This window comes from Prunus persica, chromosome G2 (genome assembly GCF_000346465.2).
Source record: "Prunus persica cultivar Lovell chromosome G2, Prunus_persica_NCBIv2, whole genome shotgun sequence".
NCBI lineage: Eukaryota > Viridiplantae > Streptophyta > Magnoliopsida > Rosales > Rosaceae > Prunus > Prunus persica.
Genome location: NC_034010.1, coordinates 21,174,087 through 21,235,034, shown reverse-complemented (window position 1 = coordinate 21,235,034; position 60,948 = coordinate 21,174,087). Strand labels below are relative to the sequence as shown.

General features: G+C 36.4%; 8 protein-coding genes across 14 annotated transcripts; 3 read left to right on the top strand and 5 right to left on the bottom strand.

The window, feature by feature from the left end:
• LOC18785421 lies at positions 3,514 to 7,975 on the bottom strand. Its single transcript, XM_020557398.1, has 9 exons — positions 7,771 to 7,975; positions 7,426 to 7,672; positions 6,828 to 6,902; positions 6,086 to 6,634; positions 5,867 to 5,979; positions 5,427 to 5,531; positions 5,082 to 5,328; positions 4,410 to 4,484; positions 3,514 to 4,222 (listed from the first exon to the last, which is right to left on the bottom strand). The coding sequence occupies exons 1-9, from the start codon at positions 7,788 to 7,790 to the stop codon at positions 3,668 to 3,670; spliced, it is 1,986 nt and encodes a 661-aa protein (XP_020412987.1). The 5' UTR covers positions 7,791 to 7,975; the 3' UTR covers positions 3,514 to 3,667.
• On the bottom strand, positions 12,123 to 19,124 carry LOC18787040 (NAD-dependent malic enzyme 2, mitochondrial). 2 transcript variants are annotated; one of them, XM_020558333.1, is made up of 20 exons: positions 19,036 to 19,124; positions 18,533 to 18,674; positions 18,161 to 18,257; positions 17,774 to 17,892; positions 17,511 to 17,678; positions 17,164 to 17,292; positions 16,379 to 16,439; positions 15,801 to 15,904; positions 15,634 to 15,717; positions 15,408 to 15,514; positions 15,188 to 15,290; positions 14,797 to 14,904; positions 14,573 to 14,638; positions 13,983 to 14,055; positions 13,785 to 13,871; positions 13,549 to 13,603; positions 13,390 to 13,461; positions 13,048 to 13,110; positions 12,787 to 12,901; positions 12,123 to 12,460 (listed from the first exon to the last, which is right to left on the bottom strand). In XM_020558333.1, the coding sequence occupies exons 2-20, from the start codon at positions 18,662 to 18,664 to the stop codon at positions 12,389 to 12,391; spliced, it is 1,815 nt and encodes a 604-aa protein (XP_020413922.1). In that variant the 5' UTR covers positions 18,665 to 18,674; positions 19,036 to 19,124; the 3' UTR covers positions 12,123 to 12,388. The 2 variants fall into 2 exon arrangements, with proteins under 2 accessions (XP_020413922.1, XP_007218865.1); XM_007218803.2 differs by lacking the exon at positions 19,036 to 19,124 and adding an exon at positions 18,769 to 18,904.
• Positions 21,170 to 24,119, bottom strand: LOC18785254. Of its 2 annotated transcripts, none has more exons than XM_007220437.2 (3): positions 24,014 to 24,119; positions 23,662 to 23,874; positions 21,170 to 21,511 (listed from the first exon to the last, which is right to left on the bottom strand). In XM_007220437.2, the coding sequence occupies exons 2-3, from the start codon at positions 23,839 to 23,841 to the stop codon at positions 21,437 to 21,439; spliced, it is 255 nt and encodes an 84-aa protein (XP_007220499.1). In that variant the 5' UTR covers positions 23,842 to 23,874; positions 24,014 to 24,119; the 3' UTR covers positions 21,170 to 21,436. The 2 variants fall into 2 exon arrangements, with proteins under 2 accessions (XP_007220499.1, XP_020414177.1); XM_020558588.1 differs by having other exon boundaries at positions 23,662 to 23,871; positions 24,014 to 24,114.
• On the bottom strand, positions 24,715 to 28,327 carry LOC18786455 (probable dTDP-4-dehydrorhamnose reductase). Its single transcript, XM_007218628.2, has 6 exons — positions 27,825 to 28,327; positions 27,098 to 27,257; positions 25,988 to 26,175; positions 25,688 to 25,811; positions 25,369 to 25,499; positions 24,715 to 25,098 (listed from the first exon to the last, which is right to left on the bottom strand). Exons 1-6 carry the CDS (start codon positions 28,053 to 28,055, stop codon positions 24,967 to 24,969), a joined length of 966 nt encoding a protein of 321 aa, XP_007218690.1. The 5' UTR covers positions 28,056 to 28,327; the 3' UTR covers positions 24,715 to 24,966.
• Positions 37,850 to 41,442, bottom strand: LOC18784563. 2 transcript variants are annotated; one of them, XM_020556711.1, is made up of 7 exons: positions 41,115 to 41,442; positions 40,185 to 40,521; positions 39,966 to 40,059; positions 39,143 to 39,264; positions 38,817 to 38,966; positions 38,537 to 38,635; positions 37,850 to 38,379 (listed from the first exon to the last, which is right to left on the bottom strand). In XM_020556711.1, the coding sequence occupies exons 2-7, from the start codon at positions 40,503 to 40,505 to the stop codon at positions 38,335 to 38,337; spliced, it is 831 nt and encodes a 276-aa protein (XP_020412300.1). In that variant the 5' UTR covers positions 40,506 to 40,521; positions 41,115 to 41,442; the 3' UTR covers positions 37,850 to 38,334. The 2 variants fall into 2 exon arrangements, with proteins under 2 accessions (XP_020412300.1, XP_007220686.2); XM_007220624.2 differs by lacking the exon at positions 41,115 to 41,442 and adding an exon at positions 40,880 to 41,080.
• On the top strand, positions 43,295 to 48,636 carry LOC18786635 (digalactosyldiacylglycerol synthase 2, chloroplastic). 2 transcript variants are annotated; one of them, XM_020556710.1, is made up of 6 exons: positions 43,295 to 43,649; positions 44,302 to 44,688; positions 45,155 to 45,421; positions 45,878 to 46,227; positions 46,668 to 47,155; positions 47,963 to 48,636. In XM_020556710.1, exons 2-6 carry the CDS (start codon positions 44,407 to 44,409, stop codon positions 47,980 to 47,982), a joined length of 1,407 nt encoding a protein of 468 aa, XP_020412299.1. In that variant the 5' UTR covers positions 43,295 to 43,649; positions 44,302 to 44,406; the 3' UTR covers positions 47,983 to 48,636. The 2 variants fall into 2 exon arrangements, with proteins under 2 accessions (XP_020412299.1, XP_007217943.1); XM_007217881.2 differs by lacking the exon at positions 47,963 to 48,636 and adding an exon at positions 47,305 to 47,599 and having other exon boundaries at positions 43,296 to 43,649.
• LOC109947528 lies at positions 49,326 to 52,465 on the top strand. Its single transcript, XM_020557939.1, has 4 exons — positions 49,326 to 49,910; positions 51,677 to 51,772; positions 52,002 to 52,085; positions 52,179 to 52,465. The coding sequence occupies exons 1-4, from the start codon at positions 49,830 to 49,832 to the stop codon at positions 52,341 to 52,343; spliced, it is 426 nt and encodes a 141-aa protein (XP_020413528.1). The 5' UTR covers positions 49,326 to 49,829; the 3' UTR covers positions 52,344 to 52,465.
• Positions 54,110 to 57,462, top strand: LOC109947040. 3 transcript variants are annotated; one of them, XM_020556395.1, is made up of 7 exons: positions 54,110 to 54,206; positions 55,426 to 55,537; positions 55,686 to 55,955; positions 56,282 to 56,377; positions 56,576 to 56,671; positions 56,903 to 56,992; positions 57,081 to 57,462. In XM_020556395.1, exons 3-7 carry the CDS (start codon positions 55,872 to 55,874, stop codon positions 57,141 to 57,143), a joined length of 429 nt encoding a protein of 142 aa, XP_020411984.1. In that variant the 5' UTR covers positions 54,110 to 54,206; positions 55,426 to 55,537; positions 55,686 to 55,871; the 3' UTR covers positions 57,144 to 57,462. The 3 variants fall into 3 exon arrangements, with proteins under 3 accessions (XP_020411984.1, XP_020411982.1, XP_020411983.1); XM_020556393.1 differs by having other exon boundaries at positions 55,675 to 55,955; XM_020556394.1 differs by having other exon boundaries at positions 55,426 to 55,603.

Sequence of the window (60,948 nt, the reverse complement as noted above, 5' to 3'; positions counted from 1 at the left end):
AAAAGAGCTTTTGTATTTTGTGGAGGGAAGATTGAATATCAGTTCTTACTTTTGACATGTACATGAGCTCTCTGGGAACCACATCACAATGTCCTTCGGCCAGTTCTTCTGCAACAGCTGCCCGCAGGACAGCAGCTCCAACCTCCACTGTTATATGTCGGATACTGCACCATATACAATAGAAACAGTCGGGTAATACAATCAACCAGTTGCCCCACCCTCCTCTCAGTTGTTACAGCAGTTGAGAATTGCGATGCCATTTTTGATAAAAATCAGACGAGCTCTTAATGCTGCAAGGAGCTGAGAATATTATCTGTGAATAGATGGATACAAGATGCCCTTTTGGATATCTTCATCTGTTATATATGAAGCAAGGCTGGACAGAATGATTGTGTCAGAAATTAATTTCAAACTTCAAGCCATGTTCACCTCTAGCATTTCTTATTGTAATGACACTTATCAAACGAGAGTTTCTTATATGGAAATTTTACTTATATGTGAAACAAGAAACTCCAAGTTGCAATAATGCAAATTAGTACTTAGTCCTGAGGCACCATGCTTGTCTTATGGGAAGGTTGTGGATCTTTAATAATGCTATAAATACATGTCTTAATCACGGACGTGGTACAAGCATTGTTGGGGTTCTTGATTAACTCATGTAGACATGTGTGTGTACAACATGGAATCGGTATCCTTCAGTAAAGAATGAGAATGCTCGGAAGATATGATTAAGCAAATCTCATATCAGAGTATTCGGTATGACCTAGAAAGATGTTCTAGTCATACTAATACAAATCATATAAGACTTGACAATCTCATTAGGGTTTGACACGCACCATGCCCTAGCAATGAGATTAAGAGTATTGTAATAGGGAAAGACCGTATTGCATTGTAATTCCAACTGAATAGGTTCTCTACTTATTCTACTTAGCTTGGATATTCATGACATACTGCTAGGTGTCACTCATGCATGGTTGAAGCCCTAAGGACTAATGATCCTAGCTAATATGGAGAATTAAAAGGGGGTTTTAATTCACAAATCAATTACGAAGAGTTCAAATTGCCCACGACCTTGCTAATTAGAACCTATTGGATCGCACACTGTTAAACTAGAGTTATTTGAGAAACCGTTATGGAGATGATGAATTGAAGAGATCAATTAAGCTTAGTTAATTTGTTAAGGGAAAATTAATTATGGAATTAATTTAAATGACACATAATGTTGGAATAGGCTTTAAACGGGGAATTTTGAATTCTAGGCTCATTGGGCTTTATGGGTTGTATGACAACTTAAACAAAATTGAGCCCAAAGGCCCAATTTCAAGGGATACGCGTTCATATGGGCTTTTGGTTACTAGAGTCAACTTGTTGACTCAAGTAAAAGATGACTATCATTTTTTTGAAGCCTTAGCATTAGTGAAAATCAAGAGAGAGAGAGAAAGCTCTAGTATTCCAAAAGTCTCTCTACACTTTCATACTATCTTAGTGATGGATTACTAGGATCATCCACTCACTAAGCTCACCATCTTCTTCTCAAGCTCTAGTTGGTGAAGAGACTTAGAGGTTACCTATTTTGGTGACTTTTGGAGAACCTCTCAAGTTAGAGTTTTTGAAGGAGTCATTCAAGCTTCAACAACTTTGGTGGAATTCGATCATAGGGTTGAAAGCACGCACCAAAAATAACTCCTCCTTCCAATCTTCTTAGAAGTAGGTTCTAGGAAAATAGTACAACCATCACTTGGCTTAAAAGATATATGGGAAAATTTTTGTTGTTGAACTCATAGATGCATGCTTAAGCTTCCGTTGCCATGATTTTATTTATCTATGTTGATGTTCAAATGAAACTCATGATTTTCTATAGGTTTTCTTCACTTTTACCCATCTTTACAGGTTTGGCTAGTTACTCTGCAATTGGGACTGCGAATTTGGGTGATGTTGGTGTCCGTCCTAACAAACCTATGGGGATTGGTCAAGTGGAATCTCCTAGGAGCCTTCCTTAATGTGTTCTTGAAGCATTCCTTAATGTGTTCTTGGAGCATTCGTGGGCTTGGCATCTGGCGAATGCTCTTGTGCTTGATCCCTGTATTCAGGTTAAATGGCTAGACCAATTTTGTTATTGTTGCATTGCGTGGTGTTTTCTTCGTTCTCCTCTTAGTTAATCTTTGATTCTCCGCCTGTCTTAAGGACTACGTTTTCATAGAAGGTTTCTTTGTTAGTGTTCAGATGATACAGCATGCTTGAGGGCTTTTTTATTTTATTTTCTTTCCTGGCCTGTTTGCGTGATTAGTCTCTTCTTTGTGTTGTTCCTCGCATATTTCTCTTCTTTCATCACCAATTGCTATTGGAGTTGGCTAGAGATGGTGTGCTTAGTGGATGTTTTCTTTCTTCTTGGTGTATTGTGTTCTCTGTCGGGTACTCTCAATGTCTTGTGGCTGTGCAAAGGTGATGTAGGACGAAGTGTGAAAAATTAATTAAAATAAAGTGGAGTGGCTCAAAGTTGTAAGAAAATCATGCAAGAGAGGAAAATTCCAATTAAATGTCAATTATGGCGCTAGGAAAAGAAGGAAGGCATATCGTTGGGATTTTCTAATTGATTAAGGAAGTTTGAAACAATTATGATTCTGTTAAGATTTGTATTTAATTTAATGTTTTATTTTATATTTGGAAGAATAAGTTATCTATTAGGATATTATTTTGTTATTATGATTTTGAGCTATTATTTTTATTATTTTCTTGTTAGGTAAGTTTAGGAATATGCTAGAACATAGGGTTTCCTACTGTTTTAGGGTTTCTTTGTTTTCTATTTAAGCCAACACATGGCATTGTATTTGTCAGTTTATTCATCTTATTTTCAATCAATATATTTGAGGTTTTACTCAATTTCTCTGATGGATTTCAGTTTGTTGGTGGATTCCGACATTGTTAATTGTAGGGTTATCGTTCGATCTCCCTATCCCTATATCTCGCTGCGTCAAAAGGACTATAATTTCATAGTATGACTCTTTTGGCAATTGGACTGTGTTATAGTGTTCTCGTCGGAGGTCTATGTGTCAGTTTGCTGTTTTATTTTATCTTGCTCTAGCATTGGTCATGCGTGATTGTTTTAGACTCTCTTGTTAGTCAATGATATATGTGGTACTCTTTCCTACCCTGGAATTTGTCCCTAAACAATGTTTTAACTAGGTCACTGTTTCGTGTCGTTCTATATACGCTACTTTGATTCTATGAATGAATTCCATTTCTAAAAGAAGAAAAAACTCCTTGTGTATGTGATTTCAGATGCGACTGCCTTACTCAATACTCTTTTAGCCTTTATTTGGCAGCGTTGTCTCTCTTCTCAAAACGCAAGAAACTTGCATGCATCACAAGATGCTACAGGAAAGAACAAGGAGTAGTCACCCTAGGACAGCTAAGTCTTTCCCCTAAAACCAAAGGGGAAGGCTTCCGGTTAGGCCAGAAACACCTGACCTTTTCTTTTGTTATTTAAACAGTGTGCTATGGTGAAATTTTACATAGATAAAACATCATATATGCCATCCTCTTATTGAATGTAGAAAGAACGTCAAAAGGATCTGTTGGTGTCCAAAATACTTAAAATTACATTACAGTACAAGATGTTGCCCAATAAGCGAATCGTATTAAATTTGCATAAATGGATCTTCTTCAATCAAAGATCCGACACTTCATTGTGAACAAAGAAGGAGCCAGTAGGGCCATCATTGGGCAGCAATGCTAACTTCATAACCCTTGCAGCCCCTTCTTCGACAGGTAGGACACCGACATTGTAGTTTATATCTGTTTTGACAAAGCCCGGGCAGACTGAATTGATACGAAAATTGAGGTACTTCTTTGCTAAAATCCTTGTATATGCGTTCAGTGCTGCTTTTGAGACTGTATAGGCAGGCATAGAAGAAGGCCAGCCCTTCCTTTCAAGTGAACCCTCCTTGAAGTCTTTTAGAAGCTCGGTCAGTACCTCATCTACTCTCTCTTCTGTTAGGTTTTCAGCATCAGTAAAAACTCCTCTAGCCCGATCGCTTGGTATCTTCTCTAACTTCCCCATGGAAGATGAAACATTAACAATTCTCGGTGAGTCAGAAAACTGGAGGAGTGGGATAAGTGCTTCAGCTGTTCTTTTAGCACCATAATAGTTTATTTGCAAGCATTCTTCTGTTAACTCATAAGTTTCAGTCATTAGTTTACTCAAATCAACTTCTCCTCTTTCCTGTATCAGTAAAAGCAAACTTATTATTAAGGTGCCTATTGCCCACCACTTACACACCCACCCAAAACAAGAAAAATGTTGATTAAAGTTTGCCAAACCACAGATCAGTTTATATTCTAACTTTGTCACATTCATTGAAGCTTTTAGTTTTTGATAGCTATTGATAAAAATTATGCAAAAAACTTACCATGGCACCAGAGGCTACAGCAGCTTTTAAAGCATCACCATCTACTATACTTCCACCAATCCCTGCATTGTTCACCTGTGCAGAGTCCAACTGTTTCACTATCTGTTTTCTTTTAGCAAAGAAAAGAACAGACATGTTTTTATAGAAAATGAAATGAAAAGAAAGTTGATACAACCATACTGTTTCACTGTCTGTTTCACTATCTGATTACTCTGACAATCTCTTTGTTGTTACAACCATACTATTACCAACCATAAAGGCCAATCCCTTTAAAGAAGCACAATAATTATGCTACTTTGCCAAACCCCTCAACTCCAGCCACTGATCTTACTAGGGTACTTGTAAATTGTACAGAAAGGGATTATATCATATATGAAAAGATTCCAAGAAACAAAAACAGAGTGGCAGACATAGAGTTAGATTTGAAAGTAAAACCTTCCACAACTGGTAGTTATGTGAAACTTGTTTTGTTCTTCAAAAAGCCTAGGACTTCTAATTATTTCAAAGATTAACTTCTTGATGATATTATTAAGCTAGTATTACTTGGTTTGCCGTTTTTATTCTCCAATGCCATATTTCTTCTCCTTCCACTAAATCGCATTTGGATTACGAGTTGGATTCAAAAGACAGAAACTTTTTTGAAGAAACCTGCAGCTATGATCATATATATACCAAGATATCGAGTTTCCCAAACTGGATTTTGATGAAGTTTGCCAAGGAAGCAACAGTAGCAGGGTTAGCTACATCAAGTTGATGAAAAACCACTTGACCAGAGAGGCCAGACTCTTTGAGTTTCTCAACAGCTTCAAGACCCCTCTTCTCATCTCGGGCAGTTAAGACTACGGTGAACCCCTTTGAGGCCAACTGCCTGACAGTTTCCAATCCTATGCCTTTGTTTGCTCCAGTAACAACTGCATACCTAAGAAAACACAAACACCAATTTCATAGAAACAAAAACAATTAAAGGGATTGGAAATCGGACAAGGAAACAAAGCATAAAGAAGTCTAAAGTGCTACCTCTTTGTTACTTCTGCCATTGATAGATTCGAAACGGGACGGTCTGTGAAAATTGAGACGTGTATTAAACAGCAAGAGCCTTCTTTTCTTTTATAATGAAATGTTCTTCAAAAGCCCTTGAATTCTGGGAATCATATTCAGATAAATAATGGGGGCGTGGTGACGCAAGTGCTCACGTTGTTGAAGAATTTTGGTGGTGGCAGTGGCAAGCAGTTTCGCATGCAAGACTTTCAGCCCAGAAAATTTCTAATTGACTAATAATATCCTTGTACAAACATGGATATTAATTTACTTGTGACAACTTTCACCTTTTGATAGGAAAAAATCTTAAATAAAACCGCCGCACCGGTAGCAGTGTAGCACACTTAAATAAGGGTGAGAGTCCTCTGAATGTGGGTCTTGACTCTTTGTGAGTGTGATTTCGCAAGCGGCTGCCTTACCCAAGACTCTCTCCCCTTGATTGGAACAAGGAGAATGCTACTTCGTCAAACCCCTTAATTCCAGCCACTGATCTTTCTAGGGTACTTGGTACGTGTACACAATAAGCATGATCCTTCAATCAATATACATACCAAAATACTTAAAATTACATTACAGTACAAGATATTGCCCAATAAGCGAATCGTATTAAATTTGCATAAATGGATCATCTTCAATCAAAAATCTGACACTTCATTGTGAACAAAGAAGGAGCCAGTAGGGCCATCATTGGGCAGCAATGCAAACTTCGCAACCCTGGCACCACCTTCTTCGACAGGCAAGACGCCAACATTGCAGTTCATATCTGTTTTGACAAAGCCAGGGCAGACCGAATTGATGCGAAAATTGAGGTACTTCTTTGCTAGAATCCTTGTATATGCGTTCAGTGCTGCTTTTGAGACTATGTAGGCAGGCATAGAGGGCCAGCCCTTACTTTCAAGTGAACCCTCCTTGAAATCTTTTAGAAGCTCAGTCAGTACCTCATCTACTCTCTCTTCTGTTAGGTTTTCGGCATCAGTAAAAACTCCTTTAGCCCAATCGTTTGGTATGTTTTTTAACTTCCCCGCGCCAGACGAAACATTAACAATTCTCGGTGAGTCAGATAACTGGAGGAGTGGGATAAGTGCTTCAGCTGTTCTTTTAGCACCATAATAGTTTATTTGCAAGCATTCTTCTGCGAACTCATAAGTTTCAGTCACTAGTTTACTCAAATCAACTCCTCCTCTTTCCTGTATCAGCAAAAACAAACTTATTATTATGGTGCCTATTGCCCACCACTTACACAACACTCCAAACAAGAAAAATGTTGATTAAAGTTTGCCAAACCACAGATCAGTTTAAATTCTCACTTTGGCACATACATTGAAGCTTTTTTTAGTTTTTGATAGCTAGCTATTGATAAAAATTATGCAAAAGACTTACCGCAGCACCAGAGGCTATTACATCTTTAAAAGCATCACCATCTAATATGCTTCCAAAAATCCCTGCATTGTTCACCTGTGCAGAGTCCCAACTGTTTCACTTTCTGTTTTCTTTTAGTAAAGAAAAGAACAGATTTTTTTTTATAGAAAACGAAATGAAAAGAAAGTTGATAGATCCTCTGAGTACTCTGACAATCTCTCTATTTTTACAACCATACCAACCATAAAGGCCAATGCCTTGAAAGAAGCACAGTAATTATGTTACTTTGCCAAACCCCTTAATTCCAGCCACTGATCTTTCTAGGATACTTGTAAATTGTACAGAAAGGGATTTAAAAGTAAAATCTTCCACAACTGGTAGTTATGTGAAACTTGTTTTGTTATTCAAAAACCCTAAGACTTCTAATTATTTCAAAGATTAACTTGTTGATGATATTATTACGCTAGTTATTACTTGGTTTGCTATTTTTATTCTCCAATTTCATTTTCTATATGATTCCATATTTCATCTCCTTCAATTAAATCGCGTTCGGATTAAGAGTTCAATTCAAAAGACGTAAACTTTTTCAAGAAACCTGCAGCTATGATCATATACATACCAAGATATCGAGTTTCCCAAACTGGGTTTTGATGAAGTCTGCCAAGGAAGCAACAGTAGCAGGGTTAGCTACATCAAGTTGATGAAAAACCACTTGACCAGAGAGGCCAGACTCTTTGAGTTTCTCAACAGCTTCAAGACCCCTCTTCTCATCTCGGGCAGTTAAGACTACGGTGAACCCCTTTGAGGCCAACTGCCTGACAGTTTCCAATCCTATGCCTTTGTTTGCTCCAGTAACAACTGCATACCTAAGAAAACACAAACACCAATTTCATAGAAACAAAAACAATTAAAGGGATTGGAAATCGGACAAGGAAACAAAGCATAAAGAAGTCTAAAGGGCTACCTCTTTGTTGCTTCTGCCATTGATAGATTCGAAACGGGACGGCCTGTGAGAATTGAGATGTGTATTAAACAGAAGGAGAGCCTTCTTTTCTTTTATAGTGAAATGTTCTTGGAAGGCCTTTGAATTTTGAGGTTCATATTCAAATAAATAATAAGAAGTAGAAAATTGTTGATTATGTTGTAAAGGATGTAGATGGAGCCCACACAAAGAAAATAAGAAAATGATAGTCAAAAGGAAAATGATGATGTTGGGAGAAGAAGACTTTGGAGATGCATATGAAGCCACCCAATTTGCCTATAAATAGGCTTGCTCATTCAGTTGTAGAATACGGTATCCAAAGAAAAAATAGTGAGAGAGAAATTTGAGAGTGTGAGAGCTTTATCTTAAAAGAGTTTTATCAGAGCGAGAAAGTTCTGTCAGTGTAAAAACCACAAGAGCAAATACAATCCTACTCAATGCGAAAACAAAGTGAGAAGGATCATTCACCTCTAAAGTATTGCAAATCAAATGCCAGATGAATTCAATGATGCAACAAATGTGACAAAATCACATATCCTATCCCAGCTGCAAATGCACCTGCAAGGATTGATGTCCAACTGGACAAAACAATGTGCCAACAAATTATTCATCTATTGCATGTCTGAAGCGTGGTAGACCACTAAGCTCAAAGGATTCAGTCTCTCGAAAAAGGAAGTGGATGGCAAAAATGAATCCAAATGAAATAAATGGAGAGCACATAATTCATAATACAAATGCCCCCAAAGAGGTACAGGTACAGGTGTCAAACGGTCGGGCCGGACCGGCCCATTTAATTTATTGGGTTGTGTCGTGCCGGCCCATTTAGTAAAATCATTTATCCCAGCCCGACCCAAAGCCCATGTCCATATTGAAACAGGCCGGGCCGAGCTTGTGCCGTGCCCGTGCTCGTGCTCGTGCTCGTGCCATACTCGGGCCTAAGAACCAATCCATTTAATTTGAATTTTTTTCACTGGATTTTTTTTTTCCACTAGATAATTCAAATTATAAACATTAAAAATATAATTGGAGGCAAGAAATGATAAACTATTTGAAAACATTAATCAATCAAACATCCAAACAATATGAAATGGCGAGGGCAAAAAGTGTCCAACTTCACAAAGTCCACTTCAACTTTTCATTTTTAAACAACTTATTATTTTATATGTGAAAAAATGTCTTGCTTTGATTATAACAAAAACGTATATGTCATATGTACTGATTAGATATCAAGTCCAATGTTATTTAATTAATTTGTAGTTGATATGTTTAATTAATTAAGGACCCAAGTAATTTCTCTAAAATGAAAGAAATCAAATATATATTTATGATTAAAATATATATATATATATATATATAAACAATGACATTATATGTCAAATTATTGCATTTTGACTTTTGAGAAAGAAAAAAATGTTAAGTGGGCCGTGGTTGGGCTCGTGCCGTGCTTGAAGCGTGCTCGGGCCAAGCCCGGCCTATGTCGGGCCATGGGCCGGTCCAGTCCATTGGATCTCATTTTTTGATCCCGACCCGCCTAAGTTTTCATGCCGTGCCGAACATGGCCCAATAATATTCGTGCTCGTGCAGTGTCGTGCCTCATTTAAACGGGCTGGGCTCGTGCCATGCTGGGCCGGCCCGTCCCGTTTGACACCTCTAAGTACATGTACTTCCTAAAAGGGAATGTGTCCTTGGTGAGACAAGCGCCCCTAAAGTAGCAGAGGTACCTGAAAGTCAAGAATTCTCCATAAATTATACATCCACTAATGAATTGTGGAATAGAAATGAGATGATCATCGATGATATATTTGCATTCTAAGTGGCTACTGAGATCATAAAAGATGATGATGTTGAGCCTTACTCCATTGATGAATGCACACAGAGACAAGATTGGCCTAAGTGGAAAGATGCAATCCATGCATAATTAAATTATTTGGGAAAAATGAGTGTTTTTGGACCTATTGTTCCAACTCCAACCAATGTGAACCCTGTAGGTTACAAGTGGGTATTTACAAGAAAGTGCAATGAGAAAAATGAGATTGCAAGGTATAAAGTACGACTCGTTGCGCAAGGTTTTTCACAAAGGCCTGGAATTGATTATGTGGAAACATATTCTCCCGTAATAGACACAATTACGTTTCGTTACTTAATAAGTTTTGTAATTTCAGAAAAACTTGAGAAGAGACTTATGGATGTCATTACCGCATATCTGTATGGAGAATTGGATACAAATATATACATGAAAGTCCCAGAAGGGCTTAAGCTGCCTGAAGCAGCCAGGAATAAACTATGAGGCATGTTCTCAATTAAATTGAGAAGATCATTGTATAGGCTAAAACAATTTGGGCGAATGTGGTACAATTGTCTCAGTGAGTATTTACTAAAGGAATGATACACAAATGATCCTATTTGTCCATGTATGTTTATTAAGAAATCAGAGTCTGGATTTGCGATAGTAGCAATATATGTCGATGACATGAATCTAATTGGAACTCCTGAAGAGCTCCAAAAGACTGTTGATTATCTCAAACGCAAGTTTGAGATGAAAGATCTTGGAAAGATAAAATATTGTCTTGGTTTACAGATTGAGCACAATGCTAATGGAATTTTGGTGCATCAATCAACTTATACTGAAAAAGTATTGAAGAAGTTTGGCATGGATAAAGCCATTCCACATAGCACCCCAATGGTTGTTCGGTCGCTTGACACTAAGAAAGATCCATATCGTCCAAAAGAAGATGATGAAATGGTTCTTAACCTAGAAGTACCATACCTTAGTGTGATAGGTGCTTTATTGTACTTAGCACAATGTACCATACCAGACTTAGCATTTTCAGTGAATTTGTTAGCAAGATACATCTCTTCTCCGACATTGGACTGGTATCAAACATATCCTACAATATCTTCGTGGGACAACAGACATGGGCTTATTCTATTCCAGTGAATCGACCAATGCCCCAAGTATTGTTGGATATGCTATCACATGAGGATACATCAAGGGTGACAGGACATAGAGCTTCAGAAAAGTCAAGAAATTAAAGTCAGACAAATCTGTTCAAGCGATAACTTGGCAGATCTCTTCACCAAATCTTTGCCAAAATGTACATTCCAAAAGCGAGCACATGGCATCGGATTACGGCAACTCTACAAGCAATCAAATTGGAGCATGCTAAATCAGGGGGAGCATTCAAGAGTCCTCTAACACAAGACATATGCGCGATGTACTCTTTTTCCTTTGACTAGGGTTTTTCCTAGCAACGTTTTAACGAGGCAACATGAGCGCATTAAACATTACCCTCATGTCCCTAAATGAAGTTGTACTATTTTTCCTTCGCTTAGGTTTTTTTTCACTGGGTTTTTTCAAGCAAGGTTTAATTAGGCAACCGATCTAGGGACATGTGCTCTCCAATGGGGAGTGTTGTAAAGGATGTAGATGGAGCCCACATAAAGAAAATAAGAAAATGATAGTCAAAAAGAAAATGGTGATGTTGGGAAAACAAGACTTTGGAGATGCACGGGAAGCCACCCAATTTGCCTGTAAATAAGCTTGATCATTCAATTGTAGACTACTACCGATCCAAAGAGAAAATAGAGAGAGAGAAATTTAAGAGTGTGAGAGCTTTATCTTAAAAGAGTTTTATCAAAGCGAGAAAGTTTTGTCAATGTAAAAACTACAAGATCAAATACAATCCTACTCCCAATATTCAGTGGTATTTTCCGTATTCTGATTATTATTTTTATAACATATTCTTTCGTTCCTATATACATACTGGAGGGAGGATGCTTCTAGTGTTTTCTTAGAAGTAATTGGAAATTGTGGTGAAAGAGGGTCCAATATTTGTTTGTATTTTTGTTTTTAAGATTTTCAAGGAAAAGAATGGGGGCGTGGTGACACAAGTGCCCACGTTGTTGGAGAATTTTGGTAGAGGCAGTTGCAGGGCAGAGTAAGCAGTTTCGCATGCAAAGACTGGTGTCAACTTATTCCATAAGAAACAAATCTTACATGTACACGACCTTTTCTGTCTTTTTCTCCCTTACTTTTTCATCCCCACTAGATTTAAAATACATACATTGATAGGAAAAAGTCTTAGATAGGACCGCCTCACTGGTAGCACACTCAAATAAGGGCGAGACCCTCTGAATGCATGTCTTTACTCTCTGTGGGTGTAATTTGACATGTGGCTGCCTTACCCAAGACTCTCTCGGCGTTTATAGAAACGAGTAGTAGTCACCCTAGGACGGCTAAGTCCCTTGGCCCAAAACCAAAGGGGAACGTCAAGTCAACGGAACTTTTTTTTTGGGTGCAGTTTGCTTTGTTATTAAGTTAATGTAAAAGAAAGTTAACACAAAGACATTGCACTAATATTAGTCCCATAATTATGCATTGTTCAAACAAATGGGTTTCTACTTTCTTTTCAGTTTAATAAGAGGGACTTATTTCTGTTCCCTTCTTTGCCTTCTACTTCTCTGAGCTTGTAAACCATGAATCCAGGAAAGACAGACCAAGAATAAGTTGCTTAGCTGCAGACCTATTGATATATGAGCTGCAAAAAAAATATAGCCTCCGACGACAGCCTACAGTGTATGATAATACAAAACCAAAGCCTCATTTTTCATGAACAAGAGGGCTATAAACTGGGAACCACATGTTGCGAGTCACATATTCCAGAGTCTCCTCCTGCAACAGGAAGATAAAAACCAAAATAGATTTCAGGAAAATTACAATTTTTCTTCTAAAAACTCTGGCAATATAAGCAAAAGCTAGCAAAGCAATTTTCAAGGTTCTTGGTTATGGTTGTTCGACTAGATGTTTATTAGAATAGCATTTTCTGTATGTATACGCCTTCACCTACATATGTCCTCTTTGGCATGTTCAGACCTTTTGCAAAAGTAGTCTAACATTTAGAGCTTGCTTTCTAAATCAAAATTCGCTTAGACATTTTGTGAGTGTTTTAAAAAGAGCTTTTGTATTTTGTGGAAGGAAGATTGAATATCAGTTCTTACTTTTGACATGTTCATGAGCTCTCTGGGCCCCACTTCACAATGTCCTTCCGCCAGTTCTTCTGCAACAGCTGCCCGCAGGACAGCAGCTCCAACCTCCACTGTTAGATGTCGGATACTGCACCATATACAATAGAAACAGTCAGGGGTAATACAATCAACCAGTTGCCCCACCCTCCTCTCAGTTGTTACAGCAGTTGAGAATTGCGATGCCATTTTTTATAAAGACGAGCTCTTAATGCTGCGAGGAGCTGAGAATATTACCTGTGAATAGATGGATACAAGATGCCCTTTCGGATATCTTCATCTGTTATATATGAAGCCAGGCTGGACAGAATTATTGTGTCAGAAATTAATTTCAAACTTCAAGCCATGTTCACCTTTAGCATTTCTTATTGTAGTGATACTTACCAGAACTGTCAGCTAATCACTACAATAATTTCTAGGCTGATACCAGAGTCCGGAAAAACAGCCCAACTCTTTTTTAGGTGTCAACTCTGTTTCCTTTTTTCTCTTTTAATAACAGTGTAAATTTTGTCTCATCAGCATAGTTATATTACCATGTTTAGGTTAGAGCAAGGAAGTAGCCAAGTCTTATGTTATTACCATTCAGAAGCTGCTTGTAACATGCCATCCGATATAAGACGAGCACCTGCGAGAAGTGCACCTAAACCAATCCTGCATTTAGAGGCAACCAAAATATGGTATTAATATTTCGAGCTTTGAACATAGTTACTTGAAATCAAGAAGATACAGGAAACTAACCCTGGAAAGAGGTACATGTTATTTGCTTGATTTACATGGCCTACTTTTCCATTGCCTGCCAACATAATTAGAATAGTCAAAGGTTAAATTATTCAGACAATAGTAAAAAAAGTCAGATTTGTAGCACCATATTGCAGCCAGCAATGGCTCCAATATTAAGTCAAGGAACCCATTGCTCTAATTGCATGGTGCCAAAACAATCCATAACAGAAAGACATTGCTAAAAAGGAAAATACCAAGAACAACATTATCAAAGGGGCTTCCACTTCCGAAGACTATGTTTTCACCAGCATGCTTAAAAGCATCTTCAGCAGTGCATTCAGCTGTTCCATTTTTTGGTTTTTTAAAAACATAGGGAAAACAGAGTCAGATACAAAATCTAGGTGCAATAAGGAAATTGTTTGTGACGTTTGATGAGGTTCAGAGAAACAAACCATTCATGGTTGGATTTGACATAGCGAAAATCGCAGGTTTAGCTGAATCCGACTCTCGCATTGCTTGAAGTACCTAAAATGAAATGACAACCCATACCTATAAGAAACTAATTTAAAGAAAAGGAACCATAAATATTTTCCACAATTGAGACAACAAATAGGGTAGAGCAATGAATTTTCAATATGCGACAATATGAAGTAAACCCATCAGTGCATCTGTATGATGGTCAGAATAACAAAATAACTGAGTTATCATACCTCAAATGATGTGATGTGAATCAGAAACACTGAAATTCAAAGTGGGAATTGATGTGAAGAAACTTATAAATCTGGGGCAGTACATATAACAGGCTTATCTCTCTTAGATACTCTTACATTCAAATAAATGGTTTAAGCATTACGCATGAAGGTCAGTTGCTGACACAAGAAAACATATAGTTCATTAATTAAAAAAATCATTCAGTGCAAGGCCACATGGTGTCAAAACAACACAAATCCAAACAGAATCAAATCATCTTCGGTAAATTAATCTACTTTAAGTGATAAGGAAGTCGTAAAATATAACCAAATGCTATTGAGAAAGTATCAACCTCTTGACTGAAGACACCACCAACTCCAGACAAACCAAGAAGCACATGGGGCTTGACCTTCTTAACCTGCACAAAATTGGGCTCTAAACAATTAAAGTTTTATTAATTATGATGTATAATCTTGAAGGTAATTTGTATTAAGCAAGGTGACTTGACTCTTATGTATCAAAATCTTTCTATTTTCTGCAGTAGAGGGTACTTAAATGAAGTCCCTTGAGATTTACCACTTCAACTAGACTAGCTCCCTCCATAAGCCCATCAATTGCTCCTGGTTCTTTTGCAAAGGGTGCAGCCATAGGATCAAGATTCTTCCTCTCTTTTGTGACTAGACCCTGTATCCAAACAATATTTCTCAGTGAATCCTCTGATACATTTACATAAATACACAACTCAAAGGCCAAAATATTTTCAAGAACACATTTGATTATATGTCCCTTTTGTTCACATCAGAAGGTTAGCAATATCAACAAAAATGAGAGTGTAATTATAGTAAACAGTTAACAAAACCATAAGCTCGTTAGTGAATAAATTTGCTGAATGTGGTGAATATTGTTACAACTATCAGTCATCACACAAAGTACTGCAAGAACTTAAAGAGTTGACATAGAGCTATACATCTTTATCAATCAGAAAGAAATGATATTTTGCAGCAGCTTCACCGTTCCCTGCCATTCTTGCAACAGCCTGTACAGCCATGTTAAGAACACCAAGTCCGGCACTGAAAGGCAAAAAAAGTGAATTAAAGGGATGAACAGAGTGCCTAGTAACATGCGCACGCAACCAATGTAAAAGCCTATATAGGGATCTTTCTGAGTCAATGACCAATGTCAAGTACCTCCCAGCTCCCACAACAACTATCTTTTGTTTCACAAAGTCAGCCAATGGTCGACCTTGGGCTCTCACAGCTCCTAATAATCCTGCAAGTGCAACACCGGCAGTTCCCTACGATACATGAAGCGCAACTATCAGAGGTACTGATTTTCGAATAGCAGCAATCTGTATTACGCTACATATGCGTTTCAAATCCATAAAAGATAGAAAGACATACACCCTGTAATCACCTGTATATCATCATTGAATGTGCAAAACCTTTTACGATAACGTTGCAGCGTTTCAAAAGCCCACTTCATTTGAAAATCCTCAAACTGATAAAAGTAAAAACAATCAAGTTACTAGACAAATAAAAAACCAAACTAATATAAAAGGTTAATACTTCTCAAAAATAGACCTGCACAATGGCCTTGGGCCAACGTGTATGAACAGCTTCCATGAATTCATCAACAATTGATATGTACTCTTCTCCTTCCAACCTACGTTGTCGAAGTCCTAAATCTATCCAACTAAAATCATGAGAAAAGGCATCCTCATGATGTAAACTATAAAATTTTAAAGCATTAAGTCCAGTCATTCAGTGTAAAGATGGAAAGAAAAAAAAAAAAAAACCAAGAATATAACATGATATTATTGACAAGAATTCATTAGAAATTAAAAAAAATAATAATAAACTCTAACATGCACTAGTCAATCTACATGTTTGTCCTGAGTAATATTTTGGGAGTCAATTTATCACTCAAAACAGGGTAATTCATGCTTGAGAAAATAGACAGAGTGAACATTCAGTATCACCATGTTGCCTTACAAGAACTTAAACACATTGTAAATCGCTGAAGCTACAGTTGTGTTCAGTTGAATGTATTAATCAGGAAATACAGTATCAACAAGGATTTAACACAAGAAAAGAAAAGAAAAAAGATTAGAAAGAACCATGCAATTAAAGGAAAGATATTTACTTCATATTTTACTTACAAAGACGGTCTTCAAGTAGCTTTTGATTGTTAGTACCAACATCAAGCATAACCGGTAGTATCTGTCACAGGGGTACAGAGGTTAGTGATCAAAAAGCTAGCCAAACTGCTTATTTACCAAGAAAAGTGTAATATGAATAATAGCAGAAACGTAAAATGTAGACTCCAAGACTGTTATATAGTCCAAACCAAATAGACTTAGTTATGTTGAATCAGTGTGTTATGCGGACACACATAGAAATAAGCATGTGCACACACACGTGCATGCATAAAATACACACACACACACACAGAGTCCCCTTCTATTGAGGGATCCCTCAAATAATTTTATTTGAGGGACACCCTTTAGGAACCCCTACAAAAAAAAACTTTCAACAATCCAAAAAATCTATTTTTTAAGTCTATATTCATAGATGATCCTTGCAAAAAATTAGACAAATCAGAAACCATTTCGACATCCAAGTGTGTCCTACAAAATCAATGAACACGGTGCTTTCAGAAAGTACTAAAATTTCAATAATTCAATTGAGTGGTCAAATGATATTGGATTCAAGTGATTTTTTGTAGAGATGATCTTTGAATGAATATCTACAAAATAGACTGTTTGGATTAGTGAAATGAAATACCGAGTGGGCCTTACAAGAGTGTCCCTCAAATTTATTTGAGGGATAGGGGACTATATATGTGTGTGTATAATGTGTGTGTGTGTGTGTGTGTGTGCGTGTGTGTGTGTATATATATATATAGAGAGAGAGAGAGAGAGAGAGAGAGAGAGCAGGAGCATACTCTCTGTGGATTAATGCCAGCTGCAGCAACATACATATCAAGTTTTCCTATTGGTATTCCAATTCCCTGAACTCCAAGATCACCTAGGCCAAGGATACGACTCCCATCTGTCAGGACTATCATGTCTACCTGCAGTAGAGTGGAAAATGAAGACCAAATACAAACCAACATAACTTAGAGACTGAGGGTATAATATATATAAAATTAGTATTTTGATGTCTTGAAAAATCAAGGACATCCCAATAGAGAAACATCAAGATCATTGGAGCTTATGACTGGGCCTCGAAAATTATTGACCACGTACAACTTTGTTGTAAGGTAGAAAAACAAAAGAGTGTAGCATCTACCTGGTGAGCTGGCCAATTGTAGATCATAGACATCATCTCCCCTTTATCCTTTGCACTGAAATACATTCCACGTGGGCGTCTGAACAACCCTGAATAATTTTGACATACCAATCCTACTGTAGGAGTGTATATTACGGGAGCGAAATCTTGGATGTTATCAATAAGGACCTGGAAAAGAAAGTAATGGAAAACCACATCAAATGATGATAGATTATATAAAGTTCTACAATATCTACATGCTGGAAATATAAACCAAAACTTACTCGGTAGTATAAGGTCTCGTTCCTGTCATGCAGCCTGTTTAAGATCCTCCATTTAGCCAAGGCAACAACACCTTCTGGTTGGCCCTTAGTATTTTTCTCTAGCGATCGATATGACTCCACTAACAAGTTAAATCAGATGGTAATGTCATTACATAAACAAGGCCTCAATGCCAATGCTACAAAACTTATAAACAAAATCTCCTCAAGGGCTAATACATCATTTTCATTTTCGTAAACTAACTTTTTGATTGAAGTCTCCTAGCTTAGTGTATGTCAAGTGCTATAACGATGAACCCCAACTAGATTTCTTTGAAGAATAATAACCAAAATTCTAGCCAAACAATATAAAAATGTGTACTACTTGGAGAGATTGTGTAAGACACTCACTGAAACGAGCATATTGCTGCTCGAACGATATGACACGAGGTGGGAGGAGACCCCGAAGCCCAAGTCGATCTCTTTCTGTCAAAGGAAATCCAGTGTCCTGCTCTTGAGGAAAACAAACATTCGGAACAGAGAATTAAAACCCAATAAGGCAAAAAAAATCATCAAACTTCGAGGCATCATCCACTTCACAAATTGGACTAGGTTTGTTTTTTTATAATTCACCAAAGCTCAATCAGTTTTACAACTAAAATTTCTCCAAAATTTAAAATAAAACTTCACATTTACTTTCAGAATCAAGAAACTGTGTCTGATGAACATACACTAAACTCAACTCAAATCAAAGAACAAAAGAGAAGGCTGTTGTTTTCGAACCTTGTTGAACCAGGGATCATGGAGAATATCAGCGCCACGCTTGTGGACAATACAGGGACCAGGAATCGCCGTGGAGAAGCGCCTGGTCGATCGGGTCAAACTGGACGCGGCGAATCGCGCTGCGTTCCACATTCTGCGAGCCCTACAGGAATTTGCAAAACGAAAACTCAAAGTCAGCACGAGCTCCTAATCCATCCTCTCAAAAAGCTCAGCTCAGAGATAACAGAAAAAATCACCAAAAAAGGAGTAACAACAATAAAACCAATGCTTTCAACTGAGTGTGACTTGGGATGTATTTATAGTAAAGGCATTTTATTTTCGAACCCCTTTTTATTTTGACTATTATATTTTTGCTTTTTATATTAATATATATATTTTTTAGGGGTTTTCTTTGGTCCAAAGGTCGTGACTCGTGTGCGTGTGTGTCTGTGAAAATAGAAGCAGTTTTGTTGATGAGTTGAAGAAGCTGTTGAATTGGAAGAGAGAGAGAGAGTAGAGCTGACCGGGATTTTTGGGCAGGTAGAGAATACGCGGAAGTATGACTGTGGGTGGTCAGAGAAGAAGAGGGAAAGCTACCCGAAGGAACATCGGGCAGTGAGATAGCGGCGTATATATGCGAATGTGGTCCTTTAAATAGGGGAGAGAGAGAGAGGGTTCATTTGCGAACTGTGGATTGGCAAGCGGACGAGTTTGACTGGAGAGACGCCCTAAGAACTGGGTTGGGTTGGGTTGGGTTAAATTGGGTTGAATTGGGTTGGGTTGGGTTAAAAGAGTCGGCTGCTTCTTGTGGGACCACTGAGAAATACTGACTCATCTACATATGTGGAAATTAGTTACTCTTGGGGTTTCCAAACAAATATCCTTTCGAGTAACATAGATTCTATAGGGGTTTTAAAGTTTGTAACAAAGCTTTCGAATCACAAAACAGTTTAAGGATTGATAAGCTGTAGTGAAAGAAATTGAAACTAATCATAAGGTGTGATGCGGTTGGCAAACTATCATTTTCTAATTAGCAATCTATTCAATACTTCAATGACAAGAATTCGAAACTCGTTGGAAGCACTTTGTGGTTAAAGGCAAATTGAATTTCAAATAGGGATTAATCACACCCTTCGAATGTGGAGACACTTCAAAAAATACGAAAGACCTTTACAAGGGTGAAACTAGATATTGGGGTGGAATGATTTTTTTTTTTTTTTTTTTCTTATGGCATGGAATGGAAGTAAAGTTAGGCTTATAAGGGTAGGGTAATTGTTTACTTTGGGCAATATTAGGCTATATAACATGCTGATTATTAACACCATTTTTTTTTCTTTTCTCAAAATAGGGGGTAGAGCCCATGGGAGCCTTCTCCAAAATCAACACAAAAGGCAGGACCCAAGCACACTCAACCCAAGAAAATGACTATTGGGAGGCACATTTATCTTAAGGAGATCGCTACTTGAACCAAATCATGAGAGACCTAAAAAAAACAAACCTACAGTGATGCAATAAACCCTAAACACATGCATGACGGTTCTAATTAAAATCCCAAATCAAACAATTCCCAAACTTTCAACAATAAACCCTAAAACAAATTTGAAGCATAACCACTCTTAACACTATGAAAGAATGTTCAGCAAAAATCCCAAACTCATTTTAGGTGAAAAACGAACAAATCATAATGATATGCGACAAGAAATCCATGGATGGAAATCTCAAGTTAATTATTTACAGAATGAATTCAAAGGTGAAAATTCGGATAATTTACAGAATGAATTCAAAGTGAAAATTCGGATAATTTAAGCCCGACTCAGAGCTTTTTGTTACGAATGGATGGAGGATAAAAGTGATTTTTATGACGTAATTGATATGACAATTAAGGGGGAGAAATGTCAAATCAAAGCTTTATTGCACTGTGCAGAAGTCACGAGTCATGACAACTAATAATCTATAAATAATAATAATTGTAGAGAATGATCGAATCGAATTGGCTGAACACCAAACCCAGTCTTGTCTTCAGAAAGAAAGAGCACTTCCCCCTAATAAATATCTCCAACTACATATAAGTTTACTTTGTCAAGTTAATTATTCCTTTGTCCCTTCTAATCAATAAAATTAATTATTTAATCTTATATCTTCGACTCGGTTTTCTGGTTTGGATGCACACCCCTAGTAGTAGTAACCTGCCCCGATAGATTGTAAAAGAGGAATTTTTCTTGTGCATGTTGTGTGTGGAGCGAATTTAGAATAAATGTGCAAGAACCTCACCTAGCGGCTAGGGTTGGATGTTAAAAAAAATCATACAAAAATTAAAAAAAAAGTAATTGGTGGAAGCAATCTAGGAGCTTCAGATGGCCAAAATTGACCTGCACATTGCTGCCAAATCAAAAGTTTTATATACTTTGTATGAGCAAAACCAATGAAGAATTCAAAGTCAAGCAGATCGGAATTTGATTCCATTTGAGTGATGCAACAGAACAAAATCTTTTGAGCATATTTTGACTGCTAGCCTGTGGCAACCTGAAATTGGGTAAATCTACTCCAACACCTTTTCTTGTTTCCCCATTTATCCCTCAAATATGTGGTTTGGCTTTAAATGTCTAGACCTCTTTCTTGTCTTGTAAATATTTAAAGATTCTATGGCAACCAAACAATATCAACCAAGGCCAATTCAAATACTTTATTAACAAAAGCTAGACACAGAGGTAGACAATTTATTTTGGAGATTGACAGTATAGCAAAGTGAATAATAACTCACATAATCAGTAACAAATTCAAGATTACGAAAACATGAACACAACATGTGTTAAAAGGCTGCTCATATTCTCTGCAAACATCAATACAAGGAATAATTTGCGTTCTGCAAGATTTAGATACCCAACCTCCGCTGGTACTGCTTTCACCCGACGGTCCTAAATAAACTCAGTAGTCTTTGTTTCCAAAGTTCTTGCACCAGAGTTGTGATGGGATCGGGCGTACAGGATTATGTGGCCGTTGCTGCAAAAAGATATAAGTCCTCTTAGAACTAATAATTACCACAGTTTATGAACATTTTCAGTCATTCAGCCATAGAAAGGGTGTGGCTCAAATCCATTCAAGAGGAACAGCATCTGATCCTACCAGAAATGTTTGCCTTTTTGGATAAGTAATTAAAAAACTTAAGCCCACATACATGCATTATTAAGGAATATATTTTAGAATAAGAGGATTACTAAGGACTATTAAGCATAAGAAGCACCCCAAAGATATAATATAACAAAGACAACCTTTTGCTGATGCAAAGAAACTAAACAACATATCCTTCTGTCATTATTCCAAGGAAATAAAATATTAATATGAACCACTTAACGTTTTTTAGTTACATAAAGTTTTCATGATATATTAAAAGTATGACATGGCTAACCAACAACTAAACAACATCTTCAACCCCGTTATTTCCAAGGCATTAAAAATCTATAAGCAAAGATGGATACATTTTGTCATACTTCAACAAGGGCATGGACATAATTGTTCTGGCCAGCTAGTAATCTAATACTGGGTCTGTATGCATCCTTAGCCTAGGGGCTTCAGCTAGAATGTATCTATTATTGAGTGGCTGTTTAGAGTATCACATAAGTTTTATGTCCATGACAAGGAAACATGCACTTTAGCCCTAATCTTCAAATAACTTAAAGTATAAGAAACAAGCCTAGAAATTAGTATCAACAATGTTTTGTGTTTTAACAGTTGAGCTTCTAGGCTACTCAGGTCAAGAATCTAGGGAATCTTCCAAAAAAATAATTCCCAAAATGCTCATTCTTGTTCAAACTAAGATGAAACCAAAAAGAAAAAGCCTACCCTACTTGGAAAAAATAATTCTAAAGACCCTTGGATATTCTGGACAGTACGTTTAGCAAAAAATTAATGTTAACACCATGAAATGTAACAATCTTATCAAGTTCAGCAAGTATGCACAAGCAGATTTTTACTGCCAAAAAAGAATCATAAACCCTACCACCAAGTACATCAATTAAAGGCATATAAGAGCCAATAATTTCAGCCCATGTGCATTGTTATCAGAAAAAATAAGATATATGTCACCATTTATAAGTTACAACATCTTTGTGCAGAATTTTTTTAATAATTGAACTGTTTGTAACAGAACAACTTTACAGGTGCCAAAAGGTATGTGATGTTCTATAACAATGAAAAGTCCATAACTAAATGAAACTCAACGCTTCTCATATTTTTATAAATAAATAAAAAATGAATCTCAAGGAACATCTTACAGTTCATTAAAATGAAAAACCACTTTTAGTATGAAGGTCTCTAATACTAGTAGCTTGTTAAGTATTTAATAGGTCATACTTATCTAGAAAATTGATTACAGGAAGCCCAAGAACAAAAGGACAGGAAGCACTCAAGCTGGCAAACCTTTTATCCAAATCAAAATGAAGTTCAAAAAGCATGTCACAGCAAAGCCTACTCAGGTCAAGAGTCCACGGAATGTTTTTAAGCATATCTTAATTCAATCCTCTAGTTATCTTAGATACTAGATTTCATGAGTTTTCCCTTCAGGTTAAAGTATCATTAAGTTTTGAAGAACTCTAACTCACAGCTATCACCATCACATTTTAATTGTTCATTTAAGTTATGGTTATACTCATACATTAACCTAAATTCATCTGTTTACTCAATTTTTCCAAGTCTACCACTCACATTGCAAAGCAAGACCCTTTCAATCACAAGTTGACAAACCTACAATCACGATGACAATCTTCCACCCTGATCAGAACTAGTAATACCCGTAATCCTGGATCATCTTGTATATAATCCACTGTACTCCTCATTACTCCCACAAACCATGGAGAAAAAAGCAACTGACTATTTCACAAAATAAATCTGAAAGGCGTACATAGGTAGTCATTTGCTTAATTTCACCAAGAAAAAAATCTAAACCTCAAATAAATCCAAAGAAGTTATGATAGCTAGGTTCAGTTCAGAAGCTTAGTGAGCATTCAGGTCCTAACAATTTTATAATCCAAGATCCAAAACTTGTATTCCTTCAGATTTCTACATTTTCTCAAGAACCAAACGGAAATCTAAAAACATTTTAACGAAACGAAAGGAAAAATATGGGGATGAGATTAGGTAATAAAAAAAAAGACCTCGAGCTCGGCAGATTTCATGGCGATAGGAATGCAGACAAGGAAGATGCCGGCCATGGCGATGGCGGTGTTGCGCTTCCAGTGCTTGGGCCTACAGTACGGACCCCCACTCATGCTCCACACCTTGGCCCTGAAGTCTCCGTGGGCCCCATCTCCGTGTGCATGTTCACCTCCTCCCATGCTCGATCGTCAATACTCTCCTCTCTTTCTCTGCTGCGCAATTACAGGAAATGGATCAGAAAATCAAATAACAAACAAATTGAAACCCTAACTTTCTCAATCTTCTGAAGCACATATATCAGATTGCGTATGAGAATTGAAGGATAGGGGTTTGGATTGAATGTGGACGAACCTAACTGAGGGGCGTTGTAGAGCTGATTCAGCTGAAGGGGACAGAGCTGCGTTTGGGTGCTCACTGAAACTGTGTAATTGTATTGGCCGTATTTTCGAACTGTATGTACATTGGAAGATACAAGGTTTCGGATTGGCCCAAATTTCTTGAAGCTTTAGAAGCCCAAATGTTTTGATGCTCTGAAGGCCCAAAAGCTACGGTGGCAATCGAGTTGAGTCAGTCATGCATGTTAGGAACTGCTTCTGAAATACTTAAAAGTGTTTCTAGAAACATTTAGTAGAAAAATTTAAAATTATTTACGAGTCATAAAAGCAGTATATAGAGAAGCAACTAGTAGTAAGTGCTTTTTATTAGTACCTTTTATGAGCAGAAGTACTTCTTACGGACGCAGTTCTAAAAGGGTCATTATGTTTAATTAATCGTGTCAAATGACTTGACAAGCTTTGTTGCATTTGGGTTGGTTGAAGAAATATACAATATCGAGAATTTTATATTTGACACTAGTTTGATATGTTTAACATTTGTGCTAACCGTTCTTGATAAGTAGTAATAAACCATAATTTATTGATTTCATGTTCGGTTCAATTGTATTGATGTGTTAAGTAGTATGAATTAGGGTTTAGAATTCTCTTATGTGTCTGGTGGTGACCAATAGAGATTGGAACTATCTATTAGTTAAGCATGGTGCAAGACAAATTTAGCCCTCCATATTTACGTTTGTGCATACAATTTAGATGAGCTCATGCCCATCAAATAATTCAATCAATGAATGTATGTACCTTCATACAATTTTGAACAGCAAATTTTAAGTATACATTTGAAGTTTCTTGGGTACAAAGTTTGTTGCTTTCAGAACAATTTTAACGATATCTTTTCCCAATCCAGTAGAACAGAAAGTGATTTTTATTCCTTAGTACTACAACTAGGATGCAATTTACGGTATCTTCAGGGCATCAAGACTTAACCTCCGTTGAAAGCGTCAATCTGACACCATCTCTAAATGAAGTAGGAGTAACAGCAAGTGTCTGAACCAGCTTAGTGATGTCCATGGATATGTCAGCCGGAGACTTTACTCCACGATCAACCTGAAAATACAACACATTTACAGAAAATTTTGGGTAAACAAATTGGCTAGTGAGGCAAAGTCAAAAGGGTTTTCCTCATCACCGAAAAAGAAAAGAAGAAGGGTTTTTGTTGGCAAGCAAACGCAAGGCAACGTGGAAATCAAGTCATCTGAATGCAACTTGAAACTGATGAGTGACATGTTTGTGATTCAGAATGTAATGCAACAAAGGTGTTGATCACTATGCATCTTGAGCATGACAAAAACTACAATTGGTACAAAGTATACGTACCGTTGATGCAGACACTGATTTGATCAATGAGGGATTGTATCCCCTAATATCTGCAACAGTCTCAGCCATATGAAGACGGGATACCCTATCTGGTCCACCGACATTTAGTAGCAACCTTGTTTGCTTACCGTCTGCAGCAATTCCATGAATATCACAAGTTCACAACCATCAATACATAAGTGAAAGCATATAAAGTAGAAAATACCCATAGTATCATAGAGACAAAGAAAAAACTATTTAACAAAAAAGGAAACATATTGCAGGTCCAGAATTTGTTGATCCAACAAGTATGAAAGTATGAATGTTATGAACTTCATACCTGATATCCATCTCTTGGACAAAGCTAGTATGGCAGCTACAACATCTTTTACATACACAGGGCAACGGAACTCATCATGAAAGAACTCGCTTGCATTTCCTTTGGAGAGGACACCATCAATCCACTACATTAATCACATGAAAATCAGTGATTTGACTCGAAGTAAAGTACCAGGGTCGGATTTACTAAGTTGTATCTTTATATTCATTATTCTCTTGTATCGAATTAGCAGGTGGTCCTAAACTAATCGACAACAAATTAGCAAAAATACAACTTAAGGTCCGTTTTCAGTATACACACCTGAATTGGAAGAGATTTTGGAACTGGCGAGACTGTCTGTGGCCCAAAGATGATACTGCTTCTCAAAATTGCAAAGTTTGAACACTTTTCAGAAATGAATTGCTCTGCTGCCACTTTTGATTTCCCATAAACATTTACAGGTACAGTTTCATCATCTTCCTTGTAAAAGGACTTCGCCCCTTCATAAACTGATGGAAAATGGCATCAGTCACGATCTAGGTATAATCAGCATAAAGGTATAAAACAAAAGATCAGTGGTTCAAATAGAAAAAAGCAATGTCTGCAATGTGGATGCAGTCTTTCAGAATTACCAAAGAGAAACTGCAGATCATATGAAGTCGTGCATAGGCGAGTGCTTAAAAAGTTCCTACAATTTAAATGTTCTCGTACTGAGATAATTCTTTGAGGTCATTAAGCCTAACTCCGTAGGAATATAAAGCATTTGACAACCCAGGTAAATAATTTAACAGCCTTTCTTGCACACCCTGATTCTAGTCAACTCTATTTCAATGGAATCAACAGTAACATGTGATTGGCAAAAATTTCAGCAGGTAAAATGTAAAAATTGGGTTCAAGATCAAGAGGATCATCTGCAAATATTAGAACTGTAAATAGTTTGAAAGAGGTGATAACATGATGAAAATCTCCAGATCAATAGAAGGTTCTTCCATTCTGGTAATGCATTAATCTGTGAAGAATCGTCTTGTGAAGCTTAAGGAGGCTGAGAAAGTCGAGCTTTATAAGCGTCGCCGCCCCCCCACCCCCCCTCTTTTCTCCCTCTTCCCTTTTTTTTTTCTTTTTTTTTCACATTTCCATAGAAGTTCTAAAGGACATATACTGTAGGATCAACTCACAGCAATATCTATCCTACTTTTCTTGACCTTCTCTACCTCAACTGGCAAACCACAAGGGTCTTAGAATAAAAGTTTTTCACTACTGGAGACAGTTAAACATCCTCTCTACCACACATTATTAAGAAAATTGTGGCTGCAGTGGAGACTTCTTGTTCTTCCTATTGCCATTTTCTTTTTTCTTTTTTCTTTTTTCCCTTTTCTCTTGCCTGGTTTTATTAAGCCAAATCTAAAACAAAATGATTAAGAGTGGCTTCACCTTGATCGGTTGACAATTGGATCAGAAGAGAATTGCTCTCCTCTAAGCTCAATAACCAATTTACAAGAGAAGATGGCACATTCACAGACATAGCAGCAGCAGGATCCATTTCACAGGCACGAGGTACGGAGAGTGCAGCACAGTTTATGACCACATCAGGCTGGCAATTCAAATTTAATACACTTCTCAGCACTTGAAAGTTTGATTATTTGAGTTAAGTACTTGAGAACATATTCATCTTTTTATTCAAAAAACGCATACCAGCAGAAGCTTTTCACATATTGTAAGAACAACTAATGGCTTATACATGGCTCTATAAGAGTCCTGAAAGTATTTTTTTTGAAAGAAAAAACACTAATGAATGAGCCTCAACTCAAAAATGGAACAGAGTAAGTAAATATTCCCTATAATTAACAAGTAAATTTAGCAGGAAATGAAAACAAAACAAAACAAAAGAACCCACAACAAGAAACAAAAAGCAAGCAAAACCCATTAAGCTATCACATTCCATTTCAGCTAATACAGCATGAGCAGTGTGAGTGGTATGCAGAAAATTCAGACCCAGTAAACCAAAATTCATATCCCACAACGCCCAACACTCCAAATTATAGATTCCACAGGTTGAAACTTGAACGCAAAAATCAAAATCATTGTAATATTAAAAATAAAAATAAAATAAAATAAAATAAAACTGTTAGTGTTGTAGTGTAGTGGATTGAGAACTAACCGGCCCAAACGTTTGAGAAATGGCTTGAAATCCTTGGCCGGTCTTCAAATCGACATGGAAAGACAGCAAATGAGGAAATGCAGTGAGCAATGCTGGGGGAGGAGGATTGGAGTGATGGGTCAAGGCCAGATCGCAAAGGGTGGTGGCTTGAATCTCTGAAAAGCCTTGCAATACATGTTGCCCCAAATAACCTGTGCCTCCGACTACCAACACTCTCTTCTTTCTCATCATACCACTTTTTCTCTCTGCGTTGGCGATTTGGCAGTGAATCTGATTTGGGTTTTGCAGGGGCTGGTGGGAAGAGCTGAAGAGCTTCACGGCAATTGGAAGTTAGCAATGTACGGTTTATGAAGAAATTTCTGCTGTCACTTCTTTGATTTTGAAAGAAAGACCCATCGGTCACTGTTCCTCTGTTTTTATCGTGTATTTGATTTTAGAGCCAAAAAACGAAGTTGAGGATGACCAGATGACCAGATGACCATAAACTGTAGAACTTCATACGCATAAGTAAATGCTACCAATTACTACAGTCCTTTGCTCAACTTATAGTTGGTATGAACGATTAGAAGGATGATGAGCTAATTTTAGGTTGATAAATTATAACAAATTATCATTTCATCTAATGGCACTCAATTTTTACTTTATTAGAAGAAATCTCGACTTTGAAAAGGGGATTAGATTTTAGATGGTTCAGATACATTGTGTTGTGAGCATGGCAAAAAATCAATTAAAATTATAAACCTCTTTACTAAGTAAGTAGGAGTTCCTACATTCCTACCAATAGTATTATGACATATGTGCATAAGTTTTTCTTCTTATGTTTTTTATGAATTAATTTTGCATATGTATCAAACTGTGATTCGCATGAAGGAGGAGTATCTCCTTATTGATAAGGAGGCAAGTAGTATTTAAAGTAAAAAGTATGTGCCAATTGGTTTTCTTTTTTCTTTTATCTTTTACTTTTAGAATTAAGAAAAGATAACATGAGTAGTTATGTTCCATAAAAGTATGACATATTATCTGATTTTGTTTTTAATTTTAATTTTTTAATATGAAAAAAATGTGAATTTACTATATTATTCTCATTTAATTAATAATTTCAATTTTTAATGTTAGAATTAACCAAGTGTATTTTCTGGTATTTTGAATGTTTTACCATTCTCTACATGTTGCTTTATATATATATATATAGATAAATAATAATAAAAATATGGTCTCTTAGTTTAAAAATTGTTCACCCGTTTTCGCGTTTACTCCTGAGGTGGAAGGGCAAAGTTCCCCACTGGCTTGGAGACCACTTGTTGGTCAACAAGTCAGCTTTCTTTGGTGTGTGAGCGTGCCACTGCTAGCAATGTAAATTCTAGCAGACTTATTTTTAGAGTGGATAACTTGCGCCTCAAGTTACTGACTTCTAAAACAAATGATTGTGAATTTGGGTGAGGAATATCTCCCAAGTAAGTTCTTTTCTTGCCTCAGACTGGTGAGGACTTTCATAATTTATCTCATTATCAAATGGTAGTTCTGGCCAGAATAGATAATAATAAAGTAGACTGTTTCAGGCAGAACTGCCTTTTACAAAATTAAGAAGGGAGAAATCAACTCTAGAAAGACAAAAAGATGGCTGGAATCCCATTTCTGTCTGGGTAGAAACTTCTGATCCGGGCTGGACTGGGTATGTCTGTGCTGGACTGTGCTGTCAACAACTTTAGCTGCTTGGCTTCAGCTGTAAATCGATACCAAAGTTCAATTTTGGCAGAGCTTCAATCTACTTCAAGCCTTGGGAGACTTTTGAGCGGGCATAACTGCAGCTTCTTCAGTTTGAAGGGACGGAAGTGGCTATTCTCGAGGATTTAGCAAGCTGGAACTATGCTGTAAAATTTGTTGAGGTTTTCATATTTGTGAAAACTCAGACTATGTTTGTCTTGGCTTTTTGCTGAACCAAATTTGTAACGAGAGGGATCTCGTTTTCAGAAGACTTATTTTTCTAAGTCTGAACTTTGGAATTCTGATCTAAAGCTGTTTTTCTCTTGGGATCCAAGTGAGCTTTTCTTGTTTGTTTTTTTTTTATTGATTGATGAATTGAGTGTCCTTTGTTCCTTTGCCTACTTTCGTTTTTATAAGAGACCCTCCTAAGGAGGTAATTCTTAATTCTAAAATAATGGGCGGCAAAAAAGATCTCTTATAATGTAAAGTAAGAAGGGTTTCTTATCAATCAAGGCAGATAGGTTCTGAGCAGTCACCTCCTAAAAAACAGTCCCTTCCCTGGTTTCCTGGGTGGCAGCTTTCTAATTCAACCAACGCCACCGTCTGTGTGGGCTTTTTATGGCCATTTGGCTCTTTTTCTTTTGTATTTTCTGAGTGGTTCCCTATTTCCCGTTCTAACTTAGAAGGCGTGATCCGTGAATTCCTTGGGAGATGATGTATTGATTTGTAGCAAAATCTCGAACACAGATGGATTTTTGATCTTCAATTGGCAGTGTTTCAGAGACGTCCCTCTCACATTTTTAAACTTTAGTTGGAATTGCTGACTTTTCCAAAGTTGAGGTAATCACGTGGGTGTGTCTTTGATCCTTTGGGTTTGAACCTAACAAAAATTACGGGCTGATCTTTGAAACCTATTTCGAAAGTTTTCATATTTGGGCTTTCTTTGGGCTGAGGCTTTATTTCCAACATTCTTGGTGTGAAGCCCAATCTGTCTGGATTTTATTTTTTGTTTTTCTCAAGTCTCTGGGCTGGGCAGACAATTTATCATGGGCCTGTCCTTTGGTCTTGGGCGTGTCGAATTTGGGCCCAAACAAAAATATTATTTAAAAAACATTTTAAAAAAAGGGCCTAAAAAGTATAAAGTGAGAAAACAAAAAAATAAAAAAAACCAATATCAAACCCAATTTTATGGCCTGGGGTCAAACCAAGCCCAAAACAATATTTCTAAGTTCGAATAAATCTGGGCTAGAACAAGGACAAATCTAGGCTATATCAGATCGGTAGATGTAACTTAAACAAAAGTTAATGTAAAAGATATTCTAAAAGCGAGCAGGAGACTTTTTTTTTTTTTTTTACATGACCTTTTTTATTATTTATTTATTTGTAAGTAATATTTTAAATTACTCTAAATTAATCTAATTTACAAAAAAGAAAAACTCGAACTTAGGTGCAAAACGGTGATCTCACTGACTAGCCAACTAGTAATATTTTGTATATTACTTGAGAGTCAATTAAGCTTTTCTTTCTAGATGTTATATATTTACTCATACTTTCCTAAGATATGTGTACATATGATTTTCTTTGATTACATATAGATTTATTTTATTATAATACTCCACCGTTGGATTGGAATAAAAACTTAGTTCATTCATTTAGGATTAAGCATTTGTATAAAAATACGAACCCTTCGAAGTTGTGTGCCACTTAATTTGTTAACTGCTTATCGTTTTCTTGATTGCTTCAAAGCACAAGCAATAATATCAATTATTAAGATTGGAGAAGGAGGAGTAGGAGGAGATTTGATGAGTAAGGAAGATTTTGGTGATGGCTTGTCCCCTCTTGAGACATTGTCAAAGACTATTTGTAGTGTATTCAAGTTGCATCAAGAAAATTCTTCGGTACCTCCCACGAAACAAAGACCTTGTACTTCAACTTCTTGAATGACATGCCGAGCCCTAGCAATTCCAATACCACTCCTGTAAGTATTTTTGTCTCAGATTAAATTTTTCACATAATCAATACTTTTATTTTCTAACATTTAGTTTTTTTTTTTTTTTTAAAAAAAAAAAATTAACTTGTCACAGAAAGAAGGAAACGAGCTAGTGATGATCAAAAGAGAAAAAGAAGAGATATTGCAGAGTGCTACTTGTAGCCATGTTGGGTCTGGAAGTCATGATGATGATGAAGAAGAAAAGTGAGGGAGCCATCAACAAGAAGTTCCCTAGATTATTAAGAAACGCTCCCACTACCACATTCAACAAAGGGGCTTTCAGATTCAAGTCCAAATACTTTTTCTTTATTATGGATTTAGACCCATTAACTTTTATTATATATTTGCTTATGTCTATTGTGTCTTTGTAGATAAATAGTGAAAACATTAATAGAAGGATCATGATTGATCGATACAAAATACAAGTCGCGTAACGTATGGCTAACTGCTCTTAACCTTTTGAACTACAAACTCCTTGCAAGTCGCATAATCTTTCCGCTCTAATTCAAGTACATAAAACAAACTGGGCATACATACAGTATGTTACCTAGCTATAACTCAAGTAAAAAGAACATATAAGTCGTATATACCATACCTATAATTCAAGATTTAAAAGAGGGGATCCTATTCTTAAGCAAGAAGGTAGCAAAGGAAGTAGTAGTGTGAGCAACAATGGGTGTGTGGACTTTTAGTTCTCTTCCTTATTCATTACTGACTTGAACAATTTCGAGTAAGTAATTAAACATGTCATTAATGTAACATTGAAAATAAATTGCAGTTTAGTTGGTTAGATGCTAACTCTTTTCAAGTAACTTTTAATTGGATGAATTAAATATTTTCAAGTCGACCAACTATAGTTTTTGGTCACTTGTATTAGATTTTATGTTCCACGTCTCAAATGTGGGCAGATCAAGATGACCAAAAATCGTTGCCATTTAAAAATTGGTCTTGGATTATGACTGTTCATTTCTAGGTTAACACTCAAGGATCATCACTACCAAAAAAACAAAAACAAAAAAAAAAACTTTTAATTGTGAAATTGTTTAGCAATTTGATTATATATCAACGTATTCAATTTCAGAAATATAAAAATATATATATATCGTGTTCGTTTATTTATTTTAGCTTAGTTTTAAAAAAAGGCGAAATTGGAAGGGAAAAAAAATTCATCACACCTAGTATACTATTTGGGAAGAAAAAAAAAAATTGTGGCATCAGAATAAACCCGACATGTTTTGGAGTTGGGTCATCAATTTTAATTCTAGAAATGTTAATTTTAATTCTAATCTTCTCAAACCCTAAAGCCCTTGGAGTTTCTATTTCCTCTAGCCTTTGGTGTGACTACGTGGCACGTAAGGTTTAATGTTATACATGATTACTTGGAGGCCAATTAAACTTTCCAATTTCCGTGTTACATATTTTTACTTATACTTTCCTAAAACATTATGGAGTTTTATTCGATTCCAATTGGGATTCAAAATTCCCAAAACTTTCTTATTTCCAATTCACATTGGGAAAACTATACTCGTAAGAGAGAAACTATATAACACAAGAACCCTTCTCACTTCTCTCACTCAAATTTTATTTTATACGCTCTATTATTCACTTGAAAGCACGCATTGATGAAATCGACAAGCATTATGATTCGAGAGAAGGAAAAAGAACAGAAGATGGGTTTGCTCAGGAAGAAAGATTCTGATGAGCATGGCTATGGCTCGTCCCCGCTTGATACGTTGGCAGAGGCAGCTTGTTTTATTGCTGGCCAGAAAACGAAGGAAGAAATTTTGGTACCTCCAAAGAAACGCTTCTCCAACTTCAACTTCTTGAATGATATGTCCGCTGGCCCTAGCAATATGTCTACTACTCCAGTAAGTATACAATATTAATTTCTCTAATTGAATTTCCGACATAATTAATCAGTCATAAATTTCATTTTTAAATATTTATAGTGCAATTATTTATTGCAACAATTTACTTGATTAATTTGTCACAGAAAGAAGAAAACGGGCTCATCATCAGAGGAGAAGAAGAAGTCTCTCACTGCCCCATCGAACAAGTCACAAAGTAAGCTTCTTCTTCTTTTTTTAGGAGAAACCAAAATCATGTTCTTCAATTGATCTAAATCATCAGCACGCAAGATTCACATAGATTGATTCAGTATTGGGTCTAATGCCAAGAGGACGGCTCTGTTACTATTAGAAGCTAATTAATTTAACTAATTATGTTACTTAGTATATAATTAATCATAATCTGTGCATGCATCCACCAATGACTTTTGTTTCATATAATTTCTCCTTAGGTACTAATTAATTATGTACTGTGTAATTTTGTGCGGCAGTTTACTTGAGGAATATCTAATACATAAGTACCCTAAGAAACTAAGGTCGCCATGTAAAAGTATCACTATATTCGGCCAAAAGCTAAGCTGTGCTAAGAAGAAGAGAGGTAGCTTTTCCAACATGTTACTGGGCTTGAACGTGAAGAAAGACATTAAGATGAAAAAGAGGAGGGTGGTGGTGGCGGGGAAGAACAAGGGTAAGAAGGTCAAATTCGACAACGACATGCCTCCCTCTAACTTGCCTGAAGAATTCAAGAGTCTGATTGAAAATATGAACGGGACAAATGTGCAAAGGTTGGTGCACAAGAGTTTGTTTGAGAGTGACATAAAGAGCCAGCAATGCAGGCTGCTGCTGCCTCGGCAGCAAACCAAATCCACGACTTTCCTTGAACCCCATGAGAAGAATATGCTAAGAAATTATGGGTTCCTTACAGTTCCATTGATAGACCCAAAGCTTAAGCAACAAGAAATAAACTTGGGGTTGTGGAATCCAAACAAAGCAAAGGAATTCTATGTGTTAAAATCTCCCTGGAAAAGCATTGTGAGTGAGAATGGACTAGACATTGATGATGTGGTGGAGCTTTGGTCATTCCGGGTTAATCATAACAACAATGAGATTAATGGTGGCTACGACAATGGCGGTCAGCTTCATTTTGCTCTTGTTTTGGTTGGGGATGCTATTAAAAAGGAAAGTGACAAAGAGGGTACTACTAGTTCTGCTAATGATGAAGGTAGTAGTGTGAGCAACAATTTAATGGATGTACAATATTTATTGTGAACATATTATTTGTAATATAACTGAGAAAATTGGGTTGAGATAATTACGCTTAGTAAAATGCTTGTCTTCTTTTTTTAGAATTACGAATTTTTACTTTTCTGTCAATCGCAGTTTAAGATATATGCATAAATCTTTCGTTTGAGTTTTTGATGAATTTAATGAATATATATTACACAGTTTTTTTTTATGTCACTTTTGTTGTTTATCTTTAGGCTTCCTTGTTGCAAATGGACTGCAAATGGTTCTTCTTTGGGCTTGCTTTTGAAAATGCAGCCTTTTCATTTTATCTCCTTTTATTTTTTCCTTAATAAAATTTTACTTATCCCAAAAATAAAATTTAAAAAAAACAAAACAAAATTCAGCAGTGAACACTGAACAGACATGAACTCGGCACCCCTTCTTCTTCAGCAATCTCTCCCGCCAATATCCCCCACTGAAAATCTTATTATTAAACTGAAAACTCCACTCCCGGTGCACGAACGCCCACATCATCATCATCATCACTTTGTTATATAAGAGCTTGCGCTGGTAAAACAAGAAGAAGAGTAGGAAGAGGAAGAAGAAGCAACCCAGATGACTCCCATGCCACTCTCACTGCTCTCAACTCCAAAGGCCGATTCCCTAGGAAATCCCTCGGCCAGGTTTTTCACTTCCTCCTCGCTCTCTCTCTCTCTCTCGTTTCGACTTTCTTCTCCCACTTAATAAATTTTCCTTTTTTTCTCTTTGTTTTTTATTTTTCAAATTCCGTGTTCTTGTTTAGTTGCTTAGACAATGTGGGTTTGGTTCCAATTATTTTTTATAAAGATTTTTCCAAAATTTAGTATGTATTGTATGCTAGAAATGGTAAGCAGCCTCGGATTTATTTTCTGAAAGATTTGGTTTTGAATTTTCTTAGTTTGTTTAATTTGTGTGTATTTCCAGCATTATATGTTGGACTCTGAGATCAACGAGCAGCTCACTGCTGCGGCCAATGTTGGAGAAGGTGACGTGGTGTTAGAAATTGGGCCAGGAACAGGTTCTTTGACTGATGTTCTAATTAATGCCGGTGCATTTGTGCTCGCAATCGAAAAGGTTGTTTGTGTGTGTGTGTTTCTTCTTGGTTATCCAATTAGAACCCTGGGTCTTTGAATTTGAAGCCCTGCAACAAGAGTGGTAGTTGTTGCAAATGTGGCAAATTGCTTTTAGTATTGTGCACTGATTTTGTAGGGTGTTTTATGTGCTTTAGGATCCACACATGGCCACTCTTGTGAGTGAAAGATTTGCAGAGACTGAACGGTTCAAGGTAAACCACATTTGGTCATAATTTAGCTCCACCTTATGCTACTAGGAAATGAGCTCTTAAACTTAGTAGTGTGCTCCTAAAAGTGTGTATTTGGAGCAACATCTTCGAATCCAGGACACAATGGAATTGAGGGTTTTATGCTCTTTCTGTTTTTATTGATGATGCCATGGTGACAAATGTTGCAAGAACTGAAACCTGTAGGTTTTGAAAGAGGGACTTTGTCAAATGTCACATTCACTCACATATGTCATCACTTTTGGGAAATATAGAGCAATCTGTTGCAAATTTAAGATACGCAAAAGTAAGAATCCTACTTGGTTGCTTAAAATGACTTTTGACTTCCAAATGAGATGCTTGCTAATTTCAACAATCCATGCTCAAATGAAAACAGTTGGTCTTTTCCCCATGCCCACGATATCCTAAAAAGGCCTATTTGAGTTTCTTGATTGCAGGTAGTCGCTAATATACCCTTTAATATAAGTACCGATGTAGTCAAACAACTTCTTCCAATGGGTGACATCTTTTCTGACGTAGTTCTCTTACTCCAGGTTGGCATTATTCTATTGATCTATCACTGTAAAATTATCTTATTCTAATGGTAAGATCATTTCAGGAGGAGACAGCTTTGCGCTTGGTAGAATCATCTTTGCGGACATCTGAGTACCGCCCCATCAATATCTTAGTCAATTTCTATTCAGGTATCTTTATGTTTGTATTTAATTTGGACATAGTAGGCTATTGATTATTTAATCTAATTATTGAAGCTGTTTAATGTATAGCAAACTAGAACCTACGAGAAATAACAGTATCCGCGCGGCTATACTCTAGAAATAGATATTCTAAACATTCGTACATATTTAAAGGGTATAGCCGCGCGGCTAAACCCTTAAATAGATATTTCTAAACATACGTAAATATTTAAAGAGTATAGCCGCGCGGCTATACTATTTAAATAGATATTTTTAAACATTCGTATATATTTAAAGAGTATAGCCGCGCGGCTATACTCTTTAAATAGATATTTTTGAACATTCGAATATATTTAAATTGTGTTAACTTGTGTATTTATAATCCCGTAAAGTTATATATATATATATATATATATATATATATATATATAGCAGAACAATGTTATTGAAACTTCAACCAAGTAGGTAAGATGTTGCTTGTGTTGCAGGTTGATGCTGCTGTTGTTAAATTTAAGCTGAAGCAACCTGCACACTACCCCCCAGTGTCCTCGACTAAAAGCTTCTTCACAATGGTTTGTTTCAATTTCCATAATCTGTCATTCTTTTTAGAACATTATTACGGAGTTTCACTGCCAAATATATGTTGTTCCTGTAATGGACGGAAGCAACAGATGCTGAAATTTTAACCTTCTTAATCTCTAAGACACAGTTGTAGGGATAGGGTTTTTAATACTCATTCTAGTTAAAACATCAGTATCCCGTCTAAGGCATGTTGTCTTTATTTAAGATGGAAAAAAAAGGGTCAATAGTCTTGTTATTCTCAATAAATAATCCTATCTAATAATAGAAATGACACCACACATGACCTAAATCTTACAACTACACATGAAATCTCATAATGACGATCATAGCTATTCATATTGAGTGCTTGCTGAGTAAGGTACTTTGTTGCTTTCTGGGTATTCTGTATTTGTCTGATGGAATCTACAGCTTGTTGATTGGACATTACCATCCATAGTGGATGACTTGCCAATACAAGAAACTCTATTTCATCATCTATCATTTCTACCATCACATAAGGTTCACAACTAATATATTTCTTCATGTGTTTCGCACCAAATACCCTTGTTACCGACAGGGCTGTCTCTAAGATTTTAAGGGCCCTGTGCTAACTTAAATTGAGGCCTTACATAATCTAATACAAAAATACTTATAACTAAAAGTCATCAATAAACATGTAATGACAAAAACATACCTTACTATCCAAAAATCATTCACATTGCAAAACTATTACAAGAGTTTTTTCCCCAAAAGAAAAAAAAAATATTGAAGTCTAAAATACTGGACTAAGGAAGAAAGATTTTTGGTCACAAGGGCAATCCAAAATATTGAAGTCTTTTCCCTTTCCAAACACAAACAAGTTAAAAAGTCAAAATTCATACAATTATGCCTCACCAATGTCAGTCGATACAAAAATACAGAGAAAATCACAAGAAAATGCACATCTCTACCATAAGGAGACAAGAAGGAAATCATGTGCCGTTTTTCAACTTTGCAACATCCTATACAGCTACAAACGAGGAAACTGGGGAAGCTATTAGCATCCTATTCCAGTAGTTACAGACAAGTGCCGAAATACTTGTACTTCTTTGTTCTTTCACCACTTGATTTCTGTTTGCCAAAGGTAATTCACAGGCCTAGGTTCTATCTGACTTTACTTCAGCTGCTCTTACTCAGGCTGAGTATGAGACTTCTCTATTAAGAACTCGATTTTCTGTTATGAAGATGAGCAAGTGCAGCATAAAATAAGTTATTGAACACCAAAGACTAAGGAAGTTGAAGTTTGATAATGCCACTCATTAATCAAGCAGCTAGAGAGACACTCCACTGAGGAAAAAAATAAATAACGGGAAGAAGAAGAAGGCATATACCTTCACAGATTTATTGACTTCTTCAATCTTATTAAGCAGCAATTCCCCAGGTACTACACCTCTGCGTTCTATTGAGGCATAGCGTGGTGAAGCTGCCATCTGCATAATATGGGCAAAAACATGTTTAATCAGTCCACCAAATATCTGCCTTACAGAATTGGCCAGGGATAGCAAATTGAAAAAGTTGTCAAAATAAAAAATAAAAAATAATTCAAACAAGTTTGACAAAGATGGAAAAAAAAATCCATTATTGCAACAGTTCCATCGACGAATCGAATACCTTTAAGCTTTTAGATGGTGATCTCAAAACAGCAGGTCCCTCACTCAATGATCCAGTGCGAGCCATGCTTTCCCCTTCAGCAGTGGGAGCAGTAGGCTTCCAACTTATACCACTATCTTGTATGGCTTTTGCAGCTTCTGTTATGATGACCTACTAGTCATGCAACAACGAAAAAACTCAGTTTGTATGTTAACACGATAAGTTTCTTTAATGGTGTAAAACAAAACAATAGTAACGGAAGAGAATGCATGTTCACAAATAATCTGATTAGTTTGGCTGATTCAGACAAGAAGAACATAACAACTAAAAGACAAAGTTTTATTCACCTTCCTCAAACCACTAGGGTTAGAAACCCCTTGAACCTGTAGTTCATCTACAGCCGCAGCCTTTCCATGTGCTATACTTTCAATTCTAAAGGTATGAATTCCATACCTTGACTGCAAGCAACCTGTACATAATGAAACAGTAAATACTGTTAGTACCTATGCCATGTAACTTTGCTAACCCAAAAGGACATTGAAATCAAATTTATAGTCAACAAGCTAATGCGGAGATGAATGATGCAATTTTCCAAACCAACATGCAACTGGCCATCCATTATAGTGCAATGCAATCTAGCAAACTTCTATATGGTGTAGTGCACTTAGCGACCTTGTTGTATAATGCCCTGTGGACTTTTGTCTCTAGCTGTTTAACTTTTATTTTCTGCACTACATTTCCATTCCTCATTTGAAAAATGAAACTCTTAAGATGGTAACCTGGTTTCTCATGCAAAAACCTTATAGCCACCTTATTACAAGACTATTTACTTAGCCCTGTAGAGGAGCTAGCTTTTATTCTTGGGGGAGTTGGGGACAATAACACAGGTTTTTCAAAATTGTGTAAACAATTGCAGATAGTTTTGTAAACTTGTTATGGATCTTGCAAGGGCTATTGGAGGCTCTGGGGGGCGGGCACGGCCACTTCAGGTCGAAGTGTGGCTCCACCATGGAATTCATAATAGTTTCATGTTCTTTAGGAGTGATGACTTGGAGACAAAATTATGTGCACGAATTCAAAATGTAAGCTATGAAGGAGGACTAGAATTAGTGATGAGTGAATGTAGGCATATTTGTAGGTTGCACGGCATAGTAAGGCTGAAATGAGTACCTTGTTCTATAATGATATCAATCACCAGGGAAAGGGGTACATGCTTCTCAATTGTAGTGATGCCCCAGAAGGGTATGAAAGATGGCCTTGAAACCTTTTTGGAGAGGGAAAAAAAATGAAGAATTGCTTTAACGTATTTTTTTATTATATAAGTAATAAAAAATAGAGACTGCTTCAATGCAGTCCTTGGAAAAGATCAAATTTAAATTATGTCCGTACCTTGTAAACAACCTCAGTAGGTGTAACATTTAGTTTGCGCGAGGAAATATCCTTCTGAAGAACATATCTCTTAAAGGGCAGATATAACAGCATGATGATGCCAACTCCCCAAGCTAAAACCAGCAATATTGATATAGAAAGCCATATAACAGTGTCATACTTAACGATATTCATTGCAAGCTCTTCAAATGAGGCCGAGTATAGTATTTTCTCAGAACAGCCTGCACTGTCATCCTCATCTATATCGGATTCGGCATAAGGAAGTAGCTTGGTCCTCGAGGAACGAGGCGTAGATAGACCATCCGTGTGACCCATCAACATCTCTTCCAGCTCAAAACTAGTAATAGGAAAACATACAGCATCATTGTCAAATTCAACATTCAAACAATACCATAAGCCATAAGATGTTAACTTTTTAATTTGGATTTAGAGTTTCTTAACACCCTAATTGCTTAAGCCCAAAGTTTTTCATCAAAACCTGAATTGCGATGCAAATGAGACTAAAGGGCTGTACAGAGCCCTCACAAACAAATAACTCCTGGAAGCAAAAAATCATTTTCAAATGCTAAAAATAAGTTTCACAGATTCAAACTCTCAGATCAAGCACGCACTTTTCCCTAGGCTAAAAGCAACATTCTAGCTTCCACTGCTTAAAGTCGTTAGCTTGATTACAACTCGAATGTATACTAATCTACCTGACTTCAGCTAATTATCAAATTTTCCCGTGAACCAAACAACGGAAAGAATGAAAGCATATCATTTTCCCTGGGTTTTCTCGGCAAGCAAACAAGAAGGTGGATATAAAAGCAAGCTCCTAGATACCCATAAAACCGAATCAAAAAACTAAAGACCCAGACGTAAAGCAGCATACAGTGGATACATAAAGAAGTAAAATTGGTGGGAGAAAAAAAGGGGAAAAGGAATTATTACCTGGAAAACTTTCGATTTTCAGAGGTCCCGGTACGAAAATCTGGGGCTAAGTTTTTTTTTTTTTTTTTGGTTCGAAAAATTCTGGGGATTTAAAAGCGACTTTAATGTGGCGATTTTTGTGGGGGGTTTCTGTAATTTTAAGACGGGGTTTGGGTGTAAATAAAAGCATCAGCCTAACAACCAGTCCTCCTTCCGCTGTGTTTGTTGCGTTTTCCGCTGGAAATGGGTTTTGGATTTGTTTCACACGCTTGGTTGCGTTGATCCATCTTCTTTGTGATCTCACACGTTTGCGATCAGTTGGAAATTGGGTGTGTAACATGGAAATTGCCTTATCATCCTTTAGCTTACTTATCTCTTACTTTTTGAAGTAATTATTAGAAGATAAAATGGTGTTACTTTAAAATCAAGATATTGCCCTATATATATATTTCCATATTTCCCACAATTGACAAGAAAATGTTTTCTCATGTTTCTAACTTAATTGATGTCTTTTCTAATAGTAGAATAGATATAAATAAATATACATATGTTCTATACATAGATAAAACAGAGGATGGCTTCATTAAGGCCTTGTTTTGTGGTCCGATTTGGATTGAAGTTAAGTCCAAATCAATTCTTATGAGTCTTACTTATAGAGGTGGTGTGACTTATAAGACACAATATATGGAATTTGTTTGTTATCCATTTTAATAAGTCGAGTTTCATCGCACCAAATAACGGTTAGAATTCTTGTTGATTTTAATTGAAATAGTCCAATTCAGTCCTACCCACTAGATATGAAGAATTTTATATTAACAGTATGTGCTGAAAATTTATTTAACTCAACACCATATCTAATTGAAGAGTGAGATTATATAACTTAATAATTATATTGAATTATTTTCTTTTTATTCAACACCAGAACAAACTCTTGTCTATAAAATCACAATAGAACAAACTTTCTTCTATAAAATTATACTAGAACAAACTATCGTCTATAAAATTTGAAGTTTTTCAGACCTCGAGTCTCCTCTAATAAATCGAAATCAAATTATCACTAGATCAATTGGTCATTGTCTACTTCCTAACTTCAAATCTTTATATTATTATCTGGAAACATAATTAGAAAAATTAAATTAAATTGCACTTATTACTAGATATAAAACAAAGCTACTTGTACACTCGTAAGTAGATATGCCAATGGATGAGATTTTGATCCAAATCTTGTGTAATTATTAGGAAATGGATTGGACTTCTTAATCCGATAATCCGATTACAATATGAATTCGATAATCTGATTATAAATGGATCAAGATATGGATTATAGTTGATCCGATCCGATAATAATGCTATTCAATTTAGTATGAAGTATAATTTTGTTTTTCTATTCCTTATATTAATATTTTATATGTCTAAGTAATTATAGTTTATATATACTAAGAATATACTTAAAACTAATTTTTATGATAAAATATCAAAAATTGATATAAAAAATTAGATAAATACAATAAAAGAACGAGGCCACTGATGAAATTTTAATTTTTTTTCTACATCACAAAATAAATCGACAATAATTTGATCCGATGCGTAACGAATATGAATTGATAGGTGCAGTCCAATAGTCCGAATACGATTCAAATTCAATAATTCAATTATAAATAGATTTAGTTTGAATTGAGATATATCCGATTTGAAGCCGACTCGTTTACAAGTATACTTATAAGGCCTAAGAAGCAAAAAAAGAAGGGAAATTCACTATTATACTCAATATAGGAGTCCAAATTATTAAAAAATAATATATATATATATATATATGAAATGGACTTTAGAAATACACTTAAAGCTCATTTACAACATAACAAAAAAGCTTTTAACTTGTTATAAATTACAAAATTGCTGTCGATTTCTTAAAACAAGCCCAACCTCAAAACCTCATAATAAAAATCCAAAACACTTAATAGGACATTAAAGTAATTTAATAATCAAAACTAAATTCAATAGGTCTAGTTGTCATATTTTATATTTTTGTGAGATTTATTTATAGAAATTATATGATATATGATATATCTAGATTATTAGTGTTAAGAATAAATATTGGACGAATTTTGGATTCCTTGGTGCAAAACGAACATACCTTGTAGCTGTTAAAACTAATATAAAATTGGAAGTCCTTTTTTAAAATAAAAAATAAAAAAATATGGTCGGTATATGAAAAAAGGGTACCGTTCCACGAGGTTGAAGGACAACGGCCTTCGCAGTTAACGTTGCGTCCGCACCAACCGACCACCAAGACCAAGAAGAGTGTTGTTCAGAGCGCTTTGACATGAAACAGTGAAACTGGTATTGTTCCACGACGTCGTATAAGCAGCCATCCGCCCACGCGGAAAAGTTTATTCCCTCTCCTCCACTCAACGCAACCAACCATCTTTCACCCTCTCTCTCCCTCTCTCTCTCTCTCTCTCTCTCTCTCTCTCTCTCTCTCTCTCTCGTCTCTGCCTGCATTTCCTTCAGATTCTGAGCTTCACTTCTTCCTTTTTTCTTCGGAAAATTTTTAAGGTACAGTTTTCTCAGTCAGAAACTATATGCTTCATGGTATTTGTTTCTTTTTTGCTTAATTATATATACTCTATTTTTAAATAAATAAAAAATTGTGAGAATTCTGTTCTGTATTTGTTTGAGCGCTGTCGAGTTAATTAGGTTGCTTCGATTACACTTCTCGAATTTCATATTCTAAATTGAAAAGGATTTGGTGTATTCAGATAGCTTTTACATGAATTCGATCTCAAAAGCTTGGGAGTATGGTGGATTTTTTTTTGTAATTTTATCAATCTGGAGGAAATTATTGAAAAACAAAAAGTGGAAATGGGTTTAATTACTCTGTCCATTTGATTCTTTTTTGGGGGAATCTAATTCTGTATATGCAAATTTTCTGTATTTATAACATGAACTGTAAATTATAATCGTAAGCCATGTTTAATTGTTGCAAAAGAATCATAGAACTACGTATAAGTTCTGAAAATAAGTATTGAATGCGAGGGAAAATGTCCCACAAATCATACTTCCATCCATGACAGTATTTTTTGCTTCTGTGTTCATTTAATACAAACTGTGATTAAATTACTTGGGCTGCTTTCATTTTTAAGGTGTTACAACTTTCATAGTTCGTTATACAGTTTGAGTGATACTTCATATTTATTCCTCAATGCAGTGTACACTTGGTTATTTATTCCCAATCTGTGTTGTCCAAATTGTAAGAGAGCACTGCAGTAGTATACAGAGCTGATTGGTTTTTACATGCGTACCTGATGATTGGATGGATAAGAAGCGGCAAATTGCGATATTCACTACTGCAAGCCTTCCATGGATGACTGGAACTGCAGTCAACCCTCTATTCCGTGCAGCCTATCTTGGAAAAGACGGGGAGAGAATCGTCACTTTGGTCATTCCTTGGTTATCATTGAAAGACCAAAAACTAGTATATCCCAACAACATCACGTTCAGCTCACCAGCAGAGCAGGAGACTTATGTCCGTCACTGGGTTGATGAGAGGACTGGATTCAAATCTGACTTTGGTATACTTTTTTATCCTGGAAAGGTAAATATACCCACTAATTTATTGCAATTACCATTGTAATTTATACATGCACAAATCCATTTTACTTGCTGGTTGAGAGTTTTACAATATCGAGGGAATCAAAGAGTAGTAATCTATGTAACACCAAAAGAGCATGGATGCTTTTGCCTCTTTCATGGTAGGCTGTGTAGCTGACCAGTTTTTCTTATTATTGAAACGCCTTGTGTTTTAAGAATCACAAACTGTATTTATTTATTTTTGTCCTTTTGGGACTCTCCTGTTCTTTACATTTCAATCATTTACAAGTTTAACAAATTATAATCTGCATGCCCAGTCAACCTGGTGGACATCCAGGTTGACTCATCTTCCCCTGTTCCCTATGCAATATTCTCCTTTTTCTTGCTTTTGGCACCGTCAAGGATAGCTGCTCTTCTTCTTTCCATGCCTTTTATCGTATTATCAACTTATGTTGTCACTTCTGATGCAGTTTTCTTTAGATAAAAGGAGCATTCTTGCTGTTGGAGATATTTCGGAAAGAATCCCTGATGAAAAAGCAGATATTGCCATCCTCGAGGAGCCAGAGCACCTTACGTGGTATCATCATGGGAAGAGATGGAAAATTAAATTTCGGCTCGTTGTAGGAATTGTGCATACTAATTATTTGGAATATGTGAGAAGGGAGAAGAATGGAAGAATGCAAGCATTTCTTCTAAAATATATTAATAATTGGGTTGTCAGTATATATTGTCACAAGGTACATCTGGATAAATGATAGTTTTCTTGATATGGCTTTTCTTGGGTAGTTACGCTTTTTCTTTCCAGAATTTATTTTATCTAGCCTGTTCTAGATTCTTTATAAGACTTGGTGAAATTTGCTCTTGGACTTGTTAGCTGTATGACAGCACAGTTGTAGCGGTAGTTTGTTGGATCCTTTAGATAACTCTGCTCATGATTAATAGTAATGACATTTTGAGAGAGAGAGAGAGAGAGAGAGAGAGAGAGAGAGAGAGAGAGAGAGAGAGAGAGAGAGAGAGATGGATGAATGACTTTTTTTTTTTTTTTGGTTACAAGAATGGCTTATATTATTAGAAATTGATATTCTATAACAATTTTATTTAGAAGTGGAAATTTGGGGAGATATGAATGACTTATGTTATTGTCATTGTCTTGATATACTTGCTAACCAGATCTCAACTCTGATGTAATTTAGGTAATCAGATTATCTGCTGCCACCCAGGATTATCCTAAATCCATAATTTGCAATGTTCATGGAGTCAACCCCAAGTTTCTTGAGATAGGCAAGAAAAAGCTAGAGCAACAACAAAATGGAATCCAGGCCTTCACCAAAGGTGCCTACTACATTGGGAAGATGGTGTGGAGCAAAGGCTACAAGGAGCTACTCGAGCTTCTTCGTGATAATCAAAAGGAATTAACTGGACTTGAGGTCGATTTATATGGAACTGGGGAGGACTCTGATCAAGTTCAAGAAACTGCTAAAAGATTGGAACTGGCTGTTAGAGTCCACCCTGGACGTGACCATGCTGATCTTCTATTTCATGAGTAAGCTTTCTACCTATCTGGCCAACCTGCTGATCAGATCAAATTAATAGTCTATAGTTTTGATGACATTCTGAAAAAGAAAGAATTGGTTGTCCAACATTGCACTACACAACCAATGATTCTATTGAAAGCTGGTCTGACTTGAGTCTTGACTAATCTTTTAATTTTTTGGATGAAAATATAGGATGGCTCTCCTTTGAACATTGATTTCTGATTTTTGACTCATATGTAGATGCAATGATTTCTAATTATAATAGCAATGTAGGTATTCCAAGGAAAAAAGTGGTTTAGAAATTTAATTAGTCTCATGGTTATTATCAGTGAGCTCAAGGGCAATTTTGTTACCTGTTTGAACCCTTCTCCTTCCAAATACACCCCCCTTTCATAGAGAGGGTCAGCATGGTTGGAATTTTTACATATTATCCTTGTATTTCTTTCAGTTATAAAGTGTTTCTCAATCCAAGCACCACAGACGTGGTTTGCACCACCACGGCAGAAGCATTGGCAATGGGTAAAATTGTTGTATGTGCCAATCACCCCTCAAATGAATTCTTCAAGCAGTTCCCAAATTGCCGAACATATGACAATGGTGATGGGTTTGTTAAGCTCACACGGCATGCACTTGCTGAAGAGCCTGCCCAGCTGACTGATGCACAGAGGCATGAGCTTTCATGGGAGGCTGCCACAGAACGGTTTTTAAGGGTTACCGAGCTAGACCAGGAATTTACAAGGAAACTGTCAAAAAGTCCTACAAAGAACTTTATGTCTACATCATTGGGGCTATCGAGTAGCATGGAGGGTGCGTCGGCATATGTGCATCATGTGGCTTCTGGTTTTGAAGCAACACGAAGGATATTCGGTGCAATCCCAAAGAGTTTACAACCAGATGAAGAACAATGTAAGGAGCTTGGGCTGCCTATCCCTGCAGGTAAACGAGCCTCGGGAAGATAATGTTGTTGTTTGCTTATATGAAACAATATTTCAGAGATCCTTTATTATATCAGTTTCAGGACATGGTAGATAATGTTGTTGTTTGCTTGTATGAAACAATATTTCAGAGATTCTTTATTATATCAGTTTCAGGACATGATTATTTGGCTACCGAGGAATCCAAATCAAGTGGTGTAGAAGGGTAGCTCCTGTTTTATTTTTCTTGTTTCCTGAAATTGAGAATTGGATGGGAATGGAGGAATGTGTTTTTACAAAGGACATGATTTGAATAATGCCTCTTGTCATTCTTAGTCTTTCTGGACAAGTACAAAACAGAGAAATTGGGGAGGGGTTGTAATTGTAATTATAATTGCAATGTACATAACATATATATTGTTGTGGATTTCCATTTTAATACATATTGCGATGACTTTGTACTTTCTGCTGTGTTTGTTCTCACTTCTGGCTGAGGAAATGAAAATCCACTCATAGCATGTTTACTTAATTTGTGTTGGAATTAATTTTAGTTTATAACTTTGTTATTTTCACATATAAAAACGTCAAATACCTTTTATAAATTAACTATTAAACTAAATTCTATTTGATGGATATTCATCCTTGCCTTTTTTTGAATTTACTGTCTAAAGCTAAAAGGACTGATGGAATCCATCCAGTGATTTATTATTTTTGTGTTTACCTGTTGGTTCTTATGTGAATGGAGGAACCGTCATATTTTCAGTCTACTGGGGAACCCAATTATGATCCAGTTAAAACTGTTCTCACTGCTGCTAGACAATGGATGCAGGCTGCTCGTGCAACCGCTAAAGAATCTTAAAAAGTCCAGGTTTTCCTTGCTTGGGAACCTCCCAATAACGGTCAATTCAAATTGAACGTGGATGGGTCTAGAAGAAGCTCTTTTTGCTGCATTGGTGCTGGTGGTGTTATAAGGAGCTTGAGGGGTGATTGGGTTAGTGGCTTCTCTGTCAGTTTAGGGGAAAGGCCAGATTCTTGAAGTTGAAGTCTGGGGGTTGTTTTTGGGCTGCAGTTGTCCAGCTTATGCAGCTTATGCAATGGATGCTGCCACAGTTGTCCAGCTCGTGCAGAAACCAGACTTGTTTGGCTACCATCCTCTTGCCCCACTGATACTTCGATGCTGCGCTATGATGGACCAATTTGATAGCTGCTCTATTCTTCATATATACAGGGAGAAGAATGAAGTGGCAGACGCTCTCTCTAGCTAACTGGAGCTACAACACGGACCTTGGTCAATGCATCCTTGAGTCTGCTCCCTCTTGGGTTAGTTCGAAGCTTCTTGATGATTTGCTAGGAGTTGTTCATTCTCTGTTGGTTTGTTTAAATCATCCTGAGTAGTCTGTTTCTGGGGCTTGGCCCCTCAAAATCTCCATAACAACTATGCAAACATTTTTTAAAGTACGAGTTCGAAAACTGAATATGGAAATGAGGATAAAAGCTATTTTTCAAATACCATAAGTATTTCCAAACTTCTCAACAACAAAAAAAACAAAGTATTTTCAAAGTGGTATTAGAATGTGGTATACAAATGTAGTAAGAGTAGCATTATTCACAAAAATACTCAACTTTTTTTTGAAGAGGGGTATTTTTACCACACATACAAGGAAACATTTTTACTCACCACTTTAACCTAAGGTGTACCTTCACCACCATTCTCAATATTTGACACGTGTCTAATAGGCATAACAATGATTAACTCTTTACTTTGTACTTATGAAACTATAGTTATGCCCATAAACACATGTCAAATATTGAGAAGATTGGTGAGGGTACACCTTCGGATAAATTGGTGAGCACAAATGCTCTCCACATACAAAACCAAGATGACATAAGAGTTCAAACATGAGATCTCTGTTTTGCAAGTTAAAGTAATTTTCCACTAAACTAAATGATTGACCCTTACAATTTTCCACTAGGCTAAACTCGATTGACCCTTGCAATTTTAAATGAAGATAATGAGACTCTTGGAATTTAAAAACAGGGGCCTTAAATGGCTAAAAAACACTTTTTTGTAACGGGATAGTATTATTTTACTATCTGACCAATAAGGTAATAACACGTGGAAAAGTTATCTCCACCGTCGTTGTGCTATTGGCGGGATGCTCATGTTGCATGAAAGTCTCTCTCGTCGTTTTACAGACCCACCCACAGCAATTCAAATCAGTAACGGCTTGTTTTCAAGATACCTCACACTCTCCACGCTCAGTCACCTGAAATGGCAATGAAATCCAAATGCCTCCTTTACACCCAAAACCGCCAATCTTCACTCCCACAGAAAATCCAGCTCAAAACCCACTTACCTTCTGTCCTCTCTTCCTCATGCAAATTCAAGAACCTACCAAATCAAGCAAAGCAAAAGCTAAATCCTGAGCTAATCCTTAGAAAAGATCAAGTTCCTTTTCAGCTCTTGCCTGTAACCGCTCTGTTTTGCAGTAGCAGAATGGAGACACGTGGCTTCAGACGCATCTTTTCCTTCTCCGGGCAGGCTCTTTTTAATCACCTAGTTCCTATTGCAGGCTTAGTGCTTGAAAGATTGTCCCAGAGAGAGTTTGAGTTTATTTGTATTTTGGGTCTCTGCAAGATTGAAGCTTGTGATTTTGTTTGTGTTTTGGGTCTCTGCAAGATTGAAGCTTGTGAACATGGCTGGTGAGAGCTCGAGCAATCTTCCCGCTGGTTGGGTTCAGGGAACTGAGAGAAAAGAGGATGGAACTAAGGTTAAGGTAATAAGAACTGTTAACCTGATTTAGATGTTGGAATTTTATCTAATTGAGTGCGAAGTTTGAATTCTCTGGTTTTGTTATGGAGTTTTCTGAATGCTAGTTTTATCATGAATGTTAGGGGTTTAAGTTCTCTTTTGCTGGCCATTAATTAGAATATTGCAGGATGTGACATGGGTTCTGTTTTTGTTTTTGGTCTTTCTTTTATGTATCAATTTTACAGGTCAAGTTTTTAAATTTCTTTTAACCTTATTTCTATGTGATTTTGGATTTAAATCGGGTACAGTTTTGTTTCTGTTTATGTTGATGTCCTCCTTTAACATGCAGCAATGCCAGAAAAAATATGTAGCTACTCAAATAACAATTTCATAACTCCTCTACTAGCACTTACATAAAATACTTAAAGAGATTATTAGGTACATGTGAAAAGCATACCTAAAACCAGTAAGAAACACCACAAACTACAAAGGCCAAAAGCAATAGTTAAGTTGATCATTGACATTGAGATGCTGTTAATACGATGCTATCAACTTTAATAGGTTGATCTTATGACCATCATTCTCTAACATTCATACAGAAGAAAAGTGCTTTAGAACTCAAATTTTAATAATGTAATTGCCAACTTTGGATAGTTAATTCTAATAACATCTCCAAAATGTTCACCAAAAAGGAATTTTTTTACATAAATGAAGCTTGCGTCTGGCCACAAACAACAAGAAGTTCATAGGTTGAAACTTATATGAAGAACATCAAAGCTGATGGTTCTACCCACAAAAAAGTTAAAAGTAAGGAAGCAAAGATTGGCAACCATCTAAGCAATGTGGAAGTTTAAAAATTCTCTTCATCTAAATGTCACGTAGGTGAGGAAGATGGAAACTTGTTGAAACGAAAATTTTGTATTATTATGATTGCCTTTGAAAATGCTTCTCATTTATGTCAGTTTCAGTTACAAGTGTTGCCATGCCAGAAAGCCTGGTGGCACGCGTTATTTTTTTCTTTCATTTCTTTAAGAACAGCTATCAAAAGTCACGAGTTCAGTAGAAAAACCGCTATCAAATGAAGAAGATGGAAATTTGTTGACAAGAAAATTCTATATTTGCGTCTTGGTCTCTTTGTAGATTCCTCCAATTTATTTTAGTTTTAGTAATGCGTCTCATCATGCTGGAAAGCATGGTGGCACACATTAATTTTTTCTTTCATTTCCTCAAGAACTGCTTTCAAAAGTCACAAGACTGGTATAACAGCCACTAGAGGGTAGAAAGCTGACCCTGCCTGGTAAATAAGACGGAAAGTCATTAAAGAGATGAATCAGTTGCCTAATTACTTTCCCATTGAACTAATATTTTATTAACACTGCTACAGTAAGTAGATTCTATAATTTAGTAAGATCAGTGGAAGAACTACTTATAAAAGAATTGTGTCGTGCTATAATTCTTCGTTTCAAACCATTTAAAACTGCTGTCAACAGTGCAAGTCTTTAGAAAAACGAAAAACAGCATAACTGCCTCTTATTTTATAAGTTTTGAATCTTCAAGCATGGAACATGATATTCTATCTTTGCACTTAGCCTTAAGCTCTTGTAATGTTTGTATTTTCATACTTTTATGCTTGATTTTCCTAGTGCTACATGTTCTCAGAAATACAGGATGAATAAATAGAAGGAACAATTTGCCAAAAAATTTGTGATACTGAAAATATTTTTGCAAATCATGGTACTTTATCCACATAATTTCTTCAAACTAACAACTTTATTTAATGCGGTGTTGCAGTATTTTGTGCATTTGGGAACAGGAGTAGGAGTAAACTCAGTGGAAGATATGCTCCATTACAACAATAGCGAATCAGGGGAAAATAATCCCAAGCAGGGGATCAGATACTTTTTTATTTATTTATTATGTTTCTCTATACTTTTTTTTTTTTTTGACATGGGCCCTGGTTATTTGTAGATTTATCTTCTCCAATTCCCCTCCTATTACGGATTCATAACTCTGTTACTGCATTTACTTACAAAGTTTTACTCTTCTTTTTTCCTAGTAAAGTGTTGCTAATTCTGTTTTCCATTTTCTTTTCCTGTCCTTTTGTCTCAATTTCCAGACTGGAGGCCGCACCAAAGTCAGCCATCAATTCTGCAGTAGGTGCAAGGAAGTCGGCCACGATATCTTCCTTTGCCCCTTAGCGGTAATACCACAATGGGTACAGTCATTTCTATAGACCCCTACAAATTAAGTGTGCTTTTTCTTACCTTCTCCTTTTCCTTCTTGAAACATGCAGCAACAAGCGGCAATCACGAAACCTACTGCACGCAGCCTGAGTGGGCGTGTGACAGTGGCCAGAACAAGAAAGTCGCCACGCTGTAGTAAGTGTGGTAAAATAGGGCACAACTGTAGAAGTTGTCATCAACCTCCCAAATCCCCAGAGTCCCCCAAGCCTATGTAAAGAGTTTTTTTGTATTGTTAATGTTTCTGATAAATTTTGAACTTGTACTCTCAAATGAGTTTGTATTGCGCCTTTGAAAACCTTAAAGCTCATTGGAATTAGATTTCTACTTCCACACACCACGCACATGTCCACATTCATCTTATGCAACATCCAGTTTCTTCAACATGCCAACCCTTCTAAGACATGCAGCATGGTGAGTTGAGTTGATGCTTCTGAGAAAAACCCTGCCTTTTATAGGCAAAAAGGTACTTACGGTGCTGGATCGTGAAACATTTCTAGTAGGGAAAATGTCCCATAGCAACTTCAATATAAGTTCGAATCTTTTCATTTAATGGTGCAAAAAACCCAATTTGGAAGTCAATAATTGCATTATGCCTACTTTGTTTGCAACCTTCACACTCTATGTTTGGTAGCATAGAGAGATGGGAATGGTTGAAAGAGAGGGAGAGAAATTTGAAAGAAAAGATGCAGCTTCATGTTTCGCGCCAAAGACACGGTGTCGTTTTGTAGTTTTAATTATCTGGGAAAACGACTTCCACTAGTTAGTCAGGGAGGGGTTTGGTAATGGAGAAACGGTGGACGAGTCAACGGTTTCTAAATTTTAATGGCCAGAGAAAGGAAAATAAATTCTTAGTTATATTATTTACATGTCTGAGCCTAATCGAGTCCTTAATATTCCAAAAATAGATTTTAGCGTCCAAACCCTAAATCCAAGTCACAATGTGATTCAATAATATCAACTACTTGTTGGAGTTTGAATGAAATACATAAACTAGAATGCCATATTAGAAAAGAACAGAAAGTCTCTATTCCTTATAAGTGGGGTTCTTCCAACACGTGCTATTTGGAAGGTGGGTCTAGTGGAGTGGAACTTGATCCTCATCTTTTGATTGGGCTTGGATTATATATAATAATTAATATTTAATAATAAGGTCTTAGGTTAGTACGACATAATCGGACCTAACTTAGACATGTCTCAGCGAATTTTCCTGGTCAATAGTAAAACCTTAGGTCGAATTACGTGAGTATCCAAGCCTAATCGAGTCATAAGTGCCCCATAGTAGCTTCGTGGTTAGGGTTCGAAGCTTGAAAAAGGTTTGAGACTTCTATTTAGGGTTTAGAGGCTCAAATCCATTCTCGGAATACTAAAATAATTTTCTAATAATTGAAACTATTTTAAAAATATATTTAGAAATTATAAATAATTTTAAAGTCCACAAAATTATTTTAAGATAAGTAAATATAGTTCATTAGTATTTATTAAGTAATTTATGAAATTAATTAAAATACTTAAATACTAATTATTCATTAAATAAAGAATAATTAATATAATTAAATAAGGCTAAGATATTAATTAATTGCAAACATTAAACTAAAAAAACTAATTTTGTATAAAAAATAAAAAAAAAAGTCCACAAAATAATTTAAAATAATTAATTACTATTTATTAAGAAATTTATGAAATTAGTAAAATATTTAAATACTAATCATTCACTAAAGAAATAATAATTAAAACATAATTACAGATTACAATAATTAAAAAAAGCTAAGACGTTGCTTTTTGTTTTTGGTCGAAAAGATTTTACTTAATTACAAAAAAGAAAACCTTTTTGTGCAGTATAGCCGCGCGGCCATACGTTTAAAATATTCGAATACGTTTAAACAGTTAAATATTAATATATTTGAAGCGTATACGGCGTCGTTTCAGCGTTTTAAGTTTCTGAGAAAACGACTTCCACTGGCTACTCAGTCAGGGGTTTGGTTGCAGACAACTATGTCTTCAAACCGGCAACAGAGCGGAGCTATGGAGCTACCTCTTTTAAGCTCGGAGGACATGAAGATGAAGAGACCCCAAGCAAGGTACAACTGAAAGCTTTGCTTTATATATGAACAATTTTCAAATTTACGTACTTTTTTGTTGTTTGGTAATGGAGAAATGGTGCTGATGAAAGTTAGTAGTTGCTCCAAAAAAGAAATTGGGAAGGGTATTTCTCTCTGGCTTGATGTTTTTTTCTCAAAAAATATGTGCGTTCATTTATGGAAGTTTGATGGCATCTGAATTGATTTGTTTACTTCTGTTTGATTGCATGATTGTATATTTTGTTTTCAAGTTGGGTCTAGTTGTTACCATTCTGGGTAGGGTTGTATTGAAATTTAGGCTATTAACATCAGGTCTTTATTTTTTAATTCTTATATTCTTCATAATACTATATTTTCTTGTGTTGTTCAACTCATTGTTGTTTCTTGTGACAAGGAAATTTAGTTTGTGTATGTATGTTTTGGCAATTCAAAGAAATTCAGCTATTATGAAGTGATTATTTCTTTTTGGGCTGCTTTTATATATTATTGGGCTGTTAATAGTGATGTTATTCAGAACTTCATAAATGTTAAGGGGCTTTGAATCTCACTCAGTAGGATATTAGCCATCTTGAAAGCCGAGAGGTGTGAAGGTATGAATTTTGAGTGTATGTGTGTGTAATAATTGCTATAAATAAAAAAAATGTGTTTCGACATTGATGGATTCTGTTGTTTTTGTGTACCAGTTAGGCTACTCGTGTATAATAATTTTGTACTGGTTTAAAGTGTTTCCTTTTGTTTCTCTGCATGGAAGATAATCATTTAACTTCAGCGCATAGCTTTTAGATTCTAAAATCCAAGTGTGAAAAGGGCAAAAATGTGACATTTTCAAGATCATAACTGGAAATATTTATTGATTAACAACGGGGGATATAGGAAAATATAGTATGCAAACTTCAGATGCCCTGAACTAAATTTCATTCTAGGTACACATTCAGTCTACTATAGATAATACCTATCATGCTTGTGAATCATGATTACAATGGGGACATTGAGGATCTAATTATGATTTTTTATATTTTGCACCAAAAGAAAAAAAAGAATCAATATGAGCTCTGAAATGCTAAGTAGGTTTGTTTTTGGTAATACGTTCTCTCTTATCTGGCTTTCATCCTGGCTTGAGCGTTTTTACTGTCTTCTTGTGGATGGTGCGCTGTTTAGTTTGTCATTTCCAGTTGTTCTATTATATTCTTAAGGCAGAAGTAATTGTCTTTATTTTCAGTTACTTTTCGGCCCTCGTGAAAACACACTGAGAAGATGGGATCACGTGACTCAAGAGGCATTTCCGTTTCAAGGACTTTTCCTTAAACACCTCGTTCTTATCGGAAGTTTTGGTAATGCCTTCTCTGTTATCTGGCATTCATCCTATCTTGAGCGTTTTTACTGTCTTCTGGTGAATGGTGCGCTGTTTAGTTTGTCATTTCCAGTTCTATTATTTTATTAAGGCAAAAGTAATTGTCCTTATCTACAGTTACGTTTCAGCTCTCGTGAAAACACACTGAGAAGATGGGATTACATGACTCAGAGGCATATCCGTTTCAAGAACTTTTCCTTTAACGCCTCGTTCTTATCGGAAGTTTAGGGTTAAAAGGACCCTCATACAAGGAGAAAGTTGAGGGGAGAGATTCCTGAGAGCAACATTGAAGAAAGAGAACATCATTCTCAAATATGGTAGATAGGCACTCAGGATGCCCAATTCCTGATGGCCGGGAGTTGAAGAGTGAAATCCAAAAGGACGGATCTAAAACCTTGGTAACTAAACACCTGATTCCTGGCTCTCTTCTTTGAACAAAATTAGTTTATGTTTGGATGTTTGTTTCTGTTTTCTTTTCTCTTTGTGAAATTTAGGAGTTCTAGATCTGTTTGGTTGATTTTGATTTTGATTTTGAGATGGATATATGTAATTGTAGCTGTTTCTTGTTATTAGATTGGACAGATTCCAATCCATTTGCACCAATAGCTATACTTGGTGTCCCCCACTATTATAGATTGCTAACTCTTTCACTGCATTTACTTGTCATGGGATTTTATCCTCATAATAACTTCAAACTAAAAACTTATTTGATGTGTTGTTGCAGTATTATGTGAATTTGGGAACAGGAATACGAGTAAATTCAGTGGAAGATATGTTTTGTTACAAGAATAGCAAATCTGGGGAAAATAATCCCAAGCAGGTGACAGATACTTCTTTTTGTTTTTCTAATGTTTCTCTATAATTTGCATATGGAGGAGTCAATGATTGAGCTTAGAACTCCACGAACTGGTGCCCCTCCTATTATAGATTGCTAACTCGGTCACTGCCTTTACTTGTCATGGGACTTTATCTTCATAATTGCTTCAAACTAACAACTTTGTTTGATGCAATGTTGCAGAATTATGTGAATTTGGGAACAGGAATACGAGTAAACTCAGTGGAAGATATGTTTCGTTACAAGGATAGAGAATCTGGGGAAAATACTCCCAAGCAGGTGATCAGATACTTCTTTATGTTTTTATTATGTTTCCCTATACTTTGCATAACTATAATCATCAATTACATCGTCTGAGGAGTTGAGCTTAGAACTCCATGAACTGGCCCCTCCTATTATAGATTGCTAACTCTGTCACCACATTTGCTTACAAAATTTTACTCTTCCTTTCTCTAGTAAAGTTTTACTAATTCTGTTCTCCATTAACTTTTCCTGTCCCTTGTGTCTCAGTTTTCAGACTGGAGGCCGCACCAAAGTCGGCCATCAATTCTGCAGTCAGTGAAGGAAGTTGGCCACAATATCTTCCGTTGCCCCTTAGCGGTAATACCAAAATGGGTCATTTCTATAGACTACTACAAGTTATGTGTGCATTTTCTTACCTTCTCCTTTTCCTTCTTGAAACATGCAGCAACAAGCGGCAATAGTAAAACCTACTGCTGCTGGGCAACTCGCAATACTGCACGCAGTGTAGCACTGCCCAATTTCTTGTTTTAGGGCAGAGGATAGAAAGTATATTCGTACTATATGTTGGACTTAGTTATTCCCAAGGACAGTATCTTGAAGGTTTGAGTTGAGCCATCAGTTAGGACACTAGGTAACATTGAGGCAGTGATGTGTCCATGCCCTTCAGTAACTATGGGCCAGATGCGTATGCATTTGGTTAAAGGCATGTCATTTTCTCTAGCATACTACCTCTGTATATTAGGACTAAATGCTTTAAGGCTTCCTTCTCCTTTCTAGAATGAGAACTTACCTTTAAAGTGCAATGCAAAAGTTCTGCATGCATCTCATCCGGCAAATCTGAAAAATGAATGCAATCCTACATGGCACAAAAGTTATATATAAATCGAGCTTTTTAAGTAAATATTACTTTCCATATGTTCATTAAGAATTTGAAGAAATGAAAGCACGAACATAAAAAAAAAATTACAAAGCTACAGATATTATGTACTATTGTTACAATAATTGATCATTATTTTCAGCACTCGCGATTAAATAGTACATTACTTTGCAAAGCCTGCTCAAACAAATACGTATGATTATTTCATTTGTTTTCTAAATATAAAAGAAAAGAGACCCCAAAATACAGAATTTGTGTATATGCCGAGACTAACATGGTTTCCTCATTTACTTTCCTCCTCGGCTAATGAATCCATCTCTGTTTTCAAGTAAACCAAATCTCTCCTACTTGCTTTTGCAGCTTTAGTCAAATTCTCATAAGTTTTGTCAGTTATGGGGTATTCGGTAATACCTTCTTGTTCTTCTGGTTCGACTAAATCTCCATAATTCTTTAAAGAAATCATGTTGTTAGTAAAACTATACTGTTGTAGAATACTTTAGAGCTCTGCGTGGTACACTATTCATGGAAATACACGTTAGATCCACAAAGAATATACGATTATTGCCACAGTACTCCTGGTTGAAAAATATGATGTGCTCCCATTCACCGCACTTAGAATCACTAAGTCTCCCTTGAGGAAGATTGTATTGTTGAGTATCTATTTTGTAATTAAGCACCCACTCTTTTTTGTTATCATAATTATTTTTCAATCCCCATATCTTCATATATTTATCTTCTGAGGAAGAAAATTCCACTAGAGCCAAAGATCCTCTCAAATTAAGCAAGTGGAGAAAGTCCCAAAGATGCCGCTAAGGAAGCGGGACAAGGAGTCCAATAGAACTCCTCTTTCTTGAAGTCAAAAGAAAGTACGTTATCATCTTCAATAACCAACCAATGCGTGTCTCCATGTGCACATGTCGACTTGTAGGTTAGACAACTAGGAGGAATTGAGGATAACTCCCGCCATGAGCTTGTCCCCAATACAAGAACTTGGGTTGCCATGTGGGTTTTGAAGTCCTCTTTTTGGCAAGAAACACGAACGATCTTGTACGTGTTAGTTATATTATAAAATCCCATGCCGTACCAGTCATCGACTGTTGGGAGCACTAGAAATTCTCCCTTGAAAGGATTCAACAACAAGCATGACCTTCCATACTTCGCATGAAAAGAAATGTCCTTAAAGCCAAACAAGTTACAGAAAACAAAAGCAGGATAATAACAATAACGTTGTCTTAACCTAAAATCGGAAACAATTGCGTGTTTTCTCTTTATCAAATCCTTGCCATTATATTTCAATGGGTGCATCTGCAAAAAGGGAGAGTTAATAAGAAGAACAAGTCGAGGAACTTCATGGGTAGTATTACAATAAGTAGTAAGAACACGACGCTGCATGTGCAGTGTGGCGAAGGGGAGGTCGTCAACTGTCTTTAACAAGGCCTTAAATACACATCGGATGCAACAAACCGAATTTACTGGCAGTCTCAAAAGGATGTCAATAAGAATTTCCACAGGTAGGGAGTCAATCATCGAGTTCGACTTTGGCTTCTTGTTCTTGTATGTGAAATATTGAAGTTTAAGTGTAGGGACTGGACGATGTTATGATTTATGTCTTCAACTGCTTATCCGGCCCCCCTACTTATATAGGAATACAAGTAGTCAAACAGATATCTCCCAGGATTTTAATTCAACGTCCTAAACCCTAAAACATGTTGGAAATCCAATTCAATTAGGAATTAAAATGAATGCATATTTCTAATGAAATCCTAATTACACTAGGCTTTCTCATACCCTATGCATGTTGGAAAATCCAATTCAATTAGGAAGATAAGTAACAGTCCCGCTCACATCTATCTTCTTCACCCTCCTCCAGTTCCAGTTCAATAATTTCAGTAGGAAGTGTATGAATACGATAATATCAATCAGGCAGCAAAACTTATTTTTTCTATTTTTTATTTTTTTAATCTTTACAAAATTTAGCATAGTTTTAAGTTTATGGTTTTGAGAAGAGTTTGAACTCATTAAGGGGTTTGAGAATCGCCCAGTAGAAAATCGCATTCACTTAATTCCCTTTCTTTGATTTTATATATTTCTCGTGCAATAAAATTTGATGCATACTCAAATAAAAATTTGATACAGAAAATGTACATCCAACATGATTCGCTATAAAATAAAAACAGAAACCAGTAGATTTTAGGCAAAGCCCAAAATCTCCGAACCACCCTACTATAAGTATGCAAATCAACTGAAGATTATAACGTAAAAATGTAAAATATGTTTCTTCTTCTGACTCTGGGACACAGGCAATAAGATGAATGAACTGAACTTACTTCCTTGTCTGGAGACACAGGAAATGAATTGGGGTCCTTGTTTGCAGCAGGGATTTATATGGGGTCGGATCCTATGAATCGGGTCTTCGGTGCCAGCGGTGCATTGGAGTTTGGAGTTCGAAGCTCGCTCGAAGGGATCAAAATGGCGGTGGTGTGTGGAAGGCAACGGGGTCAATGGGTTGCCATAGAGAGACGAAGAGGACCACACTGTCCTGTCCAAACTCCTGCTTGCTTGCACCCTTTATACAACAAATATAACGGAAACTCTCTGCTCTCCTGTCCAAACTCTCTGCCCGCACCAAGAAACTAAAGACTCTCTGCTCGCACCAAGATACTAAGACTATCTGCTCCCTCCAAAGAAAACAATGTCTCTCTCTCTCTCAAGTGCAGTCGCGACTAGCTTGAATAGAAATAAATTCTGGTAAAAGAAAGAAGGGCATTCTCTGTTCTCTCCAGTCCCCTAGCCCCCTCCAGCCCCGTTATAGCTGTTGTACCCTTTATATAACAACTATAAAGGAAATGCTCTGCTCTCCTGTCCAAACTCTCTGCTCACACCAAGAAAACCAAGACTCTCTATTCACTCCAAAGAAAACAGAGTGTCTCTCTCTCAAGTGCAGTTGCGACTAGTCGGAATAGTAAGAAATTCCAGTAAAAGAAAGAAGGCCTTTCTCTATTCTCTCCAGTCCCCTAGCCCTCTCTTGTCCATTTCAGAAACAATGCCTAAGAAATGCATTGAGCTATCACAGCCCAAGAAAGCCGAAAACCAAGAAACATGGGTTTCCATAAGAGAAATGTTCCCATGTCAAGGATCCGATACGGAGAAGAATTCGGGAACATTTCTCTGTTTGACATGGTATCAGAGTCAGGTTTTGATCCCGTATTAGAGAAGAATAAAAGATGAGCAAATATGAGCATAATTGAATATTATATACTTTGTTTGACATGGTATCAGAGCCAGGTTTTGATCTAGGGACATGTGCTTGCATTCTCCTTGCAATTTAAGTGCTCTCCTCCCCTCCTCTTTAGGGGGGAGAGGGAGTGAAAAGGATATATTTCGCATGCCCAATGTTGATGCCTTTATTTCTTCACTTGCTTCTTGTTCTACTTTA

Excerpts from the sequence above, each read along its gene's own strand:
- LOC18786635 (XM_007217881.2), top strand. The coding sequence starts at position 44,407 with ATGGATAAGAAGCGGCAAATTGCGATATTCACTACTGCAAGCCTTCCA. Across the intron at positions 44,689-45,154 it reads TACTTTTTTATCCTGGAAAG|TTTTCTTTAGATAAAAGGAG; the intron begins GTAAATATACCC and ends CTTCTGATGCAG. Across the intron at positions 47,156-47,304 it reads TGGGCTGCCTATCCCTGCAG|TTTCAGGACATGATTATTTG; the intron begins GTAAACGAGCCT and ends TTATTATATCAG.
- LOC109947040 (XM_020556395.1), top strand. The coding sequence starts at position 55,872 with ATGGTAGATAGGCACTCAGGATGCCCAATTCCTGATGGCCGGGAGTTG. Across the intron at positions 55,956-56,281 it reads AGGACGGATCTAAAACCTTG|TATTATGTGAATTTGGGAAC; the intron begins GTAACTAAACAC and ends GTGTTGTTGCAG. Across the intron at positions 56,993-57,080 it reads TCTTCCGTTGCCCCTTAGCG|CAACAAGCGGCAATAGTAAA; the intron begins GTAATACCAAAA and ends TGAAACATGCAG.
- LOC18785254 (XM_007220437.2), bottom strand. The coding sequence starts at position 23,841 with ATGGGAGGAGGTGAACATGCACACGGAGATGGGGCCCACGGAGACTTC. Across the intron at positions 21,512-23,661 it reads TGAAATCTGCCGAGCTCGAG|CAACGGCCACATAATCCTGT; the intron begins GTCTTTTTTTTT and ends ATCTTTTTGCAG.
- LOC18786455 (XM_007218628.2), bottom strand. The coding sequence starts at position 28,055 with ATGATGAGAAAGAAGAGAGTGTTGGTAGTCGGAGGCACAGGTTATTTG. Across the intron at positions 26,176-27,097 it reads CCAATTGTCAACCGATCAAG|TTTATGAAGGGGCGAAGTCC; the intron begins GTGAAGCCACTC and ends ATTTTCCATCAG. Across the intron at positions 25,500-25,687 it reads GTCCAAGAGATGGATATCAG|ACGGTAAGCAAACAAGGTTG; the intron begins GTATGAAGTTCA and ends GAATTGCTGCAG.
- LOC18787040 (XM_020558333.1), bottom strand. The coding sequence starts at position 18,664 with ATGTGGAACGCAGCGCGATTCGCCGCGTCCAGTTTGACCCGATCGACC. Across the intron at positions 17,893-18,160 it reads GCAGCAATATGCTCGTTTCA|TGGAGTCATATCGATCGCTA; the intron begins GTGAGTGTCTTA and ends TTAACTTGTTAG. Across the intron at positions 12,902-13,047 it reads TTGTATCCATCTATTCACAG|TATCCGACATCTAACAGTGG; the intron begins GTAATATTCTCA and ends TATATGGTGCAG.
- LOC18785421 (XM_020557398.1), bottom strand. The coding sequence starts at position 7,790 with ATGGCAGAAGCAACAAAGAG. Across the intron at positions 5,532-5,866 it reads TCAAGGGGAGAGAGTCTTGG|AACATTTCATTATAAAAGAA; the intron begins GTAAGGCAGCCG and ends GGGCTTTTGAAG. Across the intron at positions 4,485-5,081 it reads TTGGGAAACTCGATATCTTG|GTGAACAATGCAGGGATTGG; the intron begins GTATATATATGA and ends GACTCTGCACAG.
- LOC109947528 (XM_020557939.1), top strand. The coding sequence starts at position 49,830 with ATGGCTGGTGAGAGCTCGAGCAATCTTCCCGCTGGTTGGGTTCAGGGA. Across the intron at positions 49,911-51,676 it reads AGGATGGAACTAAGGTTAAG|TATTTTGTGCATTTGGGAAC; the intron begins GTAATAAGAACT and ends GCGGTGTTGCAG. Across the intron at positions 51,773-52,001 it reads GGGAAAATAATCCCAAGCAG|ACTGGAGGCCGCACCAAAGT; the intron begins GGGATCAGATAC and ends CTCAATTTCCAG.
- LOC18784563 (XM_020556711.1), bottom strand. The coding sequence starts at position 40,505 with ATGTTGATGGGTCACACGGATGGTCTATCTACGCCTCGTTCCTCGAGG. Across the intron at positions 39,265-39,965 it reads TGATATCATTATAGAACAAG|GTTGCTTGCAGTCAAGGTAT; the intron begins GTACTCATTTCA and ends CATTATGTACAG. Across the intron at positions 38,380-38,536 it reads AAGTCAATAAATCTGTGAAG|AAAATCGAGTTCTTAATAGA; the intron begins GTATATGCCTTC and ends TCTTCATAACAG.